Raw genomic sequence first — 72,089 nt, 5'->3', positions numbered from 1 at the left:
TTAATTAGTTAATTAATTAATTAATTAATTAATTAATTAATTTGTATTTAATAAACTAATCAACTTTACTAGTTTTTTTAGATGATGATGATGATGATGATGATTATTATTATTACTGCTACTACTACTACCACTAACCACTATTATTATTATTATTATTATTATTATTATTATTATTATTATTATTATTATTTTACAGTGGAGTGTGTAGGAAGGATATGGATATGTTGGGGATGACTGTACTGTGCTGAAAAATATCAATAATGTCGTCAATGGATTGACTTAAAACTCAGTTTAGTTTTTTATATTATTTACTTATATTTACGTTTATTATTTATTTATTTATTTTAGTTTATTTGTTTCTATTTATTTGTTCTTTTGAATTCCCTTTGTCTTCATTTATGATACAGCCACGAAACATTTAATGAAGAGGTAAATCCTAAACAATGGAAAAAGTACAGTATAATCGCCGACACCCGTGGTTAGCTATCGTTGTTTTTTCAGTGTTTTTGCACAAACTATAATAGAGTCATTGTGACTTGACTTTTGACTTGACTCGAGTTGTTGTAAAAACAAAATGATGTTGTGATGTAAACAAAGAGAAACATCTTTTAACCATTTTCATCTGTGTCAAAGCTTCCAGACACTCTCTTGATCACCAAATTCAACAAATCAGCAGCTTTACTAGACCCCTTATTTCCCTGGCACTTAATTATTAATCAGCTGTTCTTTAGTGCACACTGCATGGTCCAGAAATGTATGCTTGAATGTGAATGTATTTAAGAACTTGAGTGTCCTGACCATAAGCTCAACTTTGAGATGAACTAGAATGGAAATGGCACCACAGCAAACCTCTCTCGGGTTTGTCACTTGACCTCTTCTGGATGAATGGTAAAATATTCTTACGCCGGAACACTCCAACACATCTGAGAAAGTCTTTCCAGAAGCGTAGATGTTGTAGTTGTAAAAACAAGTTTTCTTCCCTTTTCATTCCCAAACGTAAAAAGGCAAGATAGCTCAATTTGTCTATATAGTATGTGCAAGAGCGAGAGAGAAAGAGAGTGAGACAGAGAGGTGTAGAGTGACATGTGCCAGGTACGAGCCTTCCGTCACGCAGTTCTCACAGCGCCAGTGATGTCAGAGTGGTGTCAGCGATGGTGGGTCTGCTGGTATTCTGGTATTTTTAACAAATAGTCAAGCACACATACGCACGTGCGACTCATCGTTATCTCGCACAGACAAACCACAGCCAGGACAGAGGGACATGATTCAGTAAGCTGTAAAATAAGAATTCACAGAATGGGCCCTATTTTCATAGACAGGCACATGTGCGCTTGGCGTATAAACTGGCACATTTCCGTGCCAGGGCAAGTATCATTTCCCGTGTTTGGAAGTTTGACCACGCTGCGCCATGCAGGGCGTTCGAGGGCATTGCCTATGCCACGCCCCCGACTAAACAAGAATATAGACATTAAACCAGGAGCACAACAGTTCCTTCAAAGTTTACTTTGCACGCACCAACTCCAGCTTCCGCACATTTGTCCTGTGCTAAAATTAACTCATTCACTGCCATTAACAGTTATATATGTTAAAATTATATTTGTCACTGGAGTGGCACTGAATGAGTGAAAGGGAATGAGGAGAGAAGGGAATGGGGGGATTCCGTTGTGTTCACTCCTGCAATAGCGCAAAATAAAATGGGGCCCAGTGTGTTAGAAACAAGTTTTGCCTATATGTTTTTCGGCAAAACAACATTAAAACACTGTGAAACATGTCAAGCACAATCCTTTCCATAACGTCCGTTTTCTTTCCATAGAAATAGTCTCTTCCAGTACCGGCATAAAACATTTATCACCTCTCCAATGTAATATTTTAAGTAAAATTGACATATCTCAGTTTTAATGGTCGTAATTGTCACACAAATGTAAAAAAGGAAGCTCTTAACAACTTACAACCTCAGCTTTGATAGTAAAGACCTGATTTACTAAGATCCCAAATAGCCGGCACTAAGTTGTTCACGCTGTTGGCAAAAGGTGTAAATGTGGTGGAAGCTGCCATATTTTAAAAATGGTTTTGCGCTTTATAGCCTTCATGGTTTTCACCATGGAAATTTTCGGAGAGCGGCGCAAGTGCCAAATGGTATCAGCTATAACAGCTTTTCTTAGTCGGCTGCACGAGTGGCAAAAGCAGTTTTGCTACCTGGTGTGTATTCAGTGATGCACTAAAGCTTTGAAGATACATCAGTTGAGTGAAGTTGGGGGCTCTGAGCCACCCGACAAGCATCGTTTGATCTTGTGACAGAGCTCCAGTCATCGCTTGCACGCGCCTGAGCACCACACTAAATAATCATCATTACGGCGGTCGTAAAGACTCATCTCTCTGCATTATCTCCCCCATCGGGTTCCTCTCCAGCCCTCTGTATTTCCTCCTCCAGATGATGATGATGATGAGGCACAGTAAACAGCAACAAACAATATTTTACCATAGATTGTTAGTTTGAGTGCAGGTTTACGTAAACCTGATAATCAGTAAAGAAAATGGACGATTGGATTGACTATTGCTGGTAATGTTATAAGCATGATAAAAATACAGCGAACTGAAAATATCGCTCACTCCAGTTGCAGCATGATTCTATGGCTCGTCCATGCTTCTTGTCTTTCCTCCAGCTCTCCTAATTCCCTTATAACGTTCATCCATTTATTTCTTCCCGGCCTTTGGCAGTCATCTCCATCAGTCTCCCTCATTTCTCTGACTCTTGTTTCTTACCGTCATCTGTTTCTGTCTCGGCTTCTGGATGTGCACTCTGGATAACCCTCTGCACAGCCTCCACAATGTTTCCTGTGCTGAGATGCACCCTATTAGTTTCAGTAGTTTTTCTGAGGGGAAGAATGTGAAGACCAAAGACTGACTGGCTGCAGTGGATTTAGCCAAGTAGAGCTCACGGGATATTTTTTTTTTCTTTTCGGGTGGCGATATATATATTCATGAGTCATACTGGGGTTGATAGCATAGCGTGGGAACTTTTTGTCTTTGCCTAATTTACTCCTACTTCTCCATCTTCCATTTCAAGAGCTCATAGGAATGCATCAGCAGGCTTTTAGGACAAAAACATCTCTGCGGCGGTGAGGACATGTTGATTTAAGAACCTGAGAAATGTTCCAGGATCCAATCTGTAAAGGTGTTATTAGCATCTTTGAAGGCCATCTAGCACCTCATACTCCACACTCCATAAAAAGATCAACAGTAATGTGAAACAGTTAATAGCCTTTATAAGCTAAGGAGTCACATAATTCCCGAGGTGTAGTTCATGAGTGAGCTTGGATTCAGTGAGCAAGAACTTTTTTGTTTCACTATGTAGCTTCTCTGATGAGAATTGTTGCAGAAGTGTTCTAACAGTGAACAAGACAGTTGGTCATGTATTTTTATGTGAATCTTTTTGAGAGCTGGACCAGAAATCCCTGGTAGCATTAGAGGATATTGTTTATTTATAGGGCGACATTTATGCTATGTTTAACTTGTGCTGTCAGTTCAATGGAACACAATGCAGTGCAATTATGACTACATTGAATTGTGATTGTATTGTATTGCCGTTAATGTTTTATGTTTTTTGTTTTGTTGCGTTTCTGTTAAGCGCTTTGTGACAGCTAACCCCGGGTTTACACCGGTTGCGGTTGTGGTGCGGTTGCGGTGCGTTCCGGCGACGCAAGCAATTAGATTCCATTCATTTGAATGGTGCAGTTTACACCGCTTGCGGGTGAGTTGCGTGTCGACTGCGTCTCAGCTGCGGCGTGCCGCAGCCCTTCCGCAAGGATAGACCTATTTTCTATTTTTGCCGGACGCCGCAGCAGTAGGCCTCCGGCGAATGGCAAGCTAGCACAAAACACATCGAACGGGACAGGAAGACCGACGCAGTTTCAAAATAAATTTCCGGTTACCTTTCAAGATAAAACACTCGCCAGATCCTATTTCGCAAGCATGCTAGCAAAACGTGATGTGGGCGTAGACGGGCCTGGAGTTAACGTGCGAGGTGCTCATTCACGGTTTAGACACCAGCGAACATGGATGAGGAGAGGTTTATATTGGAGGTGGAAAGCCACAAAATAAAAAAGTCCACCTCTCTTTCTGCTTCTCTGTTGTGCACAGACTTTCTGTGTGTTTGTCGTTGTTTTTAATGCCACATGATCGCGACACGGCGGGAAGTGGCCGACGACGGAGCTGCCGGACCGCAGCTGTGCGGAGCTGGTGTGGATTGGCCAAAAAATTGACGCGTCCGGAGCACGCAGTCAAGATGCACCGCACCGCAGCCGCACCGCACACGCAACCGGTGTAAACCCGCGGTAAGGCTGTTTGAAAGCGCTATATAAATAAAGATGACTAGATTCGACATTATTTACTTCTAGGGGCAGGAATAAAGGAGGTGAAAATGATGACGTGTGCTTACTGTGTGTGTGACTGTGTGTACATATTTTACTTTAAAGGGGTCAGTGTAGTATTAAAGTACAGTGGAACATCTACAGTTGCGGGCTCCTTTATGCAATTCAAAACTGAATAATCAGTTGAGAAGATGGATGGATGGATAGATGGATGGATGGATAATTTGCTGGCTGAGACTAACATGCCAAAAACTTGAGCCAGTGCTTGTCACCTTCATGTGGAAATGTGACACATATAGAACAAGATCGAAGATGAGGCAGTTAGATTGCTCATGGAGTTGTATTTCTCTGTTAAACCGAAAAATTACCTTGAACGACCTTATTCTAGACTTTAAATGGGCAGGATTTGGGGGCTGATCAACAATGCGATCAACAAGTTCAAATAAACTGATCATGATCAGAAGATGGAGCAATATGTTTCTATTTAAATAACATATTTACTGCATACTTGTGTACTGAACACAGTATCAACAAATATATTGTCAAGTAACTTCTACCTTGCTTTAGACAAAACGTGGAAATATGAGAGAGAGAGAGAGAGAGAGAGAGAGAGAGAGAGAGAGAATCAGAGACCCTTACGTTCAATCCTACTGTTTGAAACGCCACATCCCAGCTGACACAGAAACAAAGGTTAGTTGCTGCATTCCTACCATACAGCAGCTAAACATACAGATAAGGGTCTTTACAGCAGCCAAATGTAAAGAAGAAATAAATAGTTCCAGTCAGCTCATCCAGAACAAGACACAGCAATTAAACAAAATGGCGTGATTGAAGTCACATGGCATCCCATGATAGTTGAGTTCAGACTGTTGAGATTGCCATTACAAAAAAAAAGAATACTGGCACTTTTCCGTGTATAAGTTTAGAAATATTGAGATTGATCGAAAATGAGGAAAAAAGGATTCATTATGTCAAAACGTCATATTTCAACGTGAATGAAGTAATTTTCTGAGAAAACAAGAAGCTGATTAAGATGTTTATTTGTGTTCATTATTGTAGATGGAAATAAGTTCATGGAGTGCACCTATATAGCTCTTTTATTTAAAGATAATAAATAATATAGTGTCATAGTCACACTATGTGCTGGTGTAGGTAAACATACAATCAGGATATACTCTAAATAACCATCAGAATTTGACCAAAATACCAGAAAATAAGTACACTTTAGTCGCTCAAAAGTCAAACTGCCAATGGTTCACCCATGGACATATGGAGAAAAGCAGCTAACCACCAGATAAATCTGGCACACCATGATTTGGCACCCCAAATTTTTTTTTGCACCAGGAACTTCACATCACCCACAAGGCAATTTAGTTACTCGCCACCAGGATGACTGATCTGCGTCCATTTGGGATGAGGGATGAGCAGAACTTGCTGGGCAAAATGGAAACTATCCCAGTGTGTATGTGTGAGTGTGTGGTTGGGGGGGACTTGGTCTCCCTTTGCTGTGGGGCCTGCTGCCTGTCAGGCTGAGTGGTCTTATCTTTCCCAAACATTTACTTAACCCTTTGTCTTACAGGGCCTATGGACAATGAGACAGGCATGAAGAATCCCAGCACGCACACACACAAATACACGGAAAGAAAATGAGGGAACATTACAATGAGAATAGTCACATTTCGTTTCCACTAACAAGTACAAAACAATTCATTAGGGTATGCAAGCTTTGTATGATCACTATTTGAAAGTTTTGATATAACGGATGTGTGCCATACCACTTTTTTTGCCACCCTCTAATTAGCGTACCAACCTAACTGATATGGTACCAACAGGGTGAAGCTTATCTCTACATTCAATTGGAGGTCAGCGGTTCTAAAACTATTATGGAAGAGGGAAAAGACAAACTACAGAAGAACAATCCCAGAATGTTGATAATAAAGTAAGTGGGTTTTTTTTGTTTATTTTTTTTTCGGAATTTCTGCCTCTCATTCTGTATGTTATGCATACTATATAGTTTTTCTTTAAATTCAGTATCCATCCATCCATTTTCTTAACCGCTTACTCCTCACAAGGGTTGTGGGGGTGCTGGAGCCTATCTCAGCTGGCTTCGGGCAGTAGGCGCGGTACACCCTGAACTGGTTGCCAGCCAATTGCAGTGAACACAGTAATCAATTGCAAAATATTTTTGTTCTCCCAATCGGATGACTTTCTGATTCAAATTTTTTCAAACTTAGTAAATGTTTTTGGGTTTTTTTTTTTAGTTTAATTATAAATATGCATCCCCCAACTTTCTTTTGTCTTTCCCCCCAATTTAGTTACAATTTAATTTCACTATCGTGCTCTCCTGCCATTGGCAGGCAACCGGTCCAGGGTGTACCCCGCCTACTGCTCAGAGCCAGCTGAGATAGGCTCCAGCACCCCCCGCAACCCTTGTGAGGAATAAGCGGTCAAGATAATGGATGGATGGATGGATGGACGGATGGATGGATGGATGGACGGATGGATGGATGGATATTGTGCTCTTGCAATTGCACCCATATACACTACTTGTAGGACTTCAAGTGATGGCAGTGGCACGGTGCATCAGTGGTCAAGTGGTCCTCTCGCACCTCTGAGCTTGTGGGTTTGATCCCAGGCCATTTTGACCATGTTGAAATATCCTTGAGCAAGATACTCCCGAATGCTGCGTCATCAGTAGGTGAATGAACACTTTGAGGGCTATATAAAGGAAGTACCATTTACCTTTCATTATTCATATTATTTTAAGATTAATTATGATCATTAATTAAATGGAACTTAGTGCATGTTTTATCTGTGAAGCTTGTGTTTGAATATTTTCAAATAGCGTCATCATTATAAGAGTGGTCCCCAATAATGAATTACTGTGAAAAAACCTGAAACATCTACAGTTCCTCAATCCTCACACCTGACCATATAATCACAGGTGACATCATCAGACTGGACTGTTTAAGGTGTGTGGGATGTGAGAGGCAGAACAATGCCACCCACTCACTGAGCACCTCTCCAAGTTTTTTGCAGTAATAATAACCCGAGAGGGGCTCTCTCCTCCTTCTTCTGTCCTCAACAGTGCTCACCCTGTGCCCGCCTCCCTGCTGAGGTTTATCAGTGGTCCTGCTCAGTGTCCCACTGTCATGTCTTGATGTGATTTACGTCACAGGCTGTGAAGTCTACTTATCTCCCTCCTCTCCGCTGGCCCTACAGAGGGATGGATCCCTCCTCCTCAGCCAGCCTGGCTCCTCCAGCAGGGAGGAAACGTGGGCGGGGTTCCATACGCCGGCAGAGGTGTGAGGGGAGAGTTGTTTGATGGGACGTTCACCGACTTGACTTGACTGTCCTGGAAGAAGGTTGTAGCTCATAGTCAGGAGCAAGCTGGGGAATGGATTAAGGGACTACAAGTGGTAGATTGTTTGATTAGCAATTGCCATAGAAAAAAATCTTTTGTACTGGCTGTGGTATTTGTGATTACATTAATTAACCTACAATAATATAGGTGACCATTTCAGGATAAAACTGCTGTCATAAAACCATCAATGTGTACATATGCACTAAGTCAAAGTGGGGGACAGAGCCTTTGCCACCACCACCTCAACCCTCTGGAACGTTACATGGAATCACCGCGCACTTACCTTCAATAACTGAAGCCCATGACATAGGCTACGGGAATCGGGATACAGTAATACAATATCTGTACAAATGTGCCGGATAACAGGCTGCATGTCTTTGCAGTGGGATCACATTAAAGGGTGACAAAGTTAAACATAAACGATTTTCTTACAATGGCTTTGAAGTTATTTCAAGATGCAATTTTGTGTGCGTGCGTTCGTGTGTGTGTTTCTCGCATCCAGCCTTTGATGTGCTTTTAAAGTGGCCCATGCTGTTGCTCTGCTTTTCCTCTCGCTTGACAATTGTTTATTACAATGGAGATGCTCTTTGCGAACCTCATATTTCTCGCTAAAGAGGGAGAAAGTTTGTCTTTGAAACACAGAGTCAAATAATGGGATGCGGAGGAGAGGACCAAAGAAATTGAATGAAAGAATTTTGAAGGAAGGTGTTTATGGCTCCTATCTGAATTGTGATGCTGTGCTGCAATGTTTGCATAGACATGCTTGACAATGCACTAGCTGGATAGCCATGTGGGAGTGTGGGAGGAAATAATACAGAGGAAAGGAGAAATAATAGAAGAGAACGAGTGATGGGTGCTTGAGGACCACCCAAGTGTGTTCCTTACTAAATAGAAAAGTGGATTCTGCTGGGTGCATCGCCAACATTACTTTGATTCTCCGACTCAGCATTTTTAATCTGGAATGTATGAAAGCAACTACATATATGACATAAACATGTCCTTACTTTCATTCTGTGAAACATCTGTGCAGAAGGCCGGTTTAACTCTTTAGCCCGCAGATATAATGGGATAGAATATTATACAATCTACCACTCCAGCCGGGGTACCAATTGTAGCAGTGCACCATAAAAGGGCAGGACGAAAAACACAGCAGTCTGTTATTTGCTGGGTCTGTGGAACAGAACGGATTGGGAGGAACATCATTTTCTTTTTACGAAATGAAACAATCCTAATTGTGATCAAAACAAATTTGTATGCCTGTAGAAACTCAACACCCTCATTTACCTGCCAAGTTGCTGAAATTTGCTTATCAATGTAAGATGCGGACGTTTCATTGAGTCACATGACAACACTTTAACCAATTCAGAGATTCTGTTTCACTGAATTCTTTCAACTATTTCTTAGCTTTCGCCTCTGAAGTTTTTCTTAATCTATCACTTTCTTCCTCTTTCCCCCTCTTCCTGCTTCTTATATGCTACTTCACTTTCCATCTTCAAGTCCTTGCAGTGCTCATTTGTCAGCTGCATCGCAACAGTGTCAGTGGCTGTCCCTTATCGGCCCATAGAGAGTCTCTGAAAACAGGGTGATGTGGGATCCTTATAGGACTCTGGTGTAATTGCCTAATTGCTTTTTTTCTCCCATCGAGGGTTCTGCTTTCTGTCAGTGCGGCAGGAGCCTCTAAACACAGGCCAGTTATTCCCAGAATCTACCACAGTGTCACTCTCTCATGCCGTTTGATTTGCTTAGCTTTAGACGTCATTGCTCATTGGCTGCTCTCAAGATAAATGGCTTTGAAATGCCCAATGTGGCCAAAACAGGGCGAGCAGGTCTGTAACATAAATGTAGACCCAAATATATCAATTCTAAAACAATATGTACTTTTCTTGAATACTTACGCAAACAACCAGGGATTTATTTTCATCTAATAGCCTACTGGACTGGAAGTTCAACAAATGGATATGACTTTTGATACTACATTTTGCCAAAAGTAACAAATGTAATAGTATGGAACGAATGGATGTCACCTGAAGGCCATGGCCTAGAAACAACATTTAAATCAGGGCTTCTCCCTCCGCCAACACTCCCTTGACTTGTGTACGTTCACCCCATCCAAGGCCAGGCAATCTGTCTGTCCAAGCAGAGAGAAACAAGTTGGGGGTGAAGGGAACTTTATAAGAAGTGGCTAATATTGACCATCACAAAGCCATTTGTTAGCCACCTCTCTCAGCCTGTCTTCAGTCCATCAGTCTGCCCGGCTGGAAAGCCGCATGTGTTTTAGAGAGTTACGAACGCCGTCTCCCAGAGGCCATCTGTCCATCTCCATTACGTGGAATGAAGATGGATGCAGACATTGTATAAGCTCACTGTTCATCCATTTCACATGAATTTCTCACTGAAGGGGAGCAACAAAAACCTGAGTATCAGGTTGACGCACATGAGAGTGCCAAAAATAAAAATAAAAACCACCAATAGAGTGGCGCAGAAAAACAGAGTGCCACGTTGCTTTTATCAGTACTCGCACATTACTGTAATCCCAAGCAGGAAGTCCGCAGACGTCCTGGTGGCGGAAGCACACAGGAAACAGGCTGGTATAGGCAGGAAGCTGGCGAGAGTCGCACAACAACGTCGGCAAATTTTTCATGATTGTAAACTGCTGATAAACAAACAAATCAACTGAAAAGGTGACTGCGTGTCTGGGCTATGTGCATTCTTGCAGCCAAAATGTGACAGAATCGGCTAATGCTGATAATGCTTAAGAAAGTTGGACTTTACCAGATGTCACATTTTAAAAGAACTTTCTCACTATACATAAAAAAATTATACATTGTGCAGGGATGTGCGTCTCATATTACCTCCAAGCTATGATATTTCTACCCCCTATTCCGTGTCTGTTTTGAATCCATTCACACAGACCTGAGAAGAATGTCCCATCTTTAACAGGTGGAAATGGGCTTCCGTCTCTGCGTAGTTTGCTGGCTTGCAAAAAGGGACGAGAACCAATGAAGGTACGGGCAACTCTGCTGGGATTGCTGTCCTTGTGACCCAGATCCGTTTAGCACAGGGGTGTCCAAACTTTTTCATTTGAGGGCCACATAAAGAAAATCAAAAGACGCAAGGGCCACATAATGTTGTGAAGAAAAATTGTGTTTAGGCCTAAAAATTGTACAAATAATTTATTTGTGCTTTTGCATATTTAGAAAAATGCTACAGTATATAAACCAATTTATTTGTAATATGGCAGTAGGGTTATTATAGTTTTGGAATTTTTCATTTTAGTTAGATTTTATTAGTTTTCAGGGTGGTTCTGTTAATAGTTAAAAAATGCTTAGTTTTAATTTAATTTGTTAGTTTCAGTATTATTATTATTATTATTATTATTATTATTATTATTATTACTATTATTATTTAAATGTGTATTACTTGTGCGTAGTTTTTGTTTTTTTAAAAACATTTTGTTTTTATTGTATTTCGGTAACAATATTGTTTTTAGAATTTTAGTTTTAGTTTTTTCATTAGTTTTAGTGAACTAAAATAACCTTTAATGGCACCTGTTTTTCGATACCCTCCCTTCTTACTTTGACCATCTCCAAACATTTTTGTTTTGTTTAGTTTATTTGAATTGAGTCAAATGCCATTTTTAGCATATATCGCGGGCCACTGAAAAATGGACAGCGGGCCGCAAAAGAAAATGGATGATGATACTCGAGTCTAGCTATTTGGTGTTGTGGTCGGAGGACAGAATTTTCAACCAAAAGTCCAGGTTGAGGGTACTGCTCCTCAGAGCTCTGCAACAAAAGTCGTCAGAAGGGAGATATTTAACTGTGTGCCCAACTCCATTTTGATTGATCCCAGAGGCACTTGGATGTTTGAAATGACTCTATAGGTGGGTACACAATCTGGTTACAAGAATACCCTGGTTCTTTGGTGCCATGTTCGGTGCACAGGATAATCAAGCCATTAGATCCAGCTGAAAATTTGAGTTGAGGGTACTGCTTGTCAGACCAGTAATGCCAGGAACACGTTACGTCTAACGCATTACTATTTTCAGTCAAGTAATCAGACTAAAGTTACACTTCCAATGTCATTTAAAGTTACTTTGACTATAGTATTGGCTTCAACATGCATGAAACAACAGTATTTAACAGAGGAGCACCCTTTACTACCACAGGTAGTCACACTTTGCCGCCTGCAAAAGGCAGCACGTAGAAGGAATTGAAAGAGTTTCATAAACAGCACACGCTTCTCACTCATGGTGCATTCCCTCACGCATAATAAAATACAGAAACCTCCAATTGAGTGGCAAAAATGGGTGTCACTCTTTTGTTAGAGTTGTCAGTACAGGCATTTGCTGAATAAAACTTTAAAAGTAACTTGGAATCTAACTTAGTTACTTTTAAAATAAAGTAATTGAGAACGCAACTTTTTTTTTCCACTTTTTTATGTTATTATTTAGCGTAACTGTGGTAACACTGCATCTGACTAGCATTTTCTTTATAAGAATGTGTAATCAATATGGCAGCATTGTTCTTCTATAAAAATCCACAATACACACACTCAGCTGTGTACACAGAAACTGGAGTGAACTTTACTTTCTTCCTCTTTTTGAGTCACCTTACTCATTACACCTCATAGCATGGCAGTGTAAGGGGGAAAACACATTGAATCCTCAGATCCAAAGTTGGATTAAAAATAAATAAATCTGATATTCAGATATCTTCTAAATGTGACTAGTATAAATGGCTTTACACTTTAAGAGCCTGACATCGTCATAATATGAGATATACACATCGTAAATCCTGCTTACAGCCGAAGCACAGATCGCCTAAACATGGTATGTTAGACCGCCAAACAAAAAACTAACAAATAAAAAAAACATGTAAAATAGCCAGTTTACAATATACACTGGAGATTGATCATTTTGCTTTAAGCACTTGCAGTGTTTGCACCTCTGTGAGTGCTGGTTGGGGGGGTTGGGGGTCACACTCAAGGAAGATGTATTTCGTTGATTTGCTCCATAGCTGTTGAATTTTAATGTGTTAGGTGTCATTATATGTACACATACTTCAGATATAGTGCTGTATAATAGAAACAGTGGAATCATACGTGTCGCTTTTGCCATACAAGTACTTTTTTAGGTAATGCCTCTCTGCTCCGTTCTTGCTTGAAATATCCAACTCGCCACTTCTCAGTCCAAAGTGCCCCCCATAGAATATCCGCGTCAAAGATTTAAAGCCATTTAAAGCCGTGATCATTCCTCCTGAGCAGAAATGCAAACATCTAATTCCAGGCTGTTAATTTGCAAAGTGTCTGGTTGTTCACAGCACAGCCATGCTCTCCTCCCCTTAGTGCCTGACATGCTTAGAGCTGCATAAACATTTACGCAGCAGTAATTTTTAAAGGCCCTCCATGGTGTCTTGTAAATCTGCTTGCTGCTTTGATGCCTTATCTACCGGTGTGTGTCATTGCCAGCCATGCAATCGCCATACTATCACTGTTTCCTGTAAAAGTCAGAATTATGGATGGACATGTTGGCATATATAGTATTACTTCTTATTAAATCACATCACATTTTTGAGTGGTAGACTTTTAGCGTGCTCTTCAGCAAATATCCTCCTTCCAAAAGTCTTTGCATGTGATATATGATGCAGCCATTCTGCATGAGTTCCACAGTGATTTAAGCTTTGATACACATTGGGTAGAACAAGTCTGCTATTGTGCCAGCATGCAGGGTCAATATATAAATTCAAAAGAAAGCTTAACACTTAGCTGCTTGCTTTGCACTTGTCTGTGCAGCACCAACTTCATCATTTGATGGTACTTTATGTAAACCACAGGTGGCAAACTCAAAGCCTGGGGACTACATCTGACCCGCCACATAATTTTATGTCACCTACGCCACAAAAGCAAACCTAGCAAATGTATTTTCTGTTACCAAACCCCTTTTTAATTCATTTAGGCCTAAAGCGCCTGGCAAAACATGCCTCTAACGGGTGACTTTTGAGTCACCCCCGAAAACCTGAACTTTTCCTGGAAATTCAACAATATTGTCAATGCCTATTAAATAATTGATATCTCTGCTCCTGAAGCAAATACAAACATAATTCCAAAAACATTTCAGAGCTAACACTTGTGGTGTTTACACAAACCTAAGTTTATTATTATAAACCTTCAATATATATATATATGTTTTTGTCAGAAATTCAACAAACAACTGCCTCGCATCTGCGGGTATATTTACATTCAACACTGGAGTGCAGTTGTAAAAACATCAGGGAATCGAGTGGTAATTATTCGTCGACCATTCCGTTCTAAAGCCTTCAAAATTTTCCAACATCCTCATTTTTAACATCCTCGTTGTCTGCAAGCATATTTCTTAACAATATAACAATGCTGTTACACTTATTTGAAGTTCTACCACGCCGTTGTCAATCGTGTCATTTATTTCTAAACTCCCGCGAATCTGTGTCAGCCATACAATTCCAGGACATGCTACGAGGCTTCACCCTTTCGTGTATATTCTGATGCATTTCATCGGCTAAGAGACCAAGCATTGGTCAAAACAAAACAAAATGATGTTCTGCTCTCCCGACTTTAAAGGGAGAAGAGTGCGAGAGCGCTCCCGGTTCTACTGGTAGAAACACGATAATGTGCTCCCGGCATTAATGGGTTAAAGTAAGCAATCGTGTTATCCTTGAGTTCTGCTTTCAAAACTAGTTATTGTTAATTTATTGTGTACTGTATATCGCTGGCGTCGGGCAGAATCCTTGAACCTCAGAAATCATCAGTTTTTAGTTTGTTCAACTGTAAACATTGTATCATCACAGAGCGCAAGCCATTTTCAACGCTTTAGATTGGTCAATACGGTAATTTGTAAAAAAAATAAATAAATATATAAATAAAAAAATAAATAAAAAAAAAAAATATATATATATATATATATATATATATATATATATATATATATATATATATATATATATATATATATATATATATATATATATATAGCACCCATGTGTGCACCATATAATAGTGTAGATTTATGGAAAAATATGAAAATTGCCAAATTGTGAAAGAGATTTGGATTAATATGAAGTAATGATGTAAACATTTGAATGTAAGTGTGAATGAATGGCCCAATGATTCAACTGGCGACCAGTTCTAGGTGTACCCTACCTCTTACCCAAGCTCAGCTGGTAAGGGTTCTGTTTACTGGAACAGGAAATGGGCGTATGCATAAATATTACACAAAATAGTACTATACTTGATATACTGGAAAATCAAGGAATGCAAAAGAGATGAAAATTTGAGTAATGTAAAAAAAAAACAATCTGTAAAGGGATTTTGAAGTGCTTCTTTTATTCTGTTAGTTCAACCAGCTCAAATTTATTGAAATGCTTTTAATAGACACATCACCTCTCATCAACTGTTTCAGAAACTAGGAAATACTCTCTGCAGCATGTTTCTCTATACAGGTGGTCAAAATGTTCCTTCAAAGACTTGGCAAACGAAATGATGATGTCTTTATGATGAGTACCTTCACTCACACCGGCGTGCAGCCTGCTCAATAGTTGTGTTAAATGTTGTTTATGCAAGCATGAGGGCGAGAGGGAAGGACGGTGGTGATTTACAAGCATGTGCGTGCTGGGGCAGGTCAAGGTAATGATCATAAATAAGAGGCACAGGAGAGGAGGGGGACAAAGAGAGGCTGCATGAACATCATAACAAGTGTACAAGTTCAAATTCCTTCTGGCCGTGAGTGTCGTAACTTACGGCATGTTTGTGTGAGGCCACCGCTCTCAATGATCTCGAGCTGTCTTTTTCTACATGTTTTATGAAATAAACTCTAATCTAAATCAAGCCCCAATAGACTTACGATTAACCTTATTGCCAAGAAGGTCATTTGAAGAATTTGTGTGGGTCAAGGATTCTTAGGATACCCGCTGGCAACTGTTGTGTATATGTCAGCAATATGGCAATGCATTTCATATTTTGTCCAACTATTACTAGTTTGTTTAAGCAGGGTACACGTTGTAATTCAAATTCAAAATCAAAACCCTCAAGTCTCAAGCAAGTCACAATTTACGTTGATCAAGCAAGTCAGTCGTGTCGCCACCAAATTTCAAGCAAGCCGATCGATGCAAGTCGTTAATGGTTGGTTCAAGCAAGTCCTAAGTCAACTCATAACATCTAGCTCAGTCACAACAACATATATTGGAGTGATAATGAATTGGGGGTTTTTCCACTGATAAAGTTGAGTCTGTCTTTCCTTACATAAATTATTTATCAATTATGTTCTCAAGATTACACTCTCCATGGTATGTACTCCATTGCTTTATTGTCTTCTCAATTAAAAGCATAACTGACATCAAGTTTAGTTAATATTTGACCAGCTATTGACAATTCCGCATTTCTGATGTTTCTCCAATGCAGCACAATGCAAATACTTCATTTAAATGGTGAAAACAAAAAGAGTAATGTATTGCTTCTGCCTGTGACTAGCATCCAAACCAGGCAGATTGTAGGTCTAGTAGTCAAATGACATTTTGAAATTAAATTAATCCTCACAAGTCGAATTACAACAATCTTCAAGTTCAATGCTTTCAATGAGCGGAGAGCTTCCTTTCACCGAGTTGACCGGCGTATTGACTTGCGGCGTAAGCTTGGAATTGTCAACTCTCGGCGTAGTAATGTCAGGAAAAATGGAGTTAAATTGATTTGAAACCGTGCTGTTCCTTCCTATCTTCCATAGGAAGCACCTTTTCATCTCTTCTGGACTCGATTACACAACCCAACAAATGTTAATAGTGGCATAAATTTAGGAGATTAGATTTATTGAATGACTTTAGAGACATTCAACACAACTGCCAGGGGGCAGTCAAGAGCTTTTGAGTAGCTCAATAGTCATAACTATCATTCAAAGTGATGATAAAAATCAAATACTGTATTTTGTTCTTGTTTCAACAAAATACACACAATAAACTTGTCATTACTGAACCAAATTCTACAGAGTGTATCAGCTCAGAGTTTTTGCACAATAGAACATGCGCACAATGCGTTGCACAATGACAACCAGTCTGTCTTACAGCATGCCACCAAAGCTCTTGAGACAGACTCACCCTGTAAAACACACACGTGTTCTGATAGGATTGTGTACTTGCAGCGTTCGGTTTGCTCATGTTCCTATTGTTATTCGTGACGTTTCACCAGCTGCATTTCTCACATCGTCTAATTACTAGAGGGGAAATAAAAAACAAAGACAGTCCCATGTGCACAAGTGACATTTTTAAGAAGAATGTGTCACAAATTCATTACTGAAAACTAGGGGTGTGAATTGCCTAGTACCTGACGATTCGATTCGTATCACGATTCACAGGTCACGATTCGATTCGATACAGATTAATCCCGATACAAATTTATAAGTCGATTGTTGCGATTTTTTTTCATTCAAATTTAGAAAATACTAATCAGTAAGCTTGTAGAGTGTAAGATTTATATGAAAATGTATTATTTATTTATCTGAAATTTCAGTCTTATAGAGGTTGTAATCTGTTTCATGTTTGAACAGCATTAAAATAAAATATTAAGGCTTAATGTTCCATTCATATAACATTCTTCCATGCTCAAGGTGTGAATCCTAACCCGAACTCAGACGTTTTGTTAAATATTTTTCCATTAAAAATGGAAGTTTAAAAATCGATTCACACACCCAAAAAAAAAAAAAAAAAAAAAAAAAAAGGCAATGATGATAAGACGTTGAATCGGTAAGACTACCGAATGAACAATTCTGAGCTCTTAAAAAAAAAAAAAAAAAAAAAATCTATTTTTTTTAATCGATTTGAGAATCGCGCGATGTAGTATCGCGATATATCGCCGAATCGATTTTTTTTTTTTAACATCCCTACTGAAAACCTGCATATCTTGACCTTTGCATGTTAAAAAGTGTTTTTCATCACAGTTCTTCACTAAATTGGTTGATAGGAGGAATTACTGCTTGTTGATCAATTGCAGACTTGACCTTTCAACCTGGTGTCACTCTGCACTCGCCAAATTCATTCCTTGGAACCACCCCCATCTCAAACCAAAATAGGTTCAACTTGCCTTTAAAATAGAGGATTCTGCAGTTCCGTCCTCATTATCTTCTCTTTTTTTTTTCTTTTTGCAAGGTAATCGGGCCTTCTAATGAAACAAAGGGCAAATTACAACATGCACTGAAAGCACTTCCTAATTTGTTTGAACTGACAACACTGACACCTGCTGGTATTTCACTTTAACTACATTAAACTTACAGAACGTTCAATGAAGAAATGTGCAACCTATAATTTAATCAAAATCATCCATTTATTTTCTGTGCTATGCCAGCTGATCTTGTGCAAGAAAAAATGGGGTACATGCTGAATTGGTTGTGAGTACACATAGGTTATAAACAACCATTAATAACAAGGTAAAAATAAAAATGGTCTCTGTCTCCGTCTGTCTGTCTGTCTGTCTGTCTGTCTGTCTGTCTGTCTGTCTATCTATCTATCTATCTATCTATCTATCTATCTATCTATCTATCTATCTATCTATCTATCTATCTATCTGTCTGTCTGTCTGTCTGTCTGTCTATCTATCTATCTATCTATCTATCTATCTATCTATCTATCTATCTATCTATCTATCTATCTGTCTGTCTGTCTGTCTGTCTGTCTGTCTGTCTGTCTGTCTATCTATCTATCTATCTATCTATCTATCTATCTATCTATCTATCTATCTATCTATCTATCTATCTATCTATCTATCTAGCTAGCTAGCTAGCTCAACCTGCAACACGTTATCACTATAAATCTCTGCCATGCGTTTACATTTACAAATGATCACTTCAACAACTTTCCTAGAAAATCACAATGTCCCCTTACTGGTCATCGGACCCGTCGCCATGGGCGGGCCTTGGGGGTCCGTGCCCGCCCTGTCAGTCAGCCGTGCCCGCCCTAGCAAGATGACTCACCAACTATTCGTCCTATCAGTCACGTAAACTTGCGCCTTCTGTTTTAAGTAAAGCATGGCGTGCCAGCCAACCACATACCTCCTTTCAAGTTTGGCTGTGATTGACAACTAAGCAAGCCAATGACAATCAGGATCAGGAGGGATGGGGAGGGGCGGGGGGGAGACGCGCGCTCTGCAGACGTGCCTTAGCCAAATCTACTTCCGGGTAGATAGTGCGCATTTGCCGGCTGGCGCTGGGACAAAGACTGAGCAGTGAGCAGTCGTGCCGCTTTAATGGGAGACACCAAACGCCAAACCTCGATCCAGGATGACACAGTTGATATCAATGGGAATCCTGAGTCCACTGGTTACGTTTACAAGTTAGTGTCAAACTTTTATTTTAATTAGTCAAGCCACACAGCACGGATGAATTGTAGCAATACACAGTATGCTGTTAACAGACCCAAGCAGTCACACATACACAACAACAACTAAGGAGCATAAAATTATTTATCACTAAAGCAGTTGCAGTACAATGTGAGTTGAATTCTTTTTTTATTGCCAAGTTTGTTCAAGTTGATGACTGTCACTAAGTTCTAATTAAAATAACAGCACTTTACACATCCTTCTGGATTGATATTCTGCTTAGTTTTTCACTGAACCCATATGTTGTTTCTGTATATCATCGACATAACTCAACCTTATTTCTAAATCACTTTAAAACAGCCATCGCTGCATACAAAGTGCTGTGCATGGAATAGAAATGAGTCTTTTAGTAGACACAAGTGAAATAAAATAACTAGTGCTGTCAAACGATTACAATTTTTAATCTGATTAATCACACTTTTTAATTTTGATTAATCACGATTAATCAGCTAAATTATTTGCTTAATATAAAATAAATACAAAATACCGTAATATTTTGACATTAACGCATTTTATTATCTGATTGTCATTTGCAAACATTGATTAAATGCATGTACGCAATTGCATGCATGCGTGTATTGTTCAAAACGTAACAGCATCATATCAATTGGGTGCAATTAAGCAATTATTAATTAAACGGAAATTACTTTTGTTTTATCTAAAGTCCCGTTGGGGTGTTTTTTAAAGCGAAATTTACCACCGAGCACACCAACTGGAGTTACTCCGCTCATTTTGGAACAATAGGCGTAGGAAATGCCGTGCATTGACCTAATCACGGACCTGCGCAGCCGTCAATGTAACCATCCGCGGTTACGTTCAAGGCTCAAGTGCGGTAAAAAAAAATTAGTGCGATTAATCTGCGTTAATACAGTGATACCTCGGCTCACGAACGCTTCAGCTCACGAACTTTTCGCCTCACGAACATTAAATTCGCGAAAATTTAGTCTCGGCTGACGAACTACTTTTCAGCGGACGAACCAAACCACGCGGTCGAACAGCACCACGGTGGCGGCCACAAGAAGCTGACGCACGCTCACGGCGTCCCAGTTCGTCACCCCCTTTCTTTTAGTGCGGACGCGGTTTGTGTTTGATAGACATTTTGAGTGTACTTTTGCTATTATGGGACCGAAAAAGACCCCACCACAGGCTAGTGTTAAGCCTAATGCTTACCAGCGAGGGACGGCGATTCGGCGGCGCGTTTGCATTGTAGTTCGCGCCACTAAAAAAAAGCGAAAGTGCCATCACGTACCTCAAAAAAGGAGAAAATCGTGCCACGGCTGTTTAGTCCCAGGAAAGAGGTGAAAGTAGTTGACGGTGCTCACTTGTTGACTCGCTAAAGTGCTCCACTTCCTTGTCACCAAGGGACACGCCTCCTCTGCTCCGGTGAGCACGAAAGTGCGAATGAGCGACAACCGTTCCATAAACACTCTACGCGGTGAAACGCTCGCGAATGAAGTAAGTCTACCATTACTACTATCCTTAAGAACTACCATCACAAAGTAAAATAAAACGACTTTATTATACAGTACAATTTATTTCTTTAATTACAATACAATAAAAAAATAATAAAAATAAATAATAAAAATAAGGTATATTTTTGTGTAGTTTTAAGGCTTATTTAGTAGAAAATTACGTTTTATAGGGACCTGGGAACGGATTATTCTCATTTTAATGGTTTCTTATGGGAAATAAATGTTCGGAAGAAGAACTTTTCGGTTTACACACACTCTCTGGGAACCAATTAAGTTCGTAAACCGAGGTATCACTGTACGTGATTAATGCGACATTTTTCTGTGATTAATTCATCTATTAACGCTTTAACTTTGACAGCCCTAAAAATAACACAAAATAAAATTAATTCGAGTAAATATAAGTAGATAAGTATACACGCAAATAAAATACTAAAAAAAAAAAAATCTTTACAAGTATATAAATAAAATAACACAAAATACAGAAGGCACCATAAAAAAAGTAAAATGATGTGAAGTCTCATGCTGAGTCAAAGATCAAAGAATAGAGATGTCTGGCAAAAATGAAAGGAAATTTTGTCCATATCGTACAGCCCTAATCCAACACGCAAATGAAGGCAACTGCTAGCCAATTCCAGATAGAAGGGGCTGGGTCACAGAGTCATTCATTCGGACATAGTTGTTTACAGAAGTGAAGAGTGGATTTGTTTCAAATGAACTTGTGAGTTGAATAAATGCAAAATGAACTACACATTTTTTTTTTTCAGTTTGTCTTTGAGATTTCAGAATGAACTGCCGCTTTTAAGTGACAGAAAATATTTCTGAACACTTTTGCAGTTGTCACAATGCCGCTGTTCAACCTGATGAATATTAGATTTAGGTTGATAAAGTGTGCCCCCCCCCCCCCCCCCCCCAAAAAAAAAGGTAATGCCCCCCCTACAGTTTCTTTCTGGTGACGGGTCTGCTGGTCATCTATTTTTGGAACAGGCCCACAGGATACTCATATAGTCATTGGGGGCTGCCTGGTGCCGTTGGTGACCCCTGATTTAGAACCTTCGAGGATTTAAAAAAACATGTTTTTGGAATGTGGGAGGAAGCTGGACTACTCGCAAGAACATGCAAACTGCAAACATGGGTACCTGTGACACAGGTGCTAACCTACATACTTTTTAACCACCAAAACAAAACATGTTTAACATTTGTACTGGGAGATAGTAGTACAATATATAGTGCTCTGTGCGTCACATTTAGGAATGGTCGGCCCTGACGGTAGTCTGCACTCTTCCGAGTGTCCATCTTGTCGTGTCTGTATTTACAAGGGTCAAGGTTGCCATCCTTGGCAGAATGTATGTACCGGTACCTGTAGTGAGGCATAAAATAATTGATGCTAACTGCTAAGTAAGCTCCATCAAGTTGGTCATCAGAAAATCAATTTAGGCACACCTGTCGCCATGGGCGGGCCATAGGGGTCCACGCCCGCCCACCAAGAATATTGTCAGTAAACGCAACACAGGTCTCGGTGGGGAGGACAGTTAAGTTCGTTTTGGCTGCTTGTGTTCATTGCAGCTACTGCTCGCCGCTTGTGAATTGTACCTGTTTTCGGCGTCGGCTACTGCCAACAGTTGCTGTTTGTTCAAAACAAATAAAAAGGGTGACATTCCCAAACAACGTTAGCTGGCGACATTCTCACAAGTCGTCACATTATGAAGAAATAGTGTTGTGATTTTGTTTTGTTTTTTATTGTTTTCATTAAATTGTCAATGTCTTAGTACATGTCTAAATTGTCTTAGTGGATCTGTGCAAATGGTTGTGTACATTTAACCTACAGTAAGCACAATGCGCCCACATTTAGCACATTTCCCAAATGAATAGATCTTGCTGATCGAACTGGTTTAGTTGTTTTTTTCAGTCTAATGGGTCTCCAAAACATGTCAGCGGGATTTCAGTGTGTAAGTCATAATATGAAAAATCATCTGTTCAATTGTCAAAATTATTCCCGCATATCACAGTGGAAAGGATGGTTGAGACATTCATGCCATTTTATTTTCCTTGATGCATTGCAAGGTAAAATATCCGCTCATCCGACGTGAATGAAAACCTGTGGCCAAACAGAGAGCAGCGTATGGTTGGCCAAGATAATGAGGACGATGGACAAAGAGGGGGAAGGTGACGATACTTTATTTACACTGTGCACTAGATTAGATAGAATTTTTGCTAATAGTTTTTAGTTTTTCATGAATATACAGAATTCGGCTCACGCTTTCTTTTGCAGCAGCAGACAGCGATGTGTATTTCCTTTTGTTTTTGGGCAAAATTTCTACTCAGTACTGTCTCAAATCTTTTCCAATTTTGATAGTGTAAATGTGTAGGATCGCATGACGAGAAATGTTTCTTGGGAGGAGCAATATGGCGGCCTTGTGACCTCAAAAATCTTGTCCTATCCAGTCATACATATGACATATGTCATATACCATAGATCAGTGGAGTGGGGCTACCGACTCGTTTTTTTTTGTGTGTTTTTTTTTTTTTTAAAGGAACTTGGAGTCAAGCATGTGTGAGCAGTTTTGGGATCGCTATGTGCTTTTGCTAATCGGTTGTGCTTGTGCACAAATGTAAGCCTGTTTGGCCAAATGAGTTTGCAGTTTGGATTTTGTAATTTCAGTTTCAAGAAATGTGGCAAATCTATGGAGAAAAACTGTAATATTACCTACATATACTGTATATCGTACAAACAATAGGGATGTGCTTTGGCTTGCGTCAGTTACCCAATTGGTCCTGTCCTTCTATGCCCACAGGGCTTTATGGGACCGGTTTGACCGGTTATGTGAGATTTCAGCAGAACTGGAATATCAAGGAACAACTTGCCCAGGCCTCAGTGTTTGTGTTCCTCAAGGGAACAACCGCTCGGACCGGTTCCCTGGGGTGGGGAGATGAAGGATGGGAGGGTGTAAGACAATCTCACTCGCCATACTTGTCTCTGTGTGTCCGTATCGCTCAGTCCATCTCCGGAGCATAAAGGAAAAAAGAAGGGGAGCCGATAGAGTCGCCCCACTGTGTGAGGTGAGTTGATGGGTGTTGAGCTGTTGCCTTTAGGGTCATACCTTTGCCGACAGGTGTGTAGCATAGGCGGCAATATCTGCTGTAGTGGTGTGAGGACAGGAAATATTCATGGCCTCAATAGGCATTAGCATGCATGCTCATTTGCATGTGTATGCAGGTGAAGGAGCGTCAGCGTCAGCCCTTTTTCAAATGCTGTCAGGAATGAGTGGTCAACTATTTCAGTACAGAGGAAGTCCTCATTTGTTTTACACAGTACTGTGGCGTTTATTCCTCCTACCTCACCATGCATCAGTGGTGAATGGGGTCAGAGTATCAAAACCTTTAAGAGCCAAAGTAAGGATGGGAAGTGTACTTAGCTGCAAAACATTGAATACACTTTATACTTGATGCAGTAATGCTTTGGTCGTTATGTGACTTCAGTGTCCTGTGCTTGTGTGTATATGTGTGTGTGTTTATTTGGGTTGGATCATCAGAAGGACAGACAGGTCTTCTCTTGCAACACAGAGATGAGCGTTTGCCTGACATATCCCGACTTGTTGAGGAGGGAGTGTGAAGCACACTGAACTAAATGGGAACTCATTTTAAAAGCTTGCATTTGCGGCCTGCATATGTTGAATGTCTTCAAAATGACTAAAGTCATTGCCGGTTACTGTTTGTCCTGAATAAAAGCTTTACACGCGCTAGCTAATAAAGACTGCACATAAATTAATATGACAATTATCCAGCTGGAATCAAAATCATTATTTAATCTTATGGGGGTGCAAAAACAATAGAATTGTGCAAATAATTCTGTTCTTTATTCAGGCAAAATTATCATAAATTATCAGGCAAACTTGTCATTTTTCTTTCAGTATCAGAATTCAAAATTTAATCTGATCACATATTTCAACACAAAGCATGATTGTGCAGATGCTATACTTAGTTGAAGTGGGAATCTGACTGTCTCACGATTCGATTCCGATTTTGGGGTCTTCAATTAGATTTAGAATCGATTTTAGATTCAGAATGATTTTTGATTCAAAATTATTTGATTAACAATGATTTCTGCTTCAAATTATAGATGTGCAAGGAATCATGATCCACTCCAGTCTGACTTGCTAACGCTAATGGGGTATATGCCACGGAAGAGGTGGGACTGTTTTTTTGCACATCAGTTTGGTTCCGGTTTGGTTTGCGAAGTGTGGGCTGCGTCAAAATACTTGTGCTTCTGACTTTGTGCCCCTCGGTTGCGCGTTCGCAACGCGGACAGGAAATAAACTGGTGTGCAAAATCACGCCCCGCCTCTTCCGTAGTATATTCCCCATTAGCGCGCTACTCACAGCACTTTTATCACTCAAAAGAACAGATCGATATTCATACAAAACACTTCAGGAATGTATACAAAGAAGCATCTTAACTTACTCACCAGCATATGTTCTTCCTATGCTGCTGCTGCAAAACAACAACAACAACAACAACAACAACAGCAACTTTTATTGGAATAATTGATCGGGACGTTTTCCTTCTCCTCTCTAATGTGGCTACAATTTAACAGTGTATCAAAACATTTAGAACCACACTGCCCCTATGTGGCTAAATCGTGTACAACATGAACATCGCTCCCAATAAAGGCGCACACACAAACAAGGGCAAGACAGTATAAATAATTTAGAATAAAATAGATTTTGGGACATTTAAAATCTATACTGAATCGTACTAAATGAGAATGTCTTTCCAAACAGAATAAAAACTTTCTAGATCACATGGTGAGGAGGCGGGGTCTAGGCATAGTCATGTCATATCAAAGCGACAGCTCTGTGGTAAAGACGACTTCCAGCCGATGGGGTGACGGAAGCTTCACACTGCAACCCCTATTTTTTGCCCAGTGGGGGTCTAGTCTGGTGTAAAGTGTAATCTAACTGTGCACATGTTGAGTGTTCTTTCTTTTGTTATTTTGCTATAATTGTGCAGATAGAAGATGGCTTTTGCTTCATTATGCGCCAATGTGGGAGGAAACACAGCCTCTTGGCCAATCGAAGCTGTTCTACCCAGTTATCGATTTAAATTCAGCAGGGAGAGGACTCGCTGGACTCAATGCAGGAGACCAAGCACACATTTCCAGTCAAAGGAACTGTGAGATTTCCACCAGTGTTAATGTAGTCAGCCATGCATGTGACGTTGGCAAGGAGACCGCCTTGCAGCCCCAATCGTTTTGTCGGTTTTCTTTCTTCGTCTTTCGTACTCTGTCACTAAATTTACAAGTGTGCTGGGCAGCTCCGTTTGCTGGAACAATTAGCGAGGTGCAACGTGTTCCCTAATTTGGCAAACTAGACTTTCCCCAGCAGAAAAATTAAGATATGCCCAATGTGTGACTTGAGTCCGACCACTGTGCAGTCCACAAGCCAAGTGTAAACACAGTAATGACATCAAATGTCAAATTTTCTCTTTCAGATTACATCCCAGTTGGTTAAGTTTATTCCTACATGAAGACATTCTGCAAAGGACCCTACACACACACACTTAGTTCTGCGGACACATGCACATTCAGGGGGAAAAAAATAGCTGAGTTTCAAGTACTTTATACACAAAGTTCACGTTTGCTTCCCCAGGCCTGGCAAAACTGGTCCAGCCAGTTGTAATCATCGTCAATATGACAAGCAAATTTGACAACCAAAATGTGGTGGAGTGCATGCACGCAGGTGCATGACAAGGTCCTGGGGCGTGACGTTTTGTTATTTAGCATAAAAACACATGCTAGAGTTAGAAAGATTAAGAAATAGTCAACACACAAATTCACTCAATAATTATCTACTGCTTATGCTTTTGCTTATTATTGTTGTTGGTAATTAATGTTCATTAAAAATACCTCAAAAGGTCACTGGGAGGTATTGCAGAAAGAGTTGAAAAACTGGGGTGTGACTGCTTATGGGGATATTCATGGAAAATGATTCGAATCAAAGTAGTTTTTGTTTTAAAGGCCAGAAAGAGTACATCACCCCTCTTTCAGAGATGTTAACATTGCTATAGTTTTTTTGTTTTTTTGTTTTTTTTCCTCATTCCCTATGTTTGCCTCCCTATGTTTGTTGTGTGATGGAATTGAAGATTATATTTGGATAAAATTATTTACAGTAAATTTTAGCTAAGTGTGTGCAGGGGTGTGTGTGCGTGTGTGTACATTGTACTTGATTTGAAATGGATACTGTCTAATAAACACCCCACATCTTTTTGTAGTATTTTTATCAGAAATGATGATGCCTCAGCGGAAACACATGACTTGAACGGTGAGTCCAAAAATATCATCCATCGATCCATTAAATGACCGCTTATAATATAAATAATAATAATAATAATAATAATAATAATAATAATTACCAAGAAAAACATGATGTATATCTGCGAAGCCTTTAAAAATGATACCTCTGCCTCTGCAGACTAACACTCAAGGTCGAACGTGAAAGCCTGGCGATGGAGTCCTTCAACGAGCTGCTTCTAAAACTCAGGGAGGTCCATGAGCGAGAGCTTGAGGGTAAGAGGAAATGACAAATAAAACATGATTTTAGTATTTTTTTTATGCTTTAACATTGTTTCGAATGCCACACAACTGATTGTGCTGTGTTTATTTCTCAGCGTGGCAGATGAAAGTCCAAGAATTGTCCAACAAGAAAGGCTGGTGAGTGAAGGCTTCAACAGTTTTGTCTGTAGACAAAATCATATTCCACATTTCTGACATTCAAGAGCAATTGATGAGTTGGTCCACTTAGGGGTGTGAATTGCCTAGTACCTGACGATTCGATTCGTATCACGATTCACAGGTCACGATTCGATTCGATACCGATTAATCCCGATACGAAATTATAAGTCGATTGTTGCGATTTTTTTCATTCAAATTTAGAAAATACTAATCAGTAAACTTGTGGAGTGTAAGATTTGTATGCAAATGTATTATTTATTTATCTGAAACTTCAGTCTTATACAGGTTGTAATCTGTTTCATGTTTGAACAGCATTAAAATAAAATATTAAGGCTTAATGTTCCGTTCATATAACATTCTTCCATGCTTAAGATGTGAACCCTAAGACTTTTTGGTGAATATTTTTCCTTTAAAAATGGAAGTTTAAAAATCGATTCAGCCGCCGATTGAATCGATTCGAGAATTGCGCGATGTAGTATCGCGATATATTGCCGAATCGATTTTTTTTTTAACACCCCTAGGTCCACTGGGACTTAGCTATGCACTCCACTTCTTACATCTTACATCCATCCATCCATCCATTTTCTTGACCGCTTATTCCTCACAAGGGTCGCGGGGGCTGCTGGCGCCTATCTCAGCTGGCTCTGGGCAGTAGGCGGGGGACACCCTGGACTGGTTGCCAGCCAATCGCAGCTTCTTACATCTTGTCATTTTCAACTCTTAAGGTAGTTCTCGTTCCAACATGTGCACTTCTCGTTCCAACATGTGCACTACTGATTCAGAGAAATATTAAGTTAAATAAGTTGTGACAGGATTGTATTGGCATTGAATCAGTTAAGGTCCATATTGAGTCAACACCTTAATGCTTTTACAGGAGGACAAGCCCCAAATTAATTGAACACTTTGGTTTTAGTATGAGTTGAAACACAAGGGTGTTGAAAGCTCTTGTGCTGTCCAAGAACGCAACTTAATTATATAAAAAGCATGTATCAAAATCATGGGATCACAGTGTACGAATGTGCATCCTGCCCGCATGTGTGGAGTTTGCAAGTTCTCCCTATGCGGATTTTCACTGGCCACTATACAATGTATACCCATAGATAAAATCGTGATCATTAATGTTAACTATTCTTTGCATTTTTCTCATGTATATACGGGGAATTAGTGTTTTAGAATCTGGTGTATATTTTGTTGCACACCACAAGCAGATAGAGTCATGACTCTTCAATCTGCTGAGCTGAGATTGGGTGTTTTTATGCCTTATTTAAGGGCACTCCCATCAGGATCAAGGAAGGTTGCAGAAGAAAGTCAAACCTCTGGTTAAAGCTCAGCTACAGGACATGCATGTGGCTAGCACATCTGGCTCACAGTCATAGATTCTAGGTTTGAATCTCAGTTTGGGCTTTCCTATGTAGAGTTTGTATGTTCTCAAACGTGCTTCGGTTTACCCTAGTAAAACCGTGTTTGTGAGGTTAATTGAAAATACTGAATTGCTCATAGGTCCAAATGTGAATGCAAACGCTTATTTTTCGATATGTGTCCTCTGATGGACTCGCAACCAGTCCAGGGAGTAGCCCACCTCTTGCCCAAATTACATGATTTGGCTATTATACGATTGTGTGTGTGTGTTTTTTAAAGTGATACAAAACGAATGGAGGAGCTGTTCACAAAGAACCAGCAAATGAAGGAGCAGCACCGATTACTCACCGAGAACATCAAGACACTTGAGAACAGGTATACACACATTTTATTCCCTTTTGAATAAAGGTTTGATAGTGAGTATTCAAGCAGCAATATCGTATATACAGCAGCTATATAGTATATGCACTTTTTTGGTATGTTTTTGGTTTTACATTAGATTTTAACTTCTTTTCATTGCTCCTCAATGCCGCTCTATGCTCTTGTGTGGTGCAACTGGCAGGCTGAGAGCAGGCCTGTGTGACAGATGTACAGTCACCCAGGAGGTGGCCAAGAGAAGACAGCAGGAGTTTGAAATCTCTCAGATGCAGACCATCCAGCACATCACACTGCTCGGTAGTCTTTCTCATTAATGATGACCACGCCATAAAATGGTACAAATGGGAAGCATTTTAGCTTTTAGCGGAATGGCTCCCTCTATAGTTGTGAAGTGTAATTTACATGTAAGACAGTTGGTAAGTAAGTTATGGCGAGAAGTCTTTTTGCACTTTCTCAAGTTTAAATCAATACAAAGTACCAATATTACGACATTCACTCTATCCATCCTTACACTTTTGCTAATTTGATGTCATTTTATACTGCAACCTGTTGTTTAAACAACAAATCAATGAATTGCCATCTCCACTCTTCACTTCAAAGTGTAATAATGTATACGCATTCCATCACATCCAGGCTCGATTACTGCACTGCATTCCCCTATTTAAAATACATCTTTTGCCAACCACTTAGGTACAGGTACAGAACCTGAGGCAATAGTATTGCTGCTATTAACATTGCGTCATCAAAGACATTTTCAACATTTTTGATTGGTCAGTAATTTGTAACAATGCACCCAACCATGTGAACTGACCAATAGTACCCCCCCCCCCCCCCCCCAACACACACACACACACACACACACACACACACACACACACACACACACACACACACACATATATATATATATATATATATATTTATATATTTTATTTTTTTTCTAAATGTGAAATTCACTAAATTGCCAGCAATATATAGTATAAGTCACAGTTCCAGTAGCTATCTACCAATTACTGTATATACAGTATTCATCCATGCCTTCACTCTGCCACTGTCATAGCTGGAGAGACTAATAGCCTAAAAAAGGAAAACAGGAGGCTCCGAGACGAAATTGATAACCTAAGAGAAGCACTAAAGTAAGTACATGGTGACAAAAAAAGAGCACATTTCCAGACGTGTAGAGCAGATTCCTCAATGACTTCTTATTATACAGCCACACACCTTTGGAAGCCAAACCAAACACCTCCCCTGACCTTTCGCCATCATCTGGACCTGTGTCTCTTATGGCCATGGCGACTGGCAGGGCCACCTCCGTCCAGCCACCAGATGGCAACGTTGAAGTGAAAACAGGCACAAACCAAATGGCCGACGGTGAGGTTGAAAATGACCCAGCAGTAAGGGAAGCTTTTCTCATAATTAATTTTTCCCCTTCATGTTCTGAATTATTGTTTCTTTTTGACCAAACAGAACCTCAGTCAGATCTCAGGCAGCTACAAGTAATAAACAAGAGCCACTTTGTAAGTTTGATTTTTACACTGTTTGTACAGTTGCACACACACTACAGATCTCTGGTGATATGTAAATATCATTATTTACATTTATTGCCTGACTTTTATTCCTCTTCTTTGATTTTATTCTCAACTTATTGTGTTCCAAGCAAGCAGACATATTTTACTCAAACAAGACATGCAGTCAGAACTTTCTGATTTTCAATGTGATTTAACTACAATTAAACTCATTGTATAGTATTCTGGATGTGAAAACTCAGTAATTGTTTATTTTTGTCTTTCCTTTAAGGCTCTACCGACTTTCACTTCACCATCCTGGAAAACACAAAGCAGTGTGATGCATGGTGAGAGGAGGTAATTCACTTCAATTCAACTTGATTGATATGCCGGTATTGACAACAGAAGTTATCTCAAGGCACTACATATGGAGCAGTTAAACAGTTTTTGTTTAGTTTCTTCCTCTAATGGGTGATATTTTGCCCTAGATCTCACATGGTGGGAACCCTGGATCAGCCACCTCCAATCTCCTCTCAAGGTCTTCTACTGAGGACGTCCTCGCCCTCACCCAATACTGATGTGAATCCAACCAGACACACAATCAAAACTCCTGTCCCCTGTCGTCCTCAACCAATCAAAAGCAGTCCTGTTCCCTTTCCTTGGGCTCTACCTGAATCTTCTGCCTGGGCAACAATGGCCGCTTCAGGCGCAAATCTGGCGAGGCACCCTTATCCCAAATCAAATCTTCCTCGATTTCCAAATGTGATCCCAAGTGGCCAACACACCGGCCTTTCCAGCAATCAAGATCATGTTTATGGAGCTCAGTGGCACAAGCATGGTGGCTTTCAAGGCCCCGTGAAAGAACCAACTGTGGTATTTAGGTTGAAAAATCTATCAGAGCACGCCGGGATTGTGGGGACGTCTCAGGAGAAGAAGGACATGGAGGCGTCCAGCACCGAAAAAGTTTTTGGGGACGGGCTCAGAAACCTCTGCGATGGTCCTCTTGATCTGTCCGATAGAGGAAAGTCGATACCCATCCAATCAACCAAACATGAACTTCCTCTGTTCTCGCAAGAGGGAGAGGGTGTAAACAAGAGATGTGACAAGGAAATGATGCAGAGTCTTCCTATACATTGTCAAGAGGCATCATCTCCCGCATCTCGATCTTTGGCGCCATCCTTACCTCAAGTCACACAAGAAGAAGAAATTCCGCAAGAAAAACACAAGGTATTGAGACTAATCAGTGAAAGATGACGTGTGAGAACATGTGACAATCATCTGGTCTGTTTTATTCTAGCAGGTGGTAAAAGAGAATGTGGAGCAGAAAAAGGAGGCCAGTGGAAAGACAGAGCAAAGCAATGGCAAGAAGGTGCCTGCCCTCACTATATCATTACGTCCAGGTAACCACTTCTTGTAAATAGTCAGAATCCATGCATTCACCATGTCAAGTTGTCTTTAACTCAGTCATGTCTTCTATATGGAACAGTAGTTGTGCTGGAGAGTATGAATTCCGCTCTTCAAATGCAAGACCCCTTATCAACAAATGGCAAGGTAAGATGGTGACAGGTCATCTTTTTAAATGAAAATAAGTTGAAGGGTACCAGCTACATTTGAGGACACTTAACCTTATTTCAAGTTTTCCAACACCCATTTGTTTTGTTATTAATATTATTAAGCACCGTTTGTGATGTCTACTGGGTGGGACAAGGATTGATTGTCCTCTTCTATATGTCCATTGAATTATTTACTACCTTGTCAGAAATGTAATTGTCCGTGACCATAAACTTGCAAGGTTGTGACTAGATCCAGAATTCAAAGTGGATAAACAGTTTGTCCAAATGCTATGAGGAATGTTTATATGCACCTGCTCTTGACTTGTTTTGTTGCGCACATGAATGCACAAACATCATGATCATCAACAACAACACAGAAGTATTTTGTTTTGTTGTTAACCTCGTTTTTAATATGAACATTTTTCGCAACAGATTTTCCAACGATTTCAATAGTAAAATTATTATATCTGTTTCATCACAGTCATCGCCGCCAGTAGTTGAGCCAGGAAGCTCAGAGGAGCAGCTGGAGGAGGGGGAGGAAGATGAGGGGGAGGAAGAGGAGGCAATCGTATCAGAACAGGAGACCAACCATAGTTACAAGAGGAAGAAATTATTTGTGGACACAGAAATGGAGCAAGACTCGGACACAAACAGTAAGCATCAGTTTTAAGTCTTAGCTTCTAACACGCACATATTTTTAAATGCTCTTCAATTTTTTTCACAGGCATGGCAAAAGCAAAGAAAGTCAGGATCACGGTGAAAACTCCGGAGAAGACCTCCAGCTGACTGGAGTGAACTTGAGTGCTATCACATTGAGGAAAAAAAAAAAAAAAAACTCAAAGGAGTGAAAGAAAGATTTGACTTGGAATTGGGGATACACAAACTATTACAGTAACATCACTTCATTCTTAAAAGACATTTTGCTATTTTAGTATTCAACCTTTCATTAAACGGAAACTGTCCGCTAAATTGCATGTAAATGCTGAGAAAAGATCTCACCCAGCCAGATTACCCCCCAAAAAATGAGAACCATAAAGCTCGTCAAAGCAATCCTCAAAAGCCATGTCTATGTCCCCCAAGTGCCTATGAGCAGTATTGGTGATGACAACAGAGCCTGTCAATCCCCAAATGTCTTAACAGTAAACCTCTGTGGAGATACTTGCAAATTGTTACCATGTGACTTACTGTGGCTTGTTTTCTCAATGCCCCAATGACGCCAGCCATGTAATTTATGCAACACTAACGACAAAGAAACTTTCACTGTGACTTGAATGGTTGCAATGAGCCTGTAAGGAATATTCCTCACTTGTCATTTTCACATGTAATTGTTGTATTGTATTCACACCAGTGGAGGAAGTGGCGCAATTGTTGATCTGGGTTGATCTTGATCTAGGGTTCATGCACTTCTCATGTACATGACAATTATACTCAAAATGCTTTCATAGTCTCAAGCATTAGGAGCAACTGTGAGTTAAGCATCATGCTCAAGGATACTCTAATATTTATATTGCTACATGCTTTCAGACACACCCACTAAGTCTCAGTACATTCTGTCATCTTCTTTATGAAACATGTTTGTAACTATTTCAATTTCCTGGCATTGGCGTCACCACTTAGATTTTTAAATTTTTTTTTTAACCATAAAGTCCCCCCTCATCCCCTTTAAAGTCTTAAGTGGCCCAACAAAGGGAAAAAATAGGCTAAACAACTTCCTCTTCCTCTTTTTCATTTTCAAAATGTACATATTTTGCAACAACAAAGTTTCCACTTACAGCTGTGACAGCATCTGTGGAATGCGTGTGATAAAAGTACAGTTACAATGTTGGTTTAATAATAGACTGCTGCAAAGTCGCCGTGGCTGTTGTCCATCTAAGACAATGCTCAGTCTCATCGTGGTGTCATTTGTAATTCCATAAAAGCAGTCATTGTTTTTGTTGTCGCTCATTTTTGTGAGCAACCCTGATGCTGTGATACTGATCTGGTCATCTTTACAAGTCCATTAGCAGCCATTATGTGTTTAAGTAGTCAATGTTTTCCTGATGTATTTCAGTTAATTAAAGATATATTACAAACTTAGTGTTGTTTGTTCATCAGTCTATTGTGATACAGTCAATTAAGACTATAACATACTGCACATTTTTTATATGCTGTTTTGATGTACTGAAATGTGGGTGTATGGTTAATTTATTTTTATTTTTTTTTGTCACCACAAATACAACATAACACTATGTGAATTACAGTTCGGAAACAGAAGTAACAGCCTAATTCATATGTTATGTCCTTGTAGTGTGATGACCTTTGATCATCAAGTCTCTCAACTAGTCAAGTAACTTTGTTGCAAGGGGTTCATCTCAGCCTCATCACGACTTTTGGTTTCTTAAAGTTGTTCAGAGGAACTGAGACGTAACAAGAGTCCAAAATCATTTCATATGATTTATAGAATGTATTTCTTAAGAAGCATGTTACATGAATAACAGCACCTGTCAATTTGTTAATTAAATTTCAGAGCTTTGAAGGTGATTCAGCTTTATTTCGTGTGATTTCAAGAGTATATATTTTTATGCTCTTTAGGTTTACAAGAAACGCAAAGTAAAGAAAATGCAAAACACGTGTGGCAATCGCGGTTGTATGAAGACACTCGAGTGTAATTTCGTTGTATTTAATGGGTCACATTCATTGAGAATCTTGAGACAAGACATGACCACGACTAGGTTAAACAACGACGCACGAATAAAGGTATAAGAATAAATTTACATGAAGCCCTTTTGTAAATAGTTAGCGCTTTCGCGGGGGTGGGGGGTGGCGGGTGCAATTACATTACCACGACAGTTCCATAGAAGGCATTTCCTTATTAGTACCCGCAAGGACCCCCTAGCTGCCAGTACCTGCCTGCATGGGTTCCCAAGTGTCACCTGACTAAATTGGCTTATGTCTGTAAGTCCAACATAAATTTAGCAACATGTAATAAACAGATATATATTTAAAAAAATAAACAAATAAATAAATAAATACTGCTTAACCCACACAGAGCTAATATTTTGGTACTTACTACTTGCTAAACGGCGGCCATGCTTGACATAGCAGTCAGAACTTGCATGATATACTGCCACATAAACTATATTTTGGTGTTACAAAACCAAAAAATGCACCCATAATTAATTCAAGAGCAATGCTGCTGCTGCTATCACTCTTAGCATTAGTGCTGAAAACACAATACTATCAAATTGTAATATTTTGATAGTATTTCTCCAAGGTCAGCATTGACTCAACAGGCTCTTTGTGGTCAAGGGAACATGAGGTCATCAGCAGTGGTAAACAGATGCAGGGCTACAATTCTTTATCCCTTGACTCTTCTTCTGTTATCTTTCCACAATTTTAAAACTCTTACATTCGACCTTTCACTGCTTTCCTCCTTCCCTCCATTTCTCATATCTCATTTAATTTGTATCCTCATCCCTCTTTCACCCATATCTCCATCCTCCTCCCCCCGCTAGATTTCAGGGGAACTTCTAATCCTGGTTGCTGATTAAGGATTACGCTTGAGAGCTGGTGGTTTTCTCTTGTGTGCCATTGGTGAGCTGCTGCTGTGCCGCTGCTGCACCATCCACATGCAGACCCACCCCCAACAGCAGCCTGACCCTAGGGATATTATTAAGGCATCATCAGCTGGAGGGAGGGAGAGAGAGAGAAAAATGTCACGTCAAATATTGAATTCAATGTTTTGTATCGTTTTGCACAAGCTCATGGTTCATAAAAGAAAATCAATTTAGGAAGGTGAGAAAATATATTTACTAGATATACAGTGTAAAATACCATCCGTCCATCCTTTTCCCAAACTGCTTCATCCTCACAACTTATGCTAAATGTTTCTTAGCATACATGTCACACATGTTCATTATTTTTTCCCGTGGTATCAAATTTTTAATATTAGAAAATGCCATCAGTATGTTATGACCTTAGGTAAGCAGAGGATTTTTGTTGTTGTTGCATCAATCTTATGTTGAAAAAGGAATTCAGGAAAAAAAGGTGCTGATTGCTGCAAATTTACTGGCCTCAAATCTTTCTGACTGATTTACAGTAACATTTTATGGTATATGTTGGCTTAAAATGATCAAAAGTACAAAATATCTACTTCAGAACTATGCCAAATATGCTTTTCTTTTTAGTCTTAGCCATCCATCCATTTTCTTTCAGCTGCAGCCTTTCCCAGCTGACTGTGGTTTCCTACATCCTGGAGTTGACAGACAATTTGCAGGACATGTATAGTAAACAAGCATTCACTCATATTTAATACATTAACAATTGAGAGTGTTCAGTTAACCTAACATGGATGTTTTTGTAATGTTGGAGGAGCCACAGAACTGTGAGGAATATACGCCAACAATAAGCTTAAGTGCTAATCAAAAAGGAGAGAGGTTTTATTTCTACTGTAAAAAAGCATGGAGTGGGCCCCCATACCACTAGTGTAGGCCTGGCCAACCTGACTAGCTTTGCCCGGCGGCTCTTGAAATCCTTTTCACAGGACATAGCAGGGTGCAAAAAAAAAAAAAAAAAGGTCACCAGTAGCAACAAGCAACAATACAACAACCAAACTTTGACTGATGATGAAACAGGAGAAGAATTTTAAGCTTGAGGTTGGGTCTGAATCACGATTTTTGGCTAATTTCACCATCTTTTCATCGTATAAAATCTCGGATGTTGCCATTACCTGCTATTGGAATTTACTTTCCAGTGGTCTTTCAACAGTTCCTGAAAGTCTGAGGCCAATATCTTTTTTAGATTTAAGAGTGTAACTGTAGAATTAGAATATATGACTATGTGAATTTGCAGTTTTTGTTGTTTTCTTTCTTTCTTTCTTTCTTTCTTTCTTTCTTTCTTTCTTTCTTTCTTTCTTTCTTTCTTTCTTTCTTGAACCCTTTTTTGACCCATGGGGATGATTTAGCCTGAGCCAGTCACAAACAGGAAAATAAAAATAGCATTTTTAAAATATGGATTTAAGAATAATGTATGGCACATAAAAAGTAAGTTAAAAAAAACAAATATAAAAAGCAGGTTAAAAAAAAAACTAAATGTAACCCAAACACATATTTTATGCAAATCTGATAATGAGTTTATTGGTATAAGATCGATGACGATGAAGCGATGGAAAGAGAGGAAGACCTAGGCGAAGGTTGATTTATAGGGAGGACATGACGGCAGGATGTAGAATTTACAGTAGGTGGAAGATTAGATGGAAAAAGAAGGATGACGCTCTGTAGCGACCTCTAATGGGTCAAAATCAAAAAGACTAAAAATTACAAACGACCACTGCGATCAATGGCCAACATTTTTGAAGATAGTGTTTTCATTACCAGTAAAAGTGCATGCTGAAATACAGCAATGTGCTTTAAATGTAACGAAAGGGGAAAAAACGTGTAAAAGTGGAAGATTCTGAGTGCTGGTTCCCCTTTTTGTCAGCTCGCTCAAGCTTAACGGCACACTCCCAACTTCCTCGTCCAAGTCGCAGTTGCAAAGCGGTGCTCCTCATCTTGAAGTACACGGGCAAATGGAAGCGACAACGAAATGAGGAATAATTTCGGCCACGGGACTCCGGCAGAAGAATCACTACCTTGTTAAACTCGTCGTCGTAGGAGTGAGTGTTCGGTGAGTATTTTATTTTGTTTATTTATTTATTTTCTATTAAGGACCGTGACGTCACCGTTGAGCCAACAAGCCAAAATGTGCTCAAAAAATAAAATAAAATTCTGAATACTTATTTGTGTTCAATAACAAAATGTGATTAGTTTCAAGTAATTTATCAGCATCAACAAGACGATGCGTGCGCGTATGCTATTTTGGTATTAAACAATTTTCTATCTTGTGAAAGATTCAAGCAAGTTGAGCCTAAATTATCCGTAGTCCATTGAGACGAAAATAGACGTGTTCCACGCAGGGTTTTAGCACTGTTCCCAATGTGTAGTTTCTTATAAATAAATCTCATGCAATAGGAGGCCATGTATGCATAAATTATGCACTGTCCCCCTCAGATCTCTCAAGCCAACATTTATTTTAATTGGAAGAAATCAACTGAGTGATGTAAACTGTTCTTTAAAATTCCATTCAGTCTACATTGGAGCATAAATTATGAAGAGCATGATCATCATGAAGACCTTGCTTCTGACTGTATGTGTTCCATGTAATACATGCATTGCAAAGAGTCTGGGCTACAAACAAGATTATTTCTTGTTAAATAGTGTTTGTATTTTGAATTTTGGCATAAAAACCAAAGAAATTGTAGGTTATCTTCACTTTAAACAGTTGTTACAAGAATACGTACAAGATTTTTTTTTTTTTGGTTTTACTAAATCCCTTCTTAAATCTCCTCATAAACTGATGAAGAGTTGTATACCTTAAAAAAATAATTTGTTGTTCACAATATGTACAACAATCAATTACAGGAATAGTTCTGTATACTGTATGTATTACGATGAAGTGGCATTTATATGTTTTTCACATTCACCTTCTGACAAAAAAAAAAAAAAAAAAAAGAAAGAAAGGGACTATGTGGCGACTAAAACAAGTTTGACACCCCTTACTTAGTTTTCAGTTCATTTTGGGGGAAATCAAAGACGGTGAGTTTATAACCTTTTACTTTTTTATAACCTTTATACAGTGTATCTGGTTTCCTTATTTGCAGGTCAGGGTATTGCATTGTTAACCTTGTGATATGTAGGAGGAGAAATAGCACAAAGTTTTTTTGTTGAAGGATTTTATGATCCTGCAGATTATATGCCGCTAACAACCATACTAACAGATAGTAAACAAGGCCAGTGGTGGTGTCATTCACATACAAGATACTTGTTCACCCCTTCAGGTTCATTTACAGTTCATTTCATTTCTCACACTCTGTTCTTCTTCCCTCTTTTTTTTCTTCACCTGAATACCCTCTTCTATCGGATGCCAAGTTCCTGTTCCTTGGTCTGACATCTTTGGTAAAGCTCATCTGAAACCAATTTCCCCCTTCCATTTTATATAATCTGTCACAATAAAGCATGCATGCAACATGGTGTTGACACAAATATGTTTTATTTTGCTATTGTTTCAAAAGTGGCAGCTTACACATGTATGTAGTACAATACAGTATATTATTTGTAAAAGGAACGTAGCCACTCCACACAATTTCTGTAAGTGGATTGAATGTGAAAATCCATCCATCCGTCAATTTAATTTTATATACCGCTTTTTATGTTTAGTGTCATGGAGAGCTGGAACCTGTGCCATCTGGGGAATAGATACACAACACCCTAGACTGGTTGCTAGTAAATCTGAAGGCATATATATAGAGACAGACATTTACATTCACACATTCATACCATCGCCGAGTAGAAAATGAACACACGCTACCTGTCGGAAAGGCAAAGTTTGGAGAAAATCTGAAGACTCTGAAAAACAACCATAAAAAATTAATTGTATTAACAGCACACCTATGTGGCGCAAATGACGGCGTATACTGATTTTTGTAACAGTTTGCCAATTGTGCCAAGTTGAGCCTTTTGCTATTGTGAGGATGTGAAAATTTGGTGGCAGAAAAGTCAGTCTAAACGAGGGACTGGGCAAATGCACTTTGAGTGGCCCCTTGAGTAATTAAAAAAAAAAAAAAAAAAAGGGGAAGTATAATTTATTTCTCTATTTCTTTATTTTATTATTATTTTGTTTGCTTTTTTTTTTTTTTTTTTACAAATCCCCAAAAATCTTTATTTAAAAAATGTTGATTAAGATGGATAAAAAAAATAGGGGAACTGGGGGGCATGGGTGAAATCCCAGAAAAAAATGTGAAAAATTCAAAATATGAAAAAACATTGGGGGGTTGGGGGGTGGGGGTGGGGGCTAAATCCGCACATATGTGAAACTGCGGGTGTCGAACTACAAATAGGCAGGGTTCGACTGTAGTCTTAAGTTATAATATCACCAATTACCACTAGATGGCAGTCATGTCTTAGATGCACTTGGATTGGTCTTATACTGTACTGCCCTTATAAAACAACATGAGTTGGCCTCATAATTTTGTTGCGGATTTATATTGATATGCAGGACAAAGTAGTACATAAATATTGTTACAATTTTGAGTGAGCTGATTTTTATGCACAGGCAGACAGATTCTGAGCTCCACAGAACTATATGGTGGATGTCAAGCACATCCATCCATCCATTTTCTTGACCGCTTATTCCTCACAAGGGTCGCGGGGGCTGCTGGCGCCTATCTCAGCTGGCTCTGGGCAGTAGGCGGGGGACGATGTCAAGCACATTTCATTAATAAATATACAAGCAGTGGCATCGAACTCCCCTTCATTAATGACCGTGGCTAGTGGGAATTGAAGGAGTTGCTTTGATTGGCCATGATTGACTTCAAGAGTGTGTGACCATTCCAACCCATTGGCCTGTACTTGGATGCAAAATTAGTAATTAAACATTCTAACCTTAATGGTATTAGTATGGAACTGCATACGAATATCAGAAACAATAGATAAAGTTAATGCAATCGTAATGTATAAAGAAATAGAGGCATTGATTGGATACACTATTTCTGGTAGTATGCCACAAAAAACTGCTGGTTTGGTTGAACAGTGCCAATGCACTCGACCACCCAGAGATGTGTGTACAGTGTAAGTGCTAAACCAAGATGAAACTGAGTAAGAAATAACAGAGAAGCTCAGCTCTTTTAGGATTTTGCTTAGCATTGTCACCTCTTTGGCTCCCAGAGTATAGCGTCTGTTCCTGTTCACTTCACTCTGGATTATAGTGCTACCGCTTGATACAGCAGGAAGTTGTGGATAATGTCAGATGAAATTGCTCGTAAAGAATTTATGGCGAAGCGTATCTTGCTTGTTGGCAATATATTGTCAGAGTGCCAGCCTATGTGCCTTTGAACACTATCATGAAGTCATTCACACTGTGATTGTAAATGGATGGCACCAGGAAACACGACTCATAAAGCATCTGAAAAGGGGGAAAGATTTTGTTAAATTGTCAGGACGGTCGTTACAATTGCATCCATCCATTTTCTTGACCGCTTATTCCTCACAAGGGTTGTGGGGGGAGCTGGCGCCTATCTCAGCTGGCTCTGGGCAGTAGGCAGGGGACATCCTGGACTGGTTGCCAGCCAATCGCAGGGCACACAGAGACGAACAACCATCCACACCCACAGGGACAATTCGGAGCGCCCAATTAACCTGCCATGCATGTCTTTAGAATGTGGGAGGAGACCGGAGTATCCGGAGAAGACCCACACGGGCACGGGGAGAACATGCAAACTCCACTCACGAATGCTGGAATCGAACCGGATTCCTCAGAACTGGGAGGTGGACGTGCTAACCACTCGACCACTGTGCCGCCCCATTATAATTTCATTGCTGATTATTATTAAAATGAATAAATTGGCATAACAGCAGCAATTTCTTAAAAAGTGATGGCTGCTATGGAAGGCCTACATCACATGTGTCAAGATCCGGTCCTCAAGGGCCAGAGTCCTGCATGTTTTCAAGGTTCCTCTACTCCAACACACCTGATTCAATGATCAGGATAATTATCAGGCTCCTGCAGAGCTTGCTGATGAGCTTAGATATTAATCAGCTGTGTTGAAAGTGAGAAACCTCAAAACCCTTTAGGCCCTTGAGGAAATGAAATGAAATGAAATGAAAAAATGACATTTTTATGTTAACACCTCTAATAACGATGGCAATAGTAGTACATATATCAACAGATGTCATTTAATTAATAAGTAATTAGTCAGAAAATTATGGTTTCCCCATAGATATTTGAGATATTTTCTAATTTCAACTCACAAGGTGACATACTGAGTAGAGGAATTCCTTCAGGATATTAATAATGTGTTAACATTTAATGATTTATATTTCCAATCAATGAAAAAAATTGATTTCAAAGCCAACTCTTAACTTTAATTACATTAACTTAATTGTTGAACCTTATCATGAAGTGACATTTCTCATTTGGTTGAGCACATTTTCAGATAGAATATTAGTTATTTAAGTTTTTTTTTTTTTGTGGTATCAAATAATCCAATTTTGTCTATAGTAGTGTCTAATTTACAAAGTAATAAATCCCCACCACTAATTTCCATTCTTCCTTTTAGCCCATCCTTTGGTATATCCTCATCTAAACACATTCACTTGAAGCCTTAAAGCAGTTTAGTGTGCTTGTATACAAGAATATATCTGACAACAGTATTTGAGCTCTAAGACAGGTGTAATCAATGAAAATGTCAAGCAAACCACCCTCCAGATTTTAAGTCACATTTTAGACATACAGTATACTGCCAGCACATACATATTGTACAAACAAGGATGTGGAAAAAAAGATCTTTCTCAAAAGTGTCTTACTTAATGTAGAGTATTTGCTCTGAAGGAGCTCAATGAATTTTTCAGTCCAAAAGGGTAATGTATGAACTCATGCTACACTCTCAAGTAGCATTTTAACAATCTTACAAGCCATACAAGTGCAAAACAAAGTATTAGTGATATTAAAAAACAAACAAAAAATAAAACACTTCACTTAATTATCATAAAAAATAACTCATTCATCTATCAATCCACCATTACAGCAAATCAAATAGATATTACATCTGATAGAAGGTCTTCGATGACATCTAAAAGCTGTGTCTTTTCTTCTCAACCACCAGGACATCACCATGGGCTGTGTGGGCTCTAAGAAGGACAGAGAGCATCTTCAGAAAGGGAACAGTGAGGTGCAGAAAAGTGCACAGACAGCCCACTACGTCAAAGATCCCACATCAGGAAATTCTAAAGCTGTAAGCAATCACTGTGATGAAAATGCAGTTAAATCTGATCCAAGAAAATCCATCTATCCGCTCCATTTGAAAGATTGGGCTTTTTACAGTTCCAACTCACATGGCAGGCATAATCGCTAAAGGTTCTTGTTGCTGCCTATATTATATACATTTAATGAGCGTCATTTTCTGTGATATGACTTTCTTATCCTCTTATTTAAAGGACTATGTTGCACTTTTTTTCCTCTCAGTTTAAAACAGTTCTCAGATGTGTTAACAACAATATATATATATATATATATATATATATATATATATATATATATATATATATATATATATATATATATATATATATATGAGTTTTCCAGTCTTCAACTAAACTACTAATGCATCCATTTTTTTTTTTTTATAATATGACCTTCAAATTTGCCTTCCCTTCAGATTTGTCAAATGTCTTTGAGAAATATACAGCCCTGCCTTAAGATGCTAATTGGAATTTCCCCACTTTTATCGTTTGCCCAGTTTTAAAGAAAACATAAAGTTCTATGATTTAAAAAAAAAAAAATAGACAAATTGGTTGTCTTGCAATTTTAAGTATGGCTAGATTTATGTCCAGGGAATTTGGCTATTGGAAGGACTTTGGTGTGTGTCATGGGTAGCAGTCAACTGTTGCTATCTATCAAGTGTGGTTCCCCTGGCCGTTGCTTCCTGTCTTTCACCCAAAGTGAAGAAAGAAGAATTGACGAAAGCAGAAGCAGAGTGTCAAGAAAGCAAGCGATGCGTGATTAAAATCTCACTATTAAGCAACAACTAAGATAAGTCAACCAGTTGCTGCAGCATGATAGCACACGCAGCTAGTTTTACTTCCTGGATGCTTTTTATATACTTAGCAAGTGAAACACTACCAGAAGCACTCTGATATTTAAGGTTGATAAGAATAAGTCCTTCCTGTCTGTCAAATAAGTGCTTGCAAAATATTTGTTTCACACGATGCCATGCCCATGTACTCAAATGTCTTGCATGAGGTTGTTGAAATCTGCATTTTTAATTTGTCTCTTTCTTTTCTTTTTCGGCCCACAGAGCAAAACGCCATCCAGTGCAAACCTAACAGATGGTGCGTACCACCCTCTCTTTACACTGTGTGCTTTTTATACTTTACTTCTTCTGCTTTATTGTCACCCTCGGCTACTTGTATTTGCATCTTCTGAAATGCATCACAATGCATGGTCTGGCACTTGGGCAACGTTGTGCAGCACCATTTAAAGCAGTACACACACACAGTAAGCAAGTTCAACACAGAAAGTTAACAGAGTAGTTTGGGCCACACAACGGCATCCTATATCATTGCCTAACAGACCATCCATCCATCCATTTTCTTGACCGCTTATTCCTCACAAGGGTCACGGGGGGTGCTGGAGCCTATCTCAGCTGGCTTTGGACGGTAGGCGGGGTATACTCTGGACTGGTTGCCAGCCAATCGCAGCAGACCTTAGCACTAAAACTTACAGAAAAATGAGGCAGGGTGATCAGTCACATGAGTAGCAAGTGGCTAACATTAGAACCACTGGAACTTCTAACTCTTCTGGGGTGTTTTTTCCACCCACGGCGGCAACCCTACAGCCAGAGCCAAACACAGCTCTAAGTGTGAACGGTCCCCAGTAAGGAACACTGGAGCTAAAACAGAATAAGATAACAATAAATGAATAAATGAGTGAAGTAAAATTAACAAATAAAAGACAAATAAGAATAAGTACAATCAGAATACGATAAAAATATATAAATAAATGAGTGATAAAATAAAGAAGTAAAAGATACATAAAAATAAATAAAATCAGAATAAGATAATAAATGAATAAATAAATGATGCGATTGGCTGGCAACCAGTCCAGGGTGTCCCCCGCCTACTGCCCAGAGCCAGCTGAGATAGGCACCAGCACCCCCCGCGACCCTTGTGAGGAATAAGCGGTCAAGAAAATGGATGGATGGATGAATAAATGAGTGAAGTAAAATTAACAAATAGAAGACAAATAAGAATAAGTAAAATCAGAATACAATAAAATTATAAATGAGTGATAAAATTAAGAAGTAAAAGATACATAAAAATAAATACAATCAGAATAAGATCAAAAAATAAATGAGTAAATGAGTGAAGTAAAATTAACAAATAAAAGACAAATAAGAATAAGTAAAATCAGAATACAATAAAAATATAAATGAGTGATAAAATTAAGAAGTAAAAGATACATAAAAATAAATACAATCAGAATAACAAAAAAATAAATGAGTAAATGAGTGAAGTAAAATTAACAAGTAAGAAATACATAAAAATAATTCAAATCAAATCAGCCAAACTCTAAATTAAAAAGGTGGTTCTTGACCACCCTTTTAAAAATATTGACATTTCCTGCGGTCCTCCGGCGGGCCATTCCATATATGTGGGCCATAAAATTGAATTGCCGCACTGTGGGTTTTTGTTCTAACTTTTGGAATTGTTAAAAGACTAGTGGCTAGAGTCCGTGTGGGTCGATATGGTAAAAGCTGATCCAATCAATATGAGGGACCCAGACCATTAAAGAGCTTTATAAGTCAATAAGAGACACAAGATCCTAAAAGACACAGGGAGCCAATTCAATGACTTTAAAATAGATATAGATGTAATATGCTCCCTCTTTCTGGTCTTCGTCAGCACACGGGCTGCTGAATTCGTAGGAAGACCAGAAAGGAGAACATTACAGTAGTGAATACGACTAGAAATAAAAGCATGCATGGTGACTGGAGTTTTCAGACAGCATCAGCATTTTAGAGTGAAACACAATACAGTACACTGGGCAAAAGTCAGATTTAGGTTTCAATTCAGTTGCATGTTTTTCTCGATGGGTTGAATTTACTTGCTTACTTGTTTTCTGGACTGCAGCCAGCTAAAATAAAATGTCACTATTCCATTTATGATTAACAGAGGCAAGTTCCTGCTAGTGTAAGAGAAGTTCACACTAAATACTTGAGCGGGAGTTGTTTTCTTTTCAATCTATTTTATTAAAGATAAAGACACGCATGTATGGACATTGTCATGAAACAAATCTGAGGATGGATTTTCATCAATGAGAACTGAAAAATACACAGACAAATTTCTCTTCTTCTCCCATGCCGATGCAGAAGACAACATTGCTATAGCACTGTACGATTATGATGCCATTCATGATGGAGACCTTGGCTTCAAGAAGGGGGACAGACTTAAAATTTTGGAGGAGTGAGTAGAGTCACCAGTAACATATAATTACTTTATTGTTGGATTGGTTTTTAGAAATCAATTCCTTGAAATAAATATATTTCTCTATAGATCAGGGGAGTGGTGGCGAGCAATGTCGATCAGTACTGGTCAAGAAGGCTTCATCCCCAGCAATTATGTTGCTAAAGACACCCTGGAGACAGAGGAGTAAGTAGACTTACAGAATTAACAATATGACCTTACAATAATCATCTCAAAATCATTAGAATGCTTCAGTGGCTTGTAAGAGGAGGATGAGTGCTTGTTTTAGGTCTATAATATTAGTGGTCACATACTGTGATTAAGGGCAAGTGTTGGCACCACATTTGCCAACAGTTCTTTCTTCTAAGGATGTCTACTAATTGGCTTAACGTCATTAGATTTTGACATCGTCTTTGTCACCTAACAAATATGTTTACCACAGTCCATGTGTATTTACCCCAGTGTGCTTAAAATCTAAATTAAAATGCACTATTATATAGCAATTGTTACCTCTTACTTATAGTTTAACGTAATAAGTCATAAGAGCACTAAATGAATAGGAAATTATGGTGACCACCAGGGAGCTACAGTTCAGACAATTACAGATTTGGCCTGAAATGCAAAATCAAGAGATGCCAACCTGTATATGCATAATACACATTTTACAAGCAACACTGGTTCACAACATTAAACATGGTTGCGGTATGTTATTTCATGAGCATATAAGGCTATTAATGAAATTATAATATGCAACCTAGCTGTTTGTCATTGTATTAGAAATACTGATTTTTGTCACTTTGAGTCACCAAATCATAAAACCTCAGTCCAATTATTTCTGGACTTAAATAATCCACTTGGTTTTTGTGACGCTGCATTTTTCATGAGTGTCAATCTCAAATATGATTTTATTTCAATATATTAATTTAGCATGGCAGTAACGTAAAGTAGAAGGACAACACGCAGCTTGAAAGGAAATAGAACCTAGTTTTGGACTGAGATGTGCTTTCTGCTCTAATGGCTGTTTCCTGTTGTTTAGATGGTTCTTTAAGGGTATCAGCAGGAGAGATGCCGAGAGGCAGCTGTTGGCCCCTGGGAACAAAGTAGGATCGTTCATGATACGAGACAGTGAGACCAACAAGGGTGAGTTAAGTATGGTACAGTATATTCAAATCTTGGTGGAGACTTCAACCAAACGTAAACGTGTTATAGCACTAAGTTGTGTTAGTTGATCGATACCTGATTATGCATACACATATATGTTGTCGTCAAGGGAGACGTGCAGTTCATTATATTTTGTTTTTCACAATTTAAAGTCCCAGTCCCATATATCCTAATCTTAAGAATAACAGCACACTTACCCTGGATTTTCAAGCCTGTCTGAAATTTGCCCATTTGAATGAACGAAAAAACAAAAAAACAAAATTAAAACTGAAAAACATTTTAGTTAATGAAATAAAAATGACAATTATTTTTTTAAACTGAATTAAACTATTTTTATCAAGCTAACTAAAACTAATTATATTTAAAGGAGAAATGACATTTGTTTTCATCTTTGTTAAAGGGACAGTGTGTAGAATTTAATGCCATATAGTTTGGAACTAATAGAATGCAACGGTGTAGTTTGAAGCGCGTGCATTCTAAAACATGCGCACTACGGTGTCTCAGAGAGACCACACTTCACAAGCCTACCACCAATTACTACATTCACAAAGTTCTTCTCCTTCGGGAATGCAGCAGAAAGATGGTGGCAAAACATGTCAGCCTCCTGTAAGGCGTGGCCAGATTTATGTAGCATATTGAGCGATTACTAGACCTATGATTGTATTACAAAAAAAAAAAATACTTTGACGGGGTAGAACTTTTTTTTTTTTTTTCATAATATTAAAATTAATTGTGGGTTTTTAAAATAACATTGAAAATTGAAAATTTGAAAATTCTGCACACTGGGCTTTTGTAACAATAGCAACTAAGGGTTGTGCTACTTGTTGATGCAGTACATACACTGTATACAAGCAATTAAAGATGTTCACAGTGGTTTAAAAAGTCCAGATATTGTTACGAACTACATATATTATATTCACAAACGGCAATTTTAACACTGATACAATTGAGGAAGTACTTCTTTAGATTGAGAATGCAAACAAAACTGTGTAAATGTGACCATCATAAAAAGTAGAGTATTAACAATTGTTGTTTGTTCTTGTTTTACAAGAACAAGTTTGGTTTGAACATTTATTTGTACATAGACATGGGTATAAATCTATAACGCTTGTTAAGTGTAACATGTACAGTTATGTAAAAAGGGTCTCTAAACTCAGACTTCTCAGAAGTTGATTGGTATAGAATACAAAGCCAATACATGAAAATATGCAAAGCAAGGCAATATTGCTGGCTGAGAATAATTATTAACAAAAAGGAAAACAATTGTAGTGGATGTGAATTAAGAGTCCAAACCAAAACCAAGATGGTAACCGAGACTGAGATACGAGTTGCACAAGACACAGACACGACCATGACATCAACTATAACAGGCTATAAATTACAATCAACAATTGGTAGTGGATAATATATGCACATGCAAGTTATAATATTTGAAAGCAAGTTTGAACGAATAGGTTTTGAGCAGTGATTTAATGGGTCTGCAATACTCTATGCAGTCATGTATGTGCCAAGTGCCAAACACAAAAGGCTTGAATTAACATGATTCTTAAAGTGATGATTGATGAAAAATATTAGCATTAGCATTAAAGGTCCTGTGGTTTCTTCTCTCTCTGACAACAGGAAGCTTCTCCCTGTCTGTCAGGGACAGTGATGGCCCATCTGGCGACACTGTTAAACATTATAAGATCCGTATGCTGGACAATGGAGGATTTTACATCTCTCCCCGGATCACGTTCAACACCCTGCAGGACATGGTCAAACATTACAAGAGTGAGTATTATATAAAATCTCAGTTTGAGGAAGTAGACCTGAATGTGCATGTGTGACTCACCACAATAAGAACAATAAACAAAAATGCAATTAATAAGACCATGAATTAGTGTGTGTCAGATTGTGGTTGCAATATTGGTTTGTATTTCTGAATGCTACATTTACAGTCTCATCAGACCTTAAGTGAACTATAAAAGTTTTTGACACAAAGATCTCTATATGATAAAATAAAGGTATATTCGAAAAATTACACTAAATCTATTTTTCCTCCAGAGCAAGGCGATGGCCTTTGCCAAACCCTGAGCACCCCTTGCCTGAGTCCTAAACCAGAGAAGCCTTGGGAGAAAGACGCCTGGGAAATCCCAAGGTCATCACTTAAGCTGGAGAAGAGGCTTGGTGCTGGCCAATTTGGAGAAGTCTGGCTGGGTACAACACATTCGAGTACATTTCCCACTCTGCTGGTGAAGGGTAGCAATTGAATGTCTTGCATTAAATGTTTTGTGTTCAGCTACATACAACAAACACACCAAGGTAGCAGTGAAAACCATGAAACCTGGAAGCATGTCAGTCGAAGCCTTCATGGCTGAGGCCAACCTGATGAAGTCTTTGCAGCACGACAAACTGGTGCGACTCCATGCTGTGGTCACCAAGGAGGAGCCCATTTACATTATCACTGAATTAATGGAGAAAGGTATGCGTTCATCTCGTCACACTAAAACCTAAGCAAAGAATTCTTGGAATGGAAAATAAAATGGAATGCAAGGTTGTATATGCTAACCATGTTCTTCTGAATACTCAACCAGAATGACATTTTTGCTGCATTCCAGATGAGACGGTGCAACCTCAATGTAAAAAAACAAAACAAAAAAACATGACCTCGTAGCATAAAAGTTGTAAATATGTGGACAAAAAAAAAATCATAATCTTTTGGTAGTATGTCCCTTTTTCTTCTCATTCTTTAAGCAGAGTAGAAAAAGTAACATAACTTCACTGGTTTCCATGCAGAACTATGATGAAGGCTGGTGTTTAGGATAACCAGTGACGACAGACAAAGTAAACTATATTTTAATTGTAGTTTTGCATTTATTGTAGAAACGGCCATTGTGTCAGATTTCTTCATTGCAATGATGTCCTGGCTTTTAATTCCTGTCTAGCCCAACTTTGAATGATGTTTCATTTTATGTTTATGGTCAAAGGTCAGAAATAACTTACTTCCTGTTTAATTGGACAGTAGTAGTTGATCACAATGCTCCCACAATGTTAAACCAATAGTGAAAAAATCAGATCTTTAAACAAATGTAGGGAAAAAAAATTGTGAGTGACAAATGTGTTTGTTGCTCATCTAAGCAGTCTTCTTCATGGAGAAGAGTGTCGGGAATGGACAGCCGGACTCTACCAATTATATTGTAGTGCATCAGATATGGTTTTATTCGCAAAAAGATAAAGTATATAAATATAGAATATATAATATAGAGGGCATAGAGGGTTCCATCACCACATACAGTAGAGACCACACCTTCACAAAATTACTTGTAAATTGATTGTGTATTGAGACTCATAATCTGCTAACAAACAAACAAAAATATACAAATGGATTTTATTTCCTGTGTTCATGCATACAGGTAGTTTATTAGACTTCCTCAAGAGTGATGAAGGCAACCGCATCCCACTTCCCAAGCTCATCGACTTCTCAGCCCAGGTAAGAATCCTTCTGTCATTAAAAGCTTCAGCCATCTAATAAGAACACATCTACAGTTGATGTTAATGAGTCATTGAACCATGCACATAATGAGACCAAAGTAAGGCACCAAAAGGCTTTTCCCACCACCATTAAGTATGATCAGGACAACAAAAAAATCCAAACCAGTTGTGCTTTTTTTTATTTCCCTGTAAATGCCACCTGTGCTTATTATTATCACCAGTCCTCCATTCAAAACATAGAAGGTTGTGGTTAATTGTTTGTGATTTTCCCAAAGGTATGTTAATACACTGTTTCAGCCCTCCTTGTTGCTGAGCAAGGTTATCATTTGCACATGACAAAAAAAAAAAAAAAAAAAAAAAAAGTAGTTCAGTACAAGCAAGTTACAAGAATAAAGTTAGTTTTTTTTTCCCAAACAGAAACTGAAAAATATGTATATTCTACACTTAACTAAACAATTTCCCATATTGATAGTTTTATCACATCAATTGCTGGAATTATGTTCTTACTTTTTTACTGTGACTTGTTTATTTCTAGATAGCAGAGGGTATGGCCTTTATTGAGCAGCGGAACTACATCCACCGAGACTTGAGGGCCGCCAACATCCTGGTCAATAAGTCTTTAGTATGCAAAATTGCTGACTTTGGCCTGGCTCGCATCATTGAAGACAATGAATATACAGCAAGGGAAGGTTCGACATTCTACAGTAATCTTTAATTTTGTCTTGAATTATCTGGGAATGCAGATGATGTAATGACCTTCCAGCAGCAGCTAGGGTTGTTAATTTGTAAGGAAGAGTGATTTGAGAAATGGCTGCACCTATATGAGGTTTACTATGAATGCAGGAGAAGATGATGTATGGATTGCAAGCTTAAATATTATTTTATGTTTCTCCAGGTGCAAGATTTCCCATTAAGTGGACAGCCCCTGAAGCCATCAACTACGGCTGTTTCACGATTAAGTCAGATGTCTGGTCTTTTGGCATTTTGCTGACTGAGATCATCAGTTATGGACGCACACCCTACCCAGGTAACAGCTTCAATGTTGATATAGTACAGTGTTTCCCCGCAATATCACGGTTCATCATTGAAGCCACCACTATATCACATTTTTAATGTGTTTTATATGATCCATGTACTTACTGTTATGCCCTCCCTTGTGAGAACCACAGCCATTTATTGAACATCGGGAGAATCGTACTATGAACTCATCATACAGGAGCTGCTGTTGGCCACAGCTTACGCTGACTCACAGATGTCACACATGATACTAATACGTTAATACAAATATGTTTACAGTGTGTTTAAAAAAGTGTGTTTTTAGAAAGTCTCTGGGGCCTATTCACTAAAGGTTTGCGTCGCCTTTGCACCGCGCTAACCGGCAAAAATGGAGCAATTAGGGAGCGCCTAATTCACTAAACACGCGCAAATGGGGAAATCCGTCACTAAGTGCTCTGCCGAACAGATTGCGTCACGGTGCGGCGGTGTTATTTGCGCGTATGTAAATGAGGTAATTTGCATCCATTTGACGCAAAATATGCCCACCCCAATGCAAATGAGACTCATTGATATGCAGCGTCTAATTCACTAACGTCAGCGCAAATAGCAACACCGCGTTTGCGTGACGCAAATAACGTTTTTGGAAAGCATGTATTAACCTGACGCACCTCGATCTCCGGCAGTGCATGCCATTTGCCGCACAACATGCGCGGCTGATCACGCAGAGAGGAGAGAAAGAGAGAGAGAGAGAAAGAGAGAGAGAGAGAGAGAAATATTTCTGTGTTAGTTTAGGACAACATAACGTAACCCGGGCTGATCGGCAATGGCGGGGAGGCATTTTACGATCATTCTTATGTGCCAGATGCATACTGTACGCCCACGCCAACCTCTGAAAATATATTTTTAAAATACGATCGCACCAATAATTTGTACTTTATGAATGAATGATGTCGTCGTCGTCCTCTCTGCTCTGTACAGCTTAATGGCGCTCTAAACGCTTACTCTAGGTCCAACCTCGCTTTCTGATAATGTCATCTTTCTCAAAGCAACTGTTACTATAACAACCATGTTGTTGGCGCAAATCCATTGCCATGTGTGGTAAATCAGGTGCAAATTTGCTCCAAGCTGTCATTTTTGTGGGCGTGTTTGCGCCGGTATATGATTAGAGCAATATCCTTAGTGAATAGGTGGGTAACTGGGCGCAGACTGCGTGTGCAGTTGTGGTGCAATATTTCGCGCTATTACCGGATGCAGCGCATTCTTAGTGAATATGCCCCTCTGTGTTTAAAGCACATGGGAAAGTTTTAGCTATAAAGGAAATGTTATTTATATGTTTTTTTTATATATAACAGATTTTTGCAGAACTTAGTCAGCTGTGTTTCTTGTGGTATTTTCGCCTGTGAACTCCACCCATGTGCACAATTAGACTGCACTTTGCACTAGACTTGCACACTGTACAAAAATAGAGCCCTAAATGTCTTATCAGTCCATTCCACAGATAATGTATGAGAAAAAATATCTCTGTATTATTTGTATATTTAGCAAATCATATACATTTTGAGAAGATATTTTATTTACACAATGTTGGTGTGCTATTCCAACTTATAGATTTGCTCTCTGTGATGTCACATTAGCACCATTCTTCATTTGTGTGGTTCAATTGGTAAAGTGCCCTATCTTCAACTACCCGTTTTTTAGAGATCCAAAGGGTCAAAAAAATCTGGGGAGGGGTCTTTCTGCTTTTATGGTAGTACACTGTGGAACAGCCTCACTCTTGATCTTAGAACAGTTGACTCACTTGGAATTTTTAAGACGACGTAAAAGACCTTATTAATTTTTTTATTTATTTTATTTTTTTTATTTATTTATTTTTAAATTGAATATTCAAGATTGAATTATTGTTAATGGGTGCCATTGTAATGGAATGCAGATACGTTTTAATATGTATTTTAATATATTAGTTTTATGTTGTCTTTTATCTTGCTTTTTGTTAAGCACCTTGGGTTGCATGTGCATGAAAAGTGCTATATAAACAAAATTATTATTATTATTATTATTATTATTATTATTATTATTATCATTATTATTATTATTATTATTATTATTATTATTATTATGTGAATACAGTAACTAAACTCTGGCACGGATCAAATCAACCGGTTGAGGTCTCATTGCAGTTCCAAACAAAGTGAACTTGGTTCAGTTATGGTGAGAAAGCATTCAGACTTTGCGGGGCTCCAAGTGGCAAATAAATCAAGCTTAACCCTTGATCAAGATATATCAAATGATTTTCAGCCGAGAGCACAAAATGTAGTTCTGCAAAATTGTTAACTTTTGTTTTTTTAGTCTGTTTTCACACAGAAATTTGTTTTACTAAAGTGTCGTAAAACAAAAACACAGCAGTACCATAAATCGCGATAGTTGTGCCAGGCTGCCAGATGAATGAATGCACAAAGTGCACAGTGTAGCGAAGAAGATGAATGTGACACAGAATGATCCCATCAATTAACAGAAGTGATTTTATTTTTAGGTATGACAAACCCAGAGGTGATCCGTTCCCTGGAGAAAGGCTACCGAATGCAACGTCAGGACACTTGTCCAAAGGAACTCTATGACATCATGCTGGAGTGTTGGAAGAACAAGCCAGAAGACCGTCCAACCTTTGATTACCTGCAGAGTGTCCTGGAGGATTTCTACACAGCCACAGAGAGCCAATACCAGCAGCAACCATGACTCACAGCCAATTTTTTCTGTGCAGTTTCACAATGTAGTATTTGTACAAAAAAAACTTTATAGTATTTGTGTATGTGTCCTCTATCCATCCATCCATCCATCTGTAGCCCTCAAAAATCTGATGTCTCAGTGTGGACAAAAAAAATCACCAGTTTTAAATATTAACAGTAATTTTTCTGAGATGGTGTTGTCAGAGGTAAAAGTCACCTGTGATCACAATTTGCCCAAATATTTAATAGATTAAAATTGTATGGTTGAGTGCGAATAACAAAAACGATTGTGAAAAATCAAGGACAGTTGGTAGGTCTAATTAATAGAAAGAAAGAGACCTTTTTCGTGTTTCACTTAAATACACACTTCATTAGTTGTAACAAAATGGAAACACTCAATAAAAATTCAGCCATATGATGTAAACCAATGTATGAGACAACACATTTCTTTTTAAATGAAAACCTCTATATACTGTTAATCAGAAAAAGCATTCAGCTGCGTACTGGTGAAGAAATTAAAACAAAACAACAAAAAAATTATGTTATAAACTTTTTTTGAATTGGTGATTTCTTCATCTTTGTGCCTTTTACTGTGTTTAAATATGTTTTGTTTTCTTTTACTTGAGATTTGAATTATTTTTTTTATGTTTAAATTAATATTCAGACATTGATTTGAGAAAGAAAAAAAGCTCAGTCACATATTAGCCTTCATTTTTCTCTTTGGAAAATATCTTATTTACATGTAAATCTAATTGCTCATATTAAGAGAAATACTAAACTACAATGTGACTTTTCAGTGGTCTTTTTGGAATGTAAAGACGTGAAGGATGACTTTACCCCACACTTTTTTTATTTTACTGAAATCCTATTGCTTTGTTCGTGACAATTCAATTGACCATAAGACATTTCAAATAAAATATTTCAACATTTACTTGTACCAGGTTTGCAATTCTATGAAAACAGGAAGTCATAATTATATTTAGCCATTATTTCAATGAGGACTCTAGTGTACTGAATGAGTCACTAGTCACATCCAGATTTGGTCCCATTTCTACACCCAGGTCTCAGTGAGATGAAGCCGACAGCGGCTGTTACTATGCCAGACAAGAAAACAGCAAAGAACAGCGGGTATCTCTTAAGATTGATGAGACAGCAATGAATGACACCAATTGCCACCACAAGCAGATGTGAAGCAGCAGATGTAGCTGAAATTTGTAAGCCTGCTGATGAGAATCCAGAGGCAGAATGTGACTTTTGTCAGTGTAGGTGTAGTGAATGTGTAGTGTCGAGCTGAGAATAAGAAATAGGCTTACAGTATGTTTATTATCATTTTTTTCCCGAATATACTATAATTTTATCAAATATTATATAGATCTTTGTCAAAAAGGTTTCATACTTCACTTTAAAGAGGCACTCAAGGCCAACTCAGGTGTAGAGCTGATCCTGAAGTGTGTGCTTAAACCCTTGAATGGTCTGCTCGACCATTTGGTAGACCACATTTTGAGTCACTATATTCTATTGGAAAATGTGTTGAACTGAACTTAGCCTGATTGGTATGCACAAAATAACCACTAGAGTTCCCTCTACTTTTTGACAGTTAGAGCTTTCAGTCATTCTGCCATGAGCAAGTGAGAAACTTGCAAATCACTGCTGACATGGGCACTCTCTTTGGCTGAACTTTGAAAGATAAGTTGCTTTTTTTCGACACGTTTTATCATCTAACATGTTACTTAGCCAAATTATGTCAGTTGATGCAACACAAAAACATGTTATAAGGGTCAAATAATTTTTTAAAAACATGCTTGACTGTTGAGATGGCTGTCCATGGTAAAAATTAGCATGGCTGGGCAGCTCAACCATATGGTTACAGGTCAGTGAAGTTGTGCTAATTTCACAGACATTTACAATTTTCTACACAATAAAAACACTTCTATTCATACATTGTTGTCAATATGTTTTAACTATAGTGTTTTATATTGAAATTGATTGATTGATAGGTTGTACAAGTTAGCAAACATGCTAACCTTGATGATGGTGAGTCGTTTCTTTATCCTCCCTCTATTTGTTTTTCGGGAAAAAAAAGAGATGGACGCTAAATCATTTTATGGTTCAAGGGCCAAGGAATTTTCTGGCCCTTGTACCAGTAGATCCTCAAGACTATGAGGCTGATCTGTCATTCTGATGACGAAATTGGGTATCCTGATTATCTGCCAAACAAGCAGAGATGTATGGTGAATCCCCTGAATCTATGGATGAAGATGAGCTGCCCTCAACCAGCACACCTGCTAAGAGGAAGAGAAAGGGGAAAAATATCCTAAAAACATTAAATGAAGAGCTGGATTCAACCCCTGGCAAGAAGAAGAAAATGATTGAAAAAGAAAAAGAAGCCAGATGAATTTTGGAAGCTATTGTAGATATTGAGGACATCCAGGTTCCTGATTCAAATTTTGAACACCCTGAAATGATCAAGACACCCTTTCAGTACTTCAAAATGATCTTCACAGATGAGGTGATTCAACATTTTGCTCATCAATCGAATTTGTGCTCTGTTCGAGAGCTGGGGGATCCAATCAAGACTAATCCAGCAGAGATCGAAGATTTCCAGGCTATGCTCCTTTTCATGGGTGCTTTTTACTTCCCAGCCATGGAGGACTACTGGTACTTCTGCATCAGGCTTTGATGTAATAGCTGATATAATGCTACAGACAAGAATCAAGCAGGGTGGCACTGTGATTGAGTAGTTAGCACGTCCGCCTCCCAGTACTGAGGACGCAAGATCGAGTCCAGACTCCGGCCTTCCTGGGTGGAGTTTGCATGTTCTCCCCGTGCCCGCGTGGGTCTTCTCCGGGTACTCCGGTCTAGTCCCACATTCCAAAGACATGCATGGCAGGTTAATTGGGCGCTCCGAATTGTCCCTAGGTGTGCTTGTGCGTGTGGATGGTTGTTCGTCTCTGTGTGCCCTGCGATTGGCTGGCAACCAGTCCGGGGTGTACCCCGCCTACTGCCCAAAGCCAGCTGGGATAGGCTCCCGCGACCCTTGTGAGGAATATGCGGTCAAGAAAATGGATGGATTGATGGAAGATTCAAGCAGATGGATTTTTGTGCAAAAACACAAGAGAAAGCTTCTTTATAATAATAAAATTGACTTGACATCAATTGTTAACTGTTTTGTTTTTTTACATTTTCCTAATTACTTTTTGTCTTTGCAGGTTATAAACAACAATTTCATCGCTATTGCACATTATTAAATTTGTTACCATCAACGTCCATCTCAACCATTTGGTAGAAGCTCATATTATAAAAACTAGGGGGCGTGCAAATATAATTTTTTATTTTATAAATAATTTATTTTTGTTATTAGTGGCCCAATGACTCAGAAAATATGAAAAAAAAAAATTTAAATGTTTTTTTTCTTGGAGTGACCATTAAAGGGTTAACAGGACGAAAATGGGTGGCAAATTCTTAAAGGATGACAGCATAAAGTGAAGTGCTACACAGGACTTTAAGTTTTATCCACCATCCATTTTCTAGACCATTTACCCCGGGATTACACCGGATGCGTGTGTGGTGTGGCTGCGGTGCGTTCCGGCGGCGCAGCCAATTCGTTTCCATTCATTCGAATGGTGCAAATTACACCGGGTGCGTGTGCGTTGCGTGTCGACTGCGTCTATTCCTCACAAGGGTTGCGGGGGGTGCTGGAGCCTATCTCAGCTGGCTTTGGGCAGTAGGCGGGGTACCCCCTGGACTGGTTGCCAGCCAATCGCAGGGCACACAGAGACAAACAACCATCCACACTCACAAGGACAACGAGGGACAATTCAGAGCGTCCAATTAACCTGCCACACATTTCTTTGGAATGTGGGAGGAGACTGGGTTGCCCGGAGAAGACCCACGCAGGCACGGGGAGAACAAGCAAACTCCACCCAGGAAGGCTCGAACCCGAGTCCTTAGAACTGGGAGGCGGACGTGCTCACCACTCAACTATTGTGCCGCCCACTTTAAGTTTTAATTTCTGTTCATTGCCTTTGTTGATGTTTTCTCACACCGACTGGTTGAATTCTGTTACCTTTTCAGATGCTTAAAGCATTGCTTAACTAGGCAGAATTTGCCAGTGCAACATACATTACCCTTATTTCACGTTGACAAAAAAACAACAACAACAAACAAACCCGTTTTCAACACATTTGTTGACACCACATTCACAGAACAATGCTGCCGCAATAAGTATATCATATTGGCATATAATACCCATCAGCATGATGCTGCTGTTCAAGGCTGAGGAGATGGCATCCCTCAACTCAACTCAAAGAGCCCTGATGCGCTCTGTCTCTCGCCAGTCAGGTTTATAGGTTACACACTACAGCACACCCGGGTTGTCGCCCTAGTGTGAATAAGTGGTACAGCGAATGGATGGATGCAGCCTTTGACCCACATGGAGTAGATCACTGCTATACCTGACTAACCATTACCAAATATAAGGAGATATGCTATCTACAATCCTTGAATGCAGCAATAGTTAAAGCAACAAGCCACCAAAAATAATTCACTGACTGAGTGATGCGATGACACTTGCGAGTTTCACACTTTTAAAAAATGATTTAAAAAAAACTTGTTTTACCAAACAAAAATGTATCCAGAATAATATAGAACAGTAGCATTGTGAACATCAAAATAGCTGTAATCATTTTAAATGTGAAAAAATAGTCGATTAATAAAAAACTAACTAATTATCAAATCAATCGACAACTATTTTGATAATCAATTAATCGTTTAGAGACCATGTTTAAATTAAAATTGCCCAAGTCCGAGGAATTTCAGCCACTTCAGATTTCTGTAGTCCCCTGTTGGAAACAGATTGAATATCTTTGTGTCTAATGGGCTCCAGGTGGTGGAGTGGAACCGTCACTTGCCTTTGGGGTCAGTTGGCATGGGTTCAATCCTCAACCTTGGAGACCCATGTGTGGCTTACATGAAGTAAGCTTGTGTGAGTAAGTGATTAAAAAAAAAAAAAAAACCTTTGTGTCTAATCAAAATAAGAAATTTGCAAACATCTGCTTATACTTTGGAAAACCATGATCAACAATTTTGCCTAATTTTACAGACCAAACCAGTGTAAGTGAATCAAAATCACAGTGTCAGTTTAAAAAAAAATCCCGTTTTTAATAAAGTAATGGTGAAAAGTGATTTTTTAAAATCCGATTCATAAAAAAATCAACATATTAATTATTAAAATAATCATTAATTTCAGTCCAAAATAACAGTAAGACTAATATTACTATCTGTCCTGAAAAAAGAACAACTGTAAAAATAAATATGTGTTTTGATAAAACTATCAGGAGAGAAACTCAAATGGGTTTAAATGCGACTACATATATTTCTGACGGGGCCATAGCACCTCCTAGCCCACGTGTTTGACAGTGTATGCCTCCAGCCAGACGAGCTTGATAACTTTTTGCGTTTTTTTTTATTAATTTTTTTAACTAATATTTTTACTTGCTAAAATGGTCTTTCATACATAATACTCCCTGGAATTATATGATTTAACCCAGTGCTATAATTTTCACCAAGCGTTTAAGAAGCGGATAGCCTCGGTTAAAAAAAAAAAAAAAAAATCCGGACGTTTTGTGACGTCACCAATGACACGTATTCAAAATGGCGGCCGCGGCTATGGTGAGTGGAATAACGATTAATTTTCTTCTAACCAAACATTCCTGATGGTCTCTTCTAATTTTAAGACAGGCGCAATCTTTTAATGGGTCACTTATGTCTCTATATTGCTCAGTAGATAACAGTTTGAAAATTAGTAGCGATGTGACTGTTGTTTAGTGTTGACGTTCTTGCTAACTTCCTGGTAGTTAGCTAACATCACTTAGCTTCGTGGCTGCTAAAATCGGATCCGATCTGTTTGTCAGGTCCACTGACTGTGCTGACAATGCAGAGGAGGCCACTGACGATTTTGTTAAACTGTCACTCAATCGTTTATTAATGTTTCCAGGCAAAAAAAAAAAAAAACAGGCTGTTGTCATCCCAGGCTGCATCACTCATATTGCTGACTGTGCAGCGGTTGCTTGCCGAGAGGTGTTCCAACAAACCAGTTAGGCAAGCTACTCGGAAATGGACGGAACTATCACGTTATTCGATATTAAATGAAGCTTTTTTCACACTGAAGCTATACGCCGGAGAAATATAAAATGCTAATCTACAATAACATGCCAAACGTCATCATAGTTCTCCTCTAGTATAAATACCCCCCAGAGTAATAATTTAAATAGATCACAGCAATTTGGTTTTCTAACGAACATTTTGAATAACAACCTTTCCTTTTCAGTCATCTATCACGTACAAATACCCTTTTCACCCTCATGCTTCCATGCTCAGTTTTGTTTGTGTCCTTCAAATTGCGTTCTCTTTTAGACTTGTAATATATTGAAAAAAAATCTCGATAATAGCACATAGAGTTCCGTAAAACATGATAAATTCATATGGAATTGTATGCTTGTATCTGACTTTGACCAATCAGGTGCAACATTAAATATACATCGATGTCCATTCCATACACTGAAGTTTTCTCTGCCCTTATGCCCATAACAGCCAATGATGGGTTAGGGTTAGGGTAAGTTATGCAGCATGAGATGGTACACTGTCATTCACCAAAGATGATTTTGTTACGGAGAGCACCGCTCTTCATTTTGTACCATGAAAGACAGAGCGGACATTGGACAGTAAGAAACGCTTAGTACTTTTCAGAGGTTGTGTTCAGTTCTTTACAAGCTGTAAATGTTTTTGAAGCGCCGTTGTCTGTAATAATTTGGAACACGGCATTTAGTTGGTTTTTAATACTGTTGTCATTGGGGAATGGTTGTACAAAAACATTCCAATTAAACCTAATAAACCTAATGGTTGATGGGTAAGATTGTCATTTGCATCGACCATTTAGGAAAATCATAGAAAAATAACATTTGCATTATAATTTGGAACACTGTGTACAGTGTATGAAGCTGTGTTGGATCTTGGGAGTGGTGCATACAGTTCATTCCAGTAGTATGTGTTGCTATTGCTGTTCCTCGATCTATTGCTATGTAAATAGCTCTTTTTACAGTGACAGTGTATGTTTGTAAAAACATTTTATGTACACGTCCTTTGTCGTGTTATGTTGTCATAATGTTGTGATTGGTCTGTGTGTGTGTAAGCACACTAATTACCACATTGTACAGATTGTGTCAAAATGAATGAAAAGTGCTTGACTTGACGTGTTCGATAATTAATTTTGTGTTACAGATCTTGAGTCTGTCAAGGTTTGTTTGTTAGCAGCATTGTCCAATCAACTGCGTAATCAGTCTCCGGGGAACTTTGGCATTGATTTTTTTTTTAACAGGGTTATATTTTATATCACAGATCTGTGTGTTTCTCTTAGTCCGCAATATCATCTTTTTTTGTAGTCTGCACTGAAGAAATGCTGATAAGTTGAAGTTGATTCCTGACTTGACTTGTCGTTTGTCTGTTACAGGAGACGTGGTGGGCCTTGCTGCTCTCATCCTTGTTGCCTGTGGTGTTTCCCTTCTACGTTCCTGGTGTTGCTCCCCAGGACTTTCATGAAGGGGATATTGTAGATATTAAGGTAAGAACACCCTCAACTATAGCCATTTTTTTATACATGCGTTTTTGTTTGTTTGTTTGTTTGTTTTTTTTGTTTTTAGTTATTTTTTTTAATTCCCCCTGAGGGTGGAAAACTGGAACTGGAGATACAAATGTACAGTAAAACCGCCTCCATTGTGCGTCTTGGTATTTCGCGTTTTTTTTAAATTATTATTATTTATTTATTTTTATTTTATTTGTTTTATTTTTTGTAAACATAATTTTGGATTTTCAATATTTGCTGGCATTATGCGTTATTGTTTTGAGTTTAAAACCCTACACGTCATGAAAAAAAAATATTCATATAAGCCGATTCAGCCAATCAGAAATCAGAGTGGATATATTTCAACATATACAGACCAAAAAATTTGAGAATGATACAAGTATTGGTTTTCACAAAAGTTTTTACTGCATGGGGCGGCGTGAATCAGTGGTATGGTGTTCGTCTCCCAACCCAGAGGTTGTGGGTTTGATCCCATGCCATTGTGACCACGTCAAAGCATCCTTGAGCAAGATACTGAACCCCCAATTGCTCCTGATGCTGCGTCATCAGTAGGTGAATGGGTAGTCAAAAATGTAAAGAAGGAAATGTATTTGAAGGAAAAAACTCCCAAAGTTGATGCCAACTTCCAGTTAGCATTTGAAGGGGAACCTCCTTTTGCTTTTAGCATTTTAGCTAGGCTGGTGATGTTTCAAAAACGAAGCATGTTTTGTATTTAAATGCTGTATACAGTACATGTAGGGGTGGGCGATATGACGATATTAGATCGTTAAGAACTTTAATGTGTTGACGATCTCATAAAGCTGACAGATCGTCAAGATCGTCTGTGGCTCATTCTATATAGATAAACTTTATGCGGGCTCATCGAGCTGTTGAATCACATGCGGAGACAGCATCAGAAACTTTACGCCGACACCAAGCCAAACCAAACGGAGACCAGCCGCTAGCAGCTCCAAGCTAACACAATCCACGGTAACACAGTCATTTACCAAGGGCCCTCCATATGAAAAAACAAGCAAGCGGTGGAAAGAAGTAACTGAGGCTGTTCATTACCATTTATGTTTACATTCATTGCGCTATTTGATTAAAAAAAATTGCACTATTTCAATTAAAACCTCTTCAGAAAGCTTAGTTGGCTTAAGATGTCTGTTTTTTTTTCTTTTAGGGTTTTATATACATTTTAAATATGTTTTAAATTTTATAAAAATGTTCAGAAATGTGAAGATTAGTCTAAAAATGTGTAAAAATGAAAGAATCGTGATGAAATCGAGATTGTGATTTTATTTTTAATGAATCATGATATGACATTTTTACCATACGCCCACCCCTAAGTTATTCTTATTTTTGTGTGTTTAGTTTTACAGTTAACTCCAACTGGGATGTCATAAAACAGCTTAGAGGACGCTTGGGAGACAACAGAATAACCAGAATAACATATGCTACACAAGCAAAATGGTGCATGCAGGGTACTTTCACAGCATTGGAAATTTTGGCTTTCTTCGATTATAATGTTTTAAGGGGGAAATAATCGGCCATTTGGCCTAGGCCAATTGTTTTGGCAAATATTTGAAGAGTAATAATCGGCCAATTATAGTCGGTGGCCAATGAATCTGTTGGGCCGTAATTGGTAATGTTAAGCCCTGCAGTTCGCCCTGGCATGCGGTCAGTTAACATCTGGGCCACATCCTGAATTGGGCAACATACAAATAACCTTTTTTTTCCCTCTCTCTCTCAGCCTGAATGGGAAGAAATCACTCGTTATGTGTTGGTCCAGTTCTAAAGTGTCAAAATTTATTTTTCAGGCTGTGAAGATGACAAGTTCTCATACCCAGCTTCCATATGAATACTACTCCCTGCCGTATTGTAAACCTTCCTCTGTTGTCTACAAAGGAGAGAACCTCGGTAAGTGGTGGTCAAAACAACAAAATCCTGAGTAATGTTGTGCTAATGCTGCAACTCTCACAAGTATTTTTCTTTTTGCAGGTGAGGTGTTGCGTGGGGACCGAATTGTGAACACCCCCTACAATGTGCAAATGCACAAGGACAAGAAGTGTGAGGTGGTGTGCGACAAGAAAACGCTCAGCAAAGAAGAGAGCAAGTTGTTTGCAGAGAGAATACAGGAGGAGTATTATGTTCACCTGTGAGTATTTGTCATGTTGGACGTATCATGGGACTTGAAGATGTTTTCCAACAAGCAAACCAAACCAAACCAAACTCAACACCTTCCTATACTCATGTAGTATTGCAGATAATCTGCCAGTAGCCACCAGGTTGGAGGTGTATCTCAATCGAGAGCCGGGTGCAGAAGAGGAGCTTAGGAAGGACCTGATGCCAGATACCCAGTTTGAACATGGTTACAGGCTGGGCTTTGTGGACAACAACAAGGTAGATCATTACTGTCTTTCCGAAGTATGTTTTGCTTGTTGTAACTACTTTCACACACACATACACCCCCCCCCCCCCCCCCCCACACACACACACACACACACACACTCCAAAATGCGATTATGCCATTTCTATTTGTTGTTTTGACAAAAGCTTATATTCCATACTAATTGTGTGCTGTTTTCTCCCTCACAGTTTTATCTGCACAACCACCTTTCCTTCATCCTGTACTTCCATAGGGAGAAGCTGGAAGAGGGGGAGCAGCACAACTATAGAGTGGTGCGATTTGAGGTCGTTCCCCAAAGTGTCAAAGTAGAAGGTAGGTACTTGTCAGCACTTCTTGACTGACTTTTGTCTGAATCCACATGAGAACTCGGCCTGTATATATTCCCAGATTTGATGGCTGAGCAAAAAGAGAAGACGTGCACCTTGCCAGAGGCCAGTGGCTCCGCTGCGCAGGAGATTGACCCCACCAAGGAGAACGAGGTCCTCTTCACCTACTCTGTGCAATGGAAGGTCAGTGACTGTTGAAGACACAACACAGAAGACAGTCTTGCCTGGGGGTCAAACTCACATGTCCACTGTCCCCCAAGTTAAAAGTTGAGTGCACTACAGCTCGTCTGAAAGCCTAGCACACTGATTAAGTGGCAAGCACCCTATTTTTTTGTTTTTGTTTTGTTAAAGCAGTTATGTGGTACAACAGCCAGTGAGGCTTTAGATATCATTTTTGGCTCCTCCCCTAAATAAGTTTTTGAGTTGATTTCTCTTTCAACTATTACTTTACCAAAACTTTACTATAAGAAGAACTGCCCATGTTACTCTACAACCAGATCCACCTTGGAATGTAAATTTGGAAAGAAATAGGTGATTTACTTCAGTTGTGTTTCAAGAATTATCAGTCAGTAGCAACTCAAGATATTATGCTACATTGTGAGTTGGCACAAAGGAATCAATGTAGCAGTTGTCACATATCGAATGATGTCATTCACTTTAAATTTTGTGTCTTCCACTAAGATTAATATGTGAGTGTCTTGTGATCTGTGCAGGAGAGTGACATAAAATGGGCTTCTCGATGGGACACGTACCTGACCATGAGCGACGTGCAGATCCACTGGTTCTCCATTGTCAACTCTGTAGTGGTTGTCTTCTTCCTGTCTGGTATGGTTATCAAATCGTGCAGAAAATGTAAAAGTGTTGAAAGTGTTGTGCAGCTGATGTCATAAGTGTATATATGCTCACAATGAAAAAGAATGTCACGTTTGTTGTTCTGGGTTAGTATGATACGTTATACATCATAACTAGTAAAAATTATTTTACATTTTTTTTCCCCCTTCCTAAAATCTGTAGAGGTATGTTTGGTTAGAAAATGTCTCCTTGCTCAAATACTTAGGATAAGTGTATATTCTCTCGCTCAGGTATTTTGAGTATGATCATCATCAGAACCTTAAGGAAGGACATTGCAAATTACAACAGAGAGGATGATATAGTAAGTCTCGGACGAAATGTGATTATTCAGCTTGCTGGACTGGATACTTTAGACATGTGACCGTTTTTTTGTTGTTGTTGTTGTTGTTTTTTGTTTTTTGTTTTCTGCCTCGCCCAAATCAGGAAGACACAATGGAAGAGTCAGGATGGAAGAATGTCCATGGTGACGTCTTCAGGCCGCCTCAGTATCCCATGATTCTCAGCTCACTTCTGGGTTCAGGGATACAGCTCTTTTGCATGATCCTTATTGTCATATGTGAGTCTTTTATTGCTAATCATACCCTTTACTAAATGTTGGCGTCATTTCTGCTGTGATTTGTTCAGATGTTCATATATTACATACATTAGTTTTGGATAACTTGCGAACATGCCTAGTTGTTTTGTTTTGTTTTTTTAAGCGTAACAACCTGTCTGAGATAATAGTTAATAGTTTGTCACTTATACAACAAATGTTCTCTAATAATGACTGGTGGTTCCTCCTTTGTCTCTGTGCAGTTGTTGCCATGTTGGGCATGTTATCTCCTTCGAGCAGAGGAGCTTTGATGACCACTGCATGCTTCCTCTTCATGTTTATGGGGTGAGAATCATTAACCCCTGAATCCTCACCAGGAAGATGCCATGAATTTTGTTGTCGTGTTAATTTTTTTTTGTTTTTTTTTTGGTTTTGTTTTGCTTTTTGGTAGTGTATTTGGAGGATACTTTGCTGGCAGACTGTACCGCACACTGAAAGGCCATCGGTGGAGGAAAGGAGCATTTTGTGTGAGTGTCCCAACTTTACCTTCACAAACTCATCTGGGATTTAATTGGCTTATTTGATGTGTAACTGTGATTCTATTTTTATTACCTGAAAAAAAATATATAATAATAATATAAAAGACCTTGAGACGAGTGACTAACACAGAGGTGTCCAAACTACGGCCCGGGGACCATTTGCGGCCCGCCGTCTATTGTCCAGTGGCCCGCGACATATGCTAAAAATGGCATTTGACTCAGTTAGTTCAAATAAAATAAACAAAACAAAAATGTTTGGAGATGGTCAAAGTAAGAAAAGAGGGTATTGAAAAACAGGTGCCATTAAAGGTTATTTTAGTTAACTAAAACTAATGAAAAAACTAAAATTCAAAAAACAATATTGTTATCAAAATGAAATAAAAATGAAAATGCTAACTAACTGTAATTGCTAAACTATTTGCTAAACTAACTGTAATTATAGCAAACATGTCCTTAGTTTTAGTCTTTGGTAATTAATTTAAAGCATGAGCCTTTGGGTATGATTTTAAATGTGATTTTTAGTAATTTATTTTGATATAAACCGGAATAATGACATTTGAAAGTATGTCACACACAAGTGACGTCATCTAGCAGCAGCCAATAGAAAAGCACCTTCAGATGACCTTGCGCCCATGGTGTTTTTTTTAAATATTGCGCACAAATTAATACGCATTTAAAAAAAACAAACTGAAACTAACAAACTAAACTAAGCATTTTTTAAAGAACTAAACTAAAAACTAACAGAACCACCCTGAAAATTAATAAAAACTAACTAAAATGAAAAATTCCAAAACTATAATAACCCTACTGCCATATTACAAATAAATTGGTTTATATACTGTAGTATTTTTCTAAATATGCAAAAGCACAAATAAATTATTTGTACAATTTTTAGGTCTATACACAATTTCTCTTCATAACATTATGTGGCTCTTGCGTCCTTCTGATTTTCTGTATGTGGCCCTCAAATGAAAAAGTTTGGACACCCCTGGTCTAACATTTTTATTCTGTTTGAGCTTGGTTTTTAAAACAACACTTCATTGTTGTGAGTTATGACTTTTCGGCTGCCGTAGTGTCGTGCGTTTTCTAAACGGAGTGTACTGTACACCACTGACTGTACACGCAAGATTGCGGCAAGGGGCAACGGCTCATATATTTTAGCTGTGCTATATTTTGAGGCTAAATAGGTGTGTAGGTGGCCATATGTTGTCGCTCGATTTCATGAATGAAGATTAGGACGGTCGTAATTACTCACCGTCGTTTAGATGCCGCCGCCTTAACCTCTTTAATGTTACTGTTACATGTATCGTAGTGTCAGTGAACTAAACAGGCCAAGTGGTGAGCAAACAACTTTTTAATGACAATTTGCATGTAACTGTTGGCCGCAGCCACTCCAGAACACAACAGCTCTGAACGCACTTAGCTTGCCTTCACGGACCGTCCAGACCGTGGGAAACTACGCAACCCACCCACAAGGATAGCTACAGAATGCTAGTGGTTTTTCACATCAAATAGGAGATGTTACGTCATATGAGCAGGTATAATTTTACTTTGACTACACTTTAGCATGTGTGAGTTTACTGACTTTAGTTTTTTAAATATGTATACTGAATGTATTTATTTATAAATACAGTGTTTACAAGTTATGTTTCATGCAACATGAAAGGTTGGATATGGTGAGTGGTAAATTGTAACTAGTAGGAAAAAAAATGATGTTAAAAGGCTTCATTTGCCTTTATCTTAAGATCGTGTAACATATATTAAATCTGATATTGTTTATAATAACTTTTTGTTGGGTTAAAAAAAAAAAAAATCATTGAAAAGGACCTTGAAAAAAATAATCGCACATGATATCACAATCGACATTTTTTTTGGGACACTGGCTCAGTGCCTTATTTGGGGCATCCGTGGGTGGTATTTTATTTTGAAATAGCCAGGTCAGAACCATCAAAAATCCAAAAACGTGTAAAAAAAACACCCAGAGCAGGTGTCACTCCCAATGATGAACATTACTTTTAAAACTGCAATACTTATTTGTATATTGTGTTTGCTATTTGTGCCTCTGAAAAGGTTTGTGTAATCTCCCTTAGACTGCAACTTTGTATCCAGCTGTGGTATTTGGAATCTGCTTCATCCTTAACTGTTTCATCTGGGGAGAACACTCCTCCGGGGCGGTGAGTGGCCAAACTGCCAAACACACCACATCATCTGTATATTCTAATAGTAATAATACTGAATGATTAGCGCACCTCCTCAAGATGCCAGCTGTTATCGACTTAATAGAACACAAATAGGGTCTACAACATACAACATGGAAGACAAAAGGAGCAGTCGCGTTTTTTGTTGCGTCAATGACATCATAAGATGTTATGTCTGGCCTTAACCTCCATTCCCACCTTTTCAGGTGCCCTTCACGACCATGCTGGCTCTGTTGTGTATGTGGTTTGGTATCTCCATGCCTTTGGTCTACCTGGGCTACTACTTTGGTTTCCGCAAGCAACCGTATGACAACCCCGTGCGCACCAACCAGATCCCTCGACAGGTCCCAGAGCAGCGCTGGTACATGAACAAGTTTGTGGGGTGAGTGTTGAACAGCTCCAGTAATCTCAACTGTCCTCCTTTTAGATGGCTGATTTCTGTTATTTTTCTCCCTCTTTCATTAGAATCCTGATGGCTGGGATCCTACCATTTGGTGCCATGTTCATCGAGCTCTTCTTCATTTTCAGTGTAAGCGTGACTACTGAATAACTGCGTCTAAGCACTCCCTCACAAGTAATGTATGTTAATGTCTATGTCTTTAGGCCATCTGGGAGAATCAGTTTTATTATCTCTTTGGCTTCCTGTTTCTGGTCTTTATCATACTGGTGGTCTCCTGCTCTCAGATCAGCGTTGTCATGGTTTATTTCCAGCTGTGTGCAGAGGTATATATATTTTTTCCTCTAAAATATATGTTCATATGTTTGTACACAAAGATATATTTTATTGTATTTTTATGTTTATCTACAGCATTTTCCTGGGAATTTCCAAAGGGCAGATCTTGCTGTTGCCATATGCAACATTTACAATGTGTGTTTTGTGTCTCTCTTAACTCTCAAAAAAGGACTACCGGTGGTGGTGGAGAACCTTCCTGGTTTCAGGAGGGTCAGCGTTCTATGTCCTTGTGTATGCCATCTTCTACTTTGCCAACAAGGTAAAAGTTCACACTTTGCTATCAATGGAGAATGTATTGCTAGTGATGTACCAGCCAGCACCAACACAGCAACAAAGTTTGACAGTTGAGCACCGTTTGCAGAGAGAAAGTTGACGTTTCCAGAACGTGACCTTGGTGTCAGCATGACATGCAAAGGACACCCAAAATTGAGGATGTCATGTCTTGTATACGGTCAGATGGTACAGGTTGCAGCACACTTCTCCCGAAAACAAGCTTGAGGGATATAGAGACAGTAAACAAGAAGACAAACACTTGAGTTAAAAAATAAATAAATTAGTGATCTGACGACTTGTCCCCTTCGTTGTTCCTCTGCAGCTGGACATTGTGGACTTCATCCCGTCGCTGTTGTACTTCGGCTACACCACCCTGATGGTTCTGTCTTTCTGGCTGCTAACGGGCACAATCGGCTTCTACGCCGCTTACATGTTCATCAGGAAAATCTACGCCGCTGTCAAGATAGACTGAGCCAGTTGCTGCTGTCGTCCTTTTTTTGTTTGTTTGTTTTTTCTCCTTTTTTGTTACGTCACCTTTTTTTTTTATACAAGTATTTTTATTGTCCAACTGGCACTGACTTGCGTGTTGAGGCGGGAAAGCAAAATGGTTGTTTTTTTTTTCCCTCAGTGTAACAGCTACACCTACCGGCAGGATTGGGCAAAAATGATGTCTCTTTCCTTGCCACCCAGCATTTTTTTTGTTTGTTTGTTTGTTTTTTGGACAGGGTGGTGACTGAGACCCAGAGGATGTTTCCTCTGGTGAGACTGTTTGCGTGTTGAGCTGGTTCACCTTGCACATAACACAGTGGACCAAACAATGGTTTTCTGCACATGTTGACTTTCTTTCCTTCTTGTGTTTTGAACCTAATTTATCCATGTTTTCATTTCTACTCTTGCTTTTCTTCTTGGAATGATTTTGTCATCAAATGCGTTTTCACCAAAATATTTCCCTTTTCCATTTCTTCATGTCTGTTTCATTTGAGAGACTTTGCCGAAAGAGAGGTGAACTGCGGTCACCTGCGTTTGTGTCTTATGTTGAACTGATCTACATTGTGACACAAAATGCATACGGTATATTAAATGTGCTTTTATTTTTTAAATCATGTTTCCATATATTTTCTGTGTGACCACTTAAATCACAACTGTATCAAAATGGCATCTTTTCCCTCTAAAGAGTTTCAATGTACCAAATGTTGGTGTGTTACCTGAGATTTATTCAAGATGCATACTATGAGTGTCTTTCGGAAAAAAATAATGCATTTGAAGAATTCCCACTTGTAACTTGAAAATCATTTTTATGCTCATTAAAGGGCGGGTGCACTACTTTAATCAACCCCCTCCCCGCACGCCCCGTGGTTTTGGGTTTAAATAAAGCTACACATTTTCTGACAGCTGGTGGCAGTTTATCACATTTTATTGGATATTATCATTTCATATGTTTTATCTATAGGATATATACATATATGATATGCGGACTCATCTGCTCATCTGTTGGTCTTTGGCTTTGGAATGGGAGGGTCGTGGTCAAAGTCCCACTGTCAGGCAAGGTTATTTTCAATTAAAAAATAACTATTTCATTAATGAAATAAAAGAAAATGCTTTTAAAAAAATAAAACTGAAAATACATTTTATGTTTTCAAAACGAACTAATTATAGTGAAATTGGCCTTTGTTGTTGTCTGTGGTAATTAATTGAATACACGAGCCTTTGGGGAAGATTTTAAAGACGTTTGAAAGTGTCACACAGAAGTGATGTCCTCGAGCAGCAGCCAATAGAAAAGCACCTTCACATGATGTCGCTGCTTGGTGACAATTTTGCGCACCTGACTTTTGGCTCCAATGGCTCGGATCGCCTGCTTTAATGCAATACTAGGTAAGAAATGTGTGACTTTTTTCATTTTACCATGGTGTTTGTTAAATATTGCGCACAGTATATATTTTAAAAAACAGTAAGACTAATACTGAAACAAACTACAGCATTAAAAAAAAATCCATCAATTTTCTTGACTGCTTATTCCTCACAAGGGTCACTGGAGCCTATCTCAGCTGTCTATGGGCAGTCGGCGGGGGACACCCTGAACTAGTTGCCAGCCAATCGCAGGG

At 38.8% G+C, this 72,089-nt stretch overlaps 3 protein-coding genes across 7 annotated transcripts; all 3 read left to right on the top strand.

The window, feature by feature from the left end:
- Positions 1–18,995: 18,995 nt before the first annotated feature.
- On the top strand, positions 18,996–34,198 carry rbbp8l (retinoblastoma binding protein 8-like). 5 transcript variants are annotated; one of them, XM_077515018.1, is made up of 15 exons: positions 18,996–19,082; positions 26,868–26,917; positions 27,068–27,162; positions 27,264–27,306; positions 28,966–29,061; positions 29,249–29,361; positions 30,125–30,200; positions 30,278–30,435; positions 30,532–30,581; positions 30,862–30,926; positions 31,058–31,796; positions 31,867–31,969; positions 32,056–32,120; positions 32,604–32,775; positions 32,847–34,198. In XM_077515018.1, exons 3-15 carry the CDS (start codon positions 27,102–27,104, stop codon positions 32,906–32,908), a joined length of 1,803 nt encoding a protein of 600 aa, XP_077371144.1. In that variant the 5' UTR covers positions 18,996–19,082; positions 26,868–26,917; positions 27,068–27,101; the 3' UTR covers positions 32,909–34,198. The 5 variants fall into 5 exon arrangements, with proteins under 5 accessions (XP_077371144.1, XP_077371147.1, XP_077371145.1 ...); XM_077515021.1 differs by lacking the exon at positions 18,996–19,082 and adding an exon at positions 23,548–23,657 and having other exon boundaries at positions 31,870–31,969; positions 32,059–32,120; XM_077515019.1 differs by lacking the exon at positions 18,996–19,082 and adding an exon at positions 23,548–23,657 and having other exon boundaries at positions 31,870–31,969.
- A 3,199-nt stretch (positions 34,199–37,397) lies between these two features.
- Positions 37,398–55,437, top strand: hck (HCK proto-oncogene, Src family tyrosine kinase). The gene is made up of 13 exons (XM_077515016.1): positions 37,398–37,765; positions 42,798–42,926; positions 43,989–44,022; positions 46,062–46,155; positions 46,246–46,341; positions 47,192–47,295; positions 48,937–49,086; positions 49,360–49,512; positions 49,595–49,777; positions 50,709–50,785; positions 51,323–51,476; positions 51,683–51,814; positions 54,314–55,437. Exons 2-13 carry the CDS (start codon positions 42,807–42,809, stop codon positions 54,514–54,516), a joined length of 1,500 nt encoding a protein of 499 aa, XP_077371142.1. The 5' UTR covers positions 37,398–37,765; positions 42,798–42,806; the 3' UTR covers positions 54,517–55,437.
- Positions 55,438–60,041: 4,604 nt separating this feature from the next.
- tm9sf4 (transmembrane 9 superfamily protein member 4) lies at positions 60,042–71,378 on the top strand. The gene is made up of 18 exons (XM_077515014.1): positions 60,042–60,176; positions 62,014–62,124; positions 63,945–64,044; positions 64,126–64,282; positions 64,383–64,527; positions 64,723–64,846; positions 64,922–65,043; positions 65,574–65,685; positions 65,943–66,013; positions 66,136–66,268; positions 66,508–66,589; positions 66,696–66,771; positions 68,874–68,957; positions 69,188–69,363; positions 69,447–69,510; positions 69,585–69,704; positions 69,884–69,973; positions 70,310–71,378. The coding sequence occupies exons 1-18, from the start codon at positions 60,159–60,161 to the stop codon at positions 70,457–70,459; spliced, it is 1,935 nt and encodes a 644-aa protein (XP_077371140.1). The 5' UTR covers positions 60,042–60,158; the 3' UTR covers positions 70,460–71,378.
- The last annotated feature ends 711 nt before the right edge of the window (positions 71,379–72,089 follow it).

Source organism: Festucalex cinctus, chromosome 2 (assembly GCF_051991245.1).
Source record: "Festucalex cinctus isolate MCC-2025b chromosome 2, RoL_Fcin_1.0, whole genome shotgun sequence".
NCBI lineage: Eukaryota > Metazoa > Chordata > Actinopteri > Syngnathiformes > Syngnathidae > Festucalex > Festucalex cinctus.
The sequence above is the reverse complement of the archived record's forward strand: the minus strand, read 5'-3'. Positions and strand labels throughout refer to the sequence as shown.

Coding starts and splice junctions, on each gene's coding strand:
- tm9sf4 (XM_077515014.1), top strand. Junction 66,590..66,695: donor TTCCTCTTCATGTTTATGGG/GTGAGAATCATT, acceptor GCTTTTTGGTAG/TGTATTTGGAGGATACTTTG. Junction 69,974..70,309: donor TCTTCTACTTTGCCAACAAG/GTAAAAGTTCAC, acceptor GTTCCTCTGCAG/CTGGACATTGTGGACTTCAT.
- rbbp8l (XM_077515018.1), top strand. CDS start 27,102: ATGGAGTCCTTCAACGAGCTGCTTCTAAAACTCAGGGAGGTCCATGAG. Junction 29,362..30,124: donor CCAGCACATCACACTGCTCG/GTAGTCTTTCTC, acceptor CCACTGTCATAG/CTGGAGAGACTAATAGCCTA. Junction 31,970..32,055: donor CACTATATCATTACGTCCAG/GTAACCACTTCT, acceptor TATATGGAACAG/TAGTTGTGCTGGAGAGTATG.
- hck (XM_077515016.1), top strand. CDS start 42,807: ATGGGCTGTGTGGGCTCTAAGAAGGACAGAGAGCATCTTCAGAAAGGG. Junction 42,927..43,988: donor CATCAGGAAATTCTAAAGCT/GTAAGCAATCAC, acceptor TTCGGCCCACAG/AGCAAAACGCCATCCAGTGC. Junction 46,156..46,245: donor AGACTTAAAATTTTGGAGGA/GTGAGTAGAGTC, acceptor ATTTCTCTATAG/ATCAGGGGAGTGGTGGCGAG.